This window comes from Mercenaria mercenaria, chromosome 5 (genome assembly GCF_021730395.1).
Source record: "Mercenaria mercenaria strain notata chromosome 5, MADL_Memer_1, whole genome shotgun sequence".
NCBI classification, from domain to species: Eukaryota; Metazoa; Mollusca; class Bivalvia; order Venerida; family Veneridae; genus Mercenaria; species Mercenaria mercenaria.
Window position 1 is genome coordinate 72,725,316 of NC_069365.1, and position 72,089 is coordinate 72,797,404.

The window sequence follows — 72,089 nt, forward strand, 5'->3', positions numbered from 1 at the left end:
AAATCAGGATTTTATATGAACAAGCCGAAATGTTTGCATCTCGGTAAAAGTAAACATAGTTCGGATAAGATAACGAACATGGGGGTGTATAATATGTGATTGGTCTGTCATATTATGTAGATCAACTCATATGTGTACTAGTCTATGTTTCGTTAGTGTCAGCTTGCAAGAAAATGTCACTGAAACAGTTCAAATCACAAGATCAATGACTAAGCTCATAAAACAAGAAAATGGTTAGACCCCATTGTTCGAGGCGTTACAATATCTCTACTATGGTGCGTCTTTATTGAAAATCCTAGGGTCCGTGAAAATGTTAAATTTCATCGAAATACCATTATGCAAAATTATGTATCATTTTTAAGTCCACGTCTAGAAAACATATGTTATTATGGGGTAACCTGTTATCCACAAGTAACTGCCAACTTCTAACTATGAATCAAAGGTTGAGAACGTATGATATGAGAAACAATGATTTTTATCAAATCGTCTCGGAGACAAACCCCTCGACCAAGGATCGAACTCAGTACAGGAGATCTGTGTTTTCACACTTTTTAGTTAAGCGGGTGGGGGAAACGTCTCACCCGTTATCGATATTTGACAAAGGCGTTGCACATTTCCTTATCTCTCATGAACTGTCTCAGTCAAACTGTCTACTATTATATCTGCGTGGTTGCAAAGGACCTTCTTAAAGATTTTATTAACTGCCACAACAGCAGTCTCAGTGCTGTGTGATGGCTGCAAAATGACCTTCATACTTGGGTTCAGTGTTGTTATATTTTCTGGTCCTTCGGGACCATATATTCCATTCAATATATGTATAATAAAATTTTCCTTAGGCCGGTGCTAAAGAGCGTGAAGGGAATAGACTATTCCACGCGTTAATACTACATTTTAACGACTCTGTATTGCTAAGACAGATCAGTGGAACAAACTAGGTAACAGAAAATTTCACTGACTCACACAAACTGAGTCAACTCTGCTATTATTTAACTTGGTTGCATTCTATGCTTCCATAATGTTCTTACAGTTTTTATTAAATTAAGAGGTAACCCCATATACATATGGAGTTCCGCAGTCAGTGTTATTTCATCTTTTAAGAAATTTTAAAAATCTTTATAAAAAAATGCAAGTTGATATTCCTTCAAAATATAACAAAATAATTACAAACCTGTGAACATATCTTGTTCAATAACTGTCTCTTTATTTGTAAGCAGTAATCTTAAACATCTTCCTGTTTGTTCCTTTTATTTCAGAAATCCTGTCTGATAACAGAGAAGGTATGTTAAATTTTGACAAGTTCATATATATCAATATTTGTAATTGAGGTTGTAAATAATTAAATCGTGTCGTATCTTAATGGTAAATGATGGGGTCACTTGATGTACTTTGATTTATTTACTGTATATGACACAATCAAAAGCTGCAGGTGTCCTATTTTGACAAAGCTACCCTGCCTGAATTATAAACATTGATTTTAAGTAAGGTACAGTTTGGAAAGATATACCAAATTACTATCGAATGTAATGTTATGAATTTAAATTCTATTTTTAAATTCTTCCACATAGCGAAAAACGGAAAACATCTGCGATTTACTGCCAAAGGATATAAAACAAGCAGCATGGCTTTATCAAGGTATAGGATTCATCTGTCGGACACTGACAAAGCCAAAATCTGGAATTCAGGTTTTGAGGTATATATTAATCTGATATGTTATTAAATGGTATTAAATTATTTTGTAATGCATATGTCTGCCTACTGTAAGGACGATTGCTACGAAGCTGAAATACTATTATTGAGCTATTTTTTCCTTTACAATTAAACACATTTAAAACACATTTATATAAGTATATAAATTGTAATCATTTCTGTATTTAGATTTCAGCAAACCTGCTTGATGAAATAGAAGAAACTATAAATGGGTCGCTGTTTATGAGATGGCAACATATTTGGAAGCACTCTTATTCGATCATTTCTGCCATATCCCTATGTGTGCTATTGTTCCTCCTGGTTCTATTTCTTTTACTACTTCTGACTACATGCCGAAAGGAGAAAACAAACATTTATCAACCAGCTGGATATGTGCTGATTATTGTTATGCCTGGTTTCCTTTCTGTTGGACTTACATGTCTTCTTCTTAACTGTTTTTGAATACAAATGGAGAGGAATTTTCAAAATATATTCGAAAATATTTATTTCATTCTTGTCTGTTTGGTTTCATTCTTCGTTAAATAAACGAGTTATGTGTTCAGCTCGTATGCGGTCAATAGCTGCGTTAGGTTATAAATTTGTATCTTGTATTATTCTCAGTCTATACTCAGATTTCTCAGTCAAGAATTTAGTCATAAAGTCAGTTGAAATTAACCATATTTCTAAAAATGCAAGTAATTTTCTCTTGCCACCATCGATTTTTATTGCAGACTGCTTCCAGTTCATAGAAAACATATTTTGTTTTGGGGAGGGCTGTCATCTGATGTTGTAAGAACTTGTGGCCCGACCCATTTGCTTATTTGTTTGTGTTTGTAAAAAATGTTGTATATGCTTGTAAATATTGAATGAGCAATAAAATATGTTTAAACTAAAACTAAACATATTTTGTTTGTTCAATGGCTTTAATTGAACATACATGTTGACCTAGAGTACATTTTAATTTTTAAATTGAAATGGCATCAATTCATTATACCTTTAATAGACTTTAGACATCTTGTGTGACGAGATCTGCAGAATAAGTGTTGAAAACCAAGAGCAGACGGGAGCAATATTCTACATTTTAGCATACGGTGCCAACAGTCCTGTATCCTTTTTACTGTACGGTAGAATTAAATCAGTAATGATTTAACATATTTATGTATGCAGTAGACAGATATTGATACTTGATGAAATTCTGTTCACTTCTGTTTGTATCCGTTTTGTCGTTTTCAAAAAGTATGTAAAACAACATTTTTGGAAAATTCTGTTAAATCTCGAAATAAATAGAACACAACTAATAATTGGGCATATGACTACAAAAGAATATGATACTAAATGTTATGAAAAATGTCTTACACATCGTTAGTTATACAACAGCAAGACTTACCAGTACGGATACCCCGCTGAACCCGAAGGAATTACTGCATTTAATATATTTCCTTCGCGAATAACTGTGTCACAGAAGATTGACATCTGTCAAACTCTTCACGCTTAGTTCATACATGTGTATGTCCAGTGAAAGTGATTTATACCATATGTTCTATAACATGAGGTCAGTAAACTGTTTTACTTAACTCGTCTATCCATTCAGGATTATATTTCGCTTAATATCATGCGATACAACTTCAGAACTTGCAAGGTTGGCAAACGTCTTCATCTTGTGCTATAACAGAATGTGATTGCATTTGTATTAAATAAACATAATGAATATCATTATTATTTCCTTGACCTTTCGCGTAACAACGGTTAACATACTATTACTGTTCTCTAGAGCTATCACGTAACACCAGATGCAGAAAACATACATTGTATAAAATATCATTATTGTTGTGTTGAGCTATCGCGTAACACAAGCTGCATAAATTGTATCGTTTTCCTGATCCTTTGCATAACCCTCGCCGTTGTGGGTTCGAAAGTTTGCTTGAGGTGTAGAATCCTTTTTGTGAGGGCTTGCGCAAGGTCGATCTATTGTTTTAGTCAGGTGTCCGGAATAATGCATGAATGGGCACTTAACGTCTTCCTCCTTTAACAAGCTGAAAAGTCACCATATGACCTACCGTTGCGTCGGTGTGACATTAAACTCAACAAGAACAAAGCAATGCAAAACAGATACATTGAAATATTACTATTGTTTTTTATGGTCAGGAGCCACTGCTTACGATGGCAGTGACAAGATGTGTGGAACTTTTTGTTTGACTGCAAAGTTTTACAAACCAGTGACAAACATATATTGTTCTTGCACTTCCAGGCATACTTTGCTACACGGCTAGAGACGAGAGAAACGCTAAAGAGTTTCTATTTGGAACAGGAAACAGCAGAGGTTATTTATAGCAAGCACCCAAAAATTTACTTTTTTGTTTATTTTATACTGATTTTATACCAAAACAGAATTTATGCCCTCGGTCAGAATCAATATACATTAAAATTTAATCCGTGTGTTACATATTCTACCGATGGCTTATAGACAACCCACCAAACGTTTGTTTTATATTTACATCCATTGAAAATAACACAGATTGTATTGTTAAATACAAGAAAATATGTGAATTTCGAAATAAAACTGATAGGAAATGGAACGGATATATCATATAAATATAAGAAATGGTTTTTCTTCTCTCTTTTTTTGTCACGCACGGTTCTTGACCATCGTTTGTTATTCATTTTGCAGGAACTGTGAAAAAATTAATTCATTTCAAAAATAAACGATATTTTGTCAAGTTCCAAACATCTCTATATATCCGTTACGGACCCCTGTGGGATTTGTGTTTTTTTTCCGTGTGCAAATATTTTTCATAGACTAAAAACTGATACGTCATGCTAAAGTCCAGATATTTTCACGTCGTAAATAATTGCTAAAATTGTCTCCCCGTTAGCAAAAGGAAAATGAAATGCATACTTTCAGACAGGGTTACAAAATACAACATTTAATGCGACTTTCATTTTCCGGTTTCGTCTGTGTATTTTCATTTTCTATACTTCCGGGAAAAGCTGTAGGTCATTTGACGTCATTTTCTAAGAAAATGCGTATGTCTTGCCAGATTGTATAGACATGTGCCCCAGGTGTCCTCCTGTCTTAAGCTATATTTGCGACTTTAAAACGCATGTGTTTACGCTAAGGTGTAAAACTTGCAATGTTTTTATTTCTGTTATACCAGATGATATTCCGGACATAATAAAATCTTACCTATACATGTATAAAATTTCAACCTCTCTATGAACTCTGTTGGACTTTTTTGAATTCTTATCTCTTTCATTCTATGATAGTCACCCAGCGAGGGACGTATGTGGAATAATCAACTTTAAAAAATATAACACTCTCGGCGTCCGATATCACCAAAGCAGGCTTGTTTTTTTATAGCTTGCAGTAATTACCAAACAGTCAACATGCGGCCAGATAATATTCAAAACAAATATCAAACCTTGATTGTATTCAAAATGAAGTATTCAAATTTAATCTCTGTTAGTCTATGGAAACTTTACATAAATAGTAATAAATAATATACTAACATTCACATCAGCTTATTGGTTAAAGTTCTAAAAGGCTTTTAATTTTTTGTTAAAAACACATAAAGTAGGTGTCCATTTAGATATTATGCATACTTATATGCTTTGAAAAACATCAAATATTTGGGAAAACAATTATTAAAAATAGGATTTAACAAAAATTAGACATATTTTATTTCAATTCGAAAATATGCAGCAGCCACATTGTAAACAAAGGCATTATGAGCCTTTAAATTAATAACATAATAAAACATAATAATACGTTTATCATTCAATAAACTTCTGTTAAATCACAATTTTAATTTCGACTGAAAAGTTTAAATGTATTTTCTTCTCCGATCAGCTTTTTAAAAACGTTTTTCTTTGCTTAAAATAAAACCTTTTTTTCAATTTCATTATAGGAATGCACAAATAGACTGTTCGACAAGTTTGTAAGAATTCATCCAGAATACATGGAAACAGCAAGTTCAACCCAGCGTCACAAGATGGCGAATGGTGCTAAATGCGCATGTCTGCTTGTTGAAGAATGGCTAGACTCTCAATTGAAATAATTTGCATTAGTGATGGTGCCGTGATTCATTCTCTCTACCAAGTACAAACGATATCAACTAAATGTTATACAGATTGCATGTTTTCATCATATTAAATTTCTATGTCAAAGTCTTTTACAACAATATCAGTTCAAATAATACACAAAACAGAGGGCTAATAAATATAGTAGAAATGTCAAGTTTCCGTTCAGTCATGTAATTATCATAAATGTCATAAGTCTTGGTGTTGAAAATACTGACCAGGGTATTAATGTTCCTTTTTCCCCGTCTGTTTTCCAGCCTACTTCAGGCGACTTGTTATGCGTTTAGCGGGAGATGATCTGGCCGCTTATATTCCGACGTCAATTAAATAACAAATTTGCAATGGTGAAATACTAACTTAGCTCTCTTATTGAAAGGTGCTGTAGAATTAGCCGAGTTTTCCAACAGCAGTGTTCTCAGATAAATAAAGTCAATGATGTCTGAATTAAAGGTCCCGTTAGCCACAGACAAAACCGTAGGCCCGGTTGGGTTTTGGTATTTTTGGGTTTAGAACTGGATTCAAACGAAATGGTGGTTAGAATTCCTATGTCAAAATTGCAAGAAGTTGTCCAAAAAATTCAAGATATACTGTCGAAACCCAAAACAACGTTAAAAGCTATGCAATCCGTTATATACATGATCTCGAAATTTCCTAAATGGGCTAAAAATGCCTTGTTGGCTGGCGTTGTTTTATTAGTCAGAATATAGAAAATCATCAAACTATGACATAGTTTCAGCTATAAAAGTGAATTTGAAAACTTTTACCCTTAATATATTTGTATATAGTCTTATAAAATAAAATATTAAAGAAAACATCCTATGTAAAATCAGATATATGATGGCCGTAAGAAAAATCAAACGCTTTTAAATTCTGTTAGACAGTAAAGTAAAGTCTACAGAGTTTTCTTGCCTGTTTACATGTTAATTTCAAACATGGACATTGTCGTGATGCAGTTTGGTACTATCCAACGATTTCAGAAGACCTGCAATTAAATGTAAATATTATAAAGAGCTTCAGAATATATTACAACTTTCATATAATAAGATCTTTAAGAGATCTTTCCGAAGCATAGATTGCTACCAAACAAAATAATAGCTAAGTAACTTTGAGTCTGATAATGAGAGGTAAAGAAATTAGCAACACCCTCACGCCTTCTGACATTACCTTAAGCAATCTTTTATATGTATAAACATTGATTTGAGTCAATGATTTCAAAGGACTAGAACGTCTAACAACACTGAGTTAATACTGTTCTCGCAAACTTAAAACTATTTCCCGCAGAATTAACCCGCTATACGGTAACTTGGTTTAATTGAATCTGATAATGAGAGGTAAAGAAATTAGCAACATCCTCACGCCTTCTGACATTACCTTAAGCGGACTTTTATATGCATAAACATTGATTTGAGTCAATGATTCCAAAGGACTAGAACGTCTAACAACACTGAGTAAATTATGCTTTCGTAAACTTAAATCGATGCATTTAAGTGTTTCCAGTGAAAAAATATATGGAGTCCTACATACTCATCTGATGTCTCACAAATATAAAAATTCATGTGAGCACATGAGGCATCATTCCACATGCCGTTTTTATTGTAGATAACCACACAGTTCTCTATGTCATGATTGCCGTTTGTAGCCGTTGGTTCCCCTGGTGACCAGTTTGTAACGCTCAGTTTTGTCATGCTTGTCATCCATACCCAGGTCCCCTCTTCGTTCACATCACTCAGTCCGATCCAATACGTCTCTGTAGAAAGAAATATACAATCTGTCCTGGATAAATATCATAGATATTACTAGTCCAACTTATGACGTAATTACCACTTTCATTTCATTTCAGAACGTCAGGGGAGTAACTAGAATCAAAGACTGGGACTAAGATATTACATACTTTTCTTTTACCAAACCAAAAGTATGAAAAAAAAACATTGAATAAAATCTTCTAAATGAAATTACTGAAAACACTTTTTAAACACAGTGATTTGTTTGTTTTGTTACGTTTAAGTAAAACTGAAACAATTTGTTCGTATGGCTACTCTCCAGCTTGACAGATGAGGGTAATCTAAGGTGCCCCTCTGCAACTATTTTAGTGATGAACAGGTACATGTGTTGAACAAAGGCTTTCCACAAACCAGCTGGACAGCAGAACTCTACTTCCCCTAAGTATTTCAAATCTACAGCAGTTCGAATGAAACGACCGTAAATACACGGTCTCAAGCAAACCTTATTCGGCTTACTCAAAAAAATCATGTGTCAGTTAACAATGGTCGTATTAGTCCATCATTTTACTTGACTTATTTCATAAGACACGGTGAAATGAAGAGAATTGGAATAGCCGCAAAACGTACCAAATAATAATTACATGGGTACGACTTAATGATAATTGTACAAAGGTACATAGATAAATCTATAACATAAATACACGTTCCAGTTATTCTTTAAGCTAGCATTAATTGTTCGCATAAGTAAAAGTCTTTATCCATATTTCAAACATATTCTCTATTTCGTGACTGACATGCAGTAATCTACAGCGGTCATTAAAAAGATTTTTTTAAAAAGAACTTACTATTTATCTAATATTATTAATGTATCTTTTAGGAAATGGAATTAAGTCTTGATATATCTACTGTTTCATTAGTAATTAAACTTCAAAAGGTTAATTCCATAGATCCACCGCTGCTTCGTATATCAAAATTTCCTAATCGATACTATGTTTTAAATTGTTAATTTGACATTTCCCCGTCAAATATAATGTGTCATAATCACAAACCACGAGCCGCTGATTTTCGAACATTTGTAATAAAAATGATGTAATCGGACTTTTGTATTACAGTTTATACTGACAATAGTTTCAACTAAGCTGTAAACAAGGGGAAAATAACACACCATTTGACACCTCTCATGACAACATTGAAAAAGTGATAAAAAGGTAGAAAGTTGACGCTGAGGATGTGTCATTCATTTTCTCAAATACCGATAAATGCATGCATTTTTGATCAAATTAATGAAGTAACTTACTTCCTGATATATTAACTTGGCTACTGATAAAGTTGCTCTCTGTTGCATCCTCTAGTTCCAGTAACTGGCCACCGAGAATCTTACACATCGTCTGAAACGAAACTATCAAATTTGACTGAATGATCCACTCGTAATGTAAGAGAAGTAAATTTTCAAATTATCTAAAATATCATTTTTTAGTTTAGAAAAAAGGTAATACGCCGTTTCTTATCGCCTCCCTCCATCTTTAGATTTAATTGTTAGGTACAGATCAGCTCACGCGGAAAACCCATTTTCCGTTTTTCCTCGAAGGAAAAATCTTGCATAGCGAGGAATTCCTCCGAGTACTGCCTAATTCTGACTCGGAGTACCGACTGTTATAGTTTTATTACTTTAGCGGAATTTCATCGAGTCACTCCGAGAAATTACTTGACGGAACTCCGAGTCGAAATTATACAGGTAACACTATAATGATTTCCGGTATTTTATGGCCACTCCGCGCGACTCCGAGTCTGTAATAAACAATAAATCGGTCATTTCGAGTGCCGCGAGATGATTTGACGAAACTTCGAGGCAGTATTTCCTTAGTTGGACGGATTGTTTTTATATAACTAGCTTGTTCTTTTAATTGAATGTATGAAAATTGTGAATTTTGATATTGAAATTATAGTTTCTGACCATGCGAATTAGATTAAGAAGTATATTTATGTATAATAAACTAAATTATTAATCATACGAAATTTAACAAACTTTCAAATCACCGCCGTTAAAGGCAAGTGATTTGTTAAATTTTGATATTTAAATAATTTCTGACTTTACGAATTAAATTTAGGAAAAGTCGTGTAATAATTTAGGCACTAAATTAAGAATAATTTATAAATAGATAAACTTTAAGATAACACCCGCTAAAAGTAAATTGTTTGGTATGATATTGAAAAACATGCGAATTAGATTTAGAAGTAAATTTATGTATAACGGACTAAATTATTAATCATATATAATTAAAGAAATTTCCAAATGAGCCCCGTTAAAGAAAACTGCTTTGTTAAATTTTGATATAGAAATAATTTCTGACTTTACGAATTTAATTTAGAAATAAAGTCATGAAAATGCACTAAATTATGAATAATTTACAACTAGATAAACTTTGAAAATACGCCCGCTAGAAAAGTAAATTGTTAAATATTAAGAATTATATAAAACTAAACACAATTCCAAATAACTGCCGTTAAAAAATAGTGATTTGGTAAATAATATATTGAAATAGTTTCTGACAGTGCAAATTAGATTTAGAAATAAATTGATGTAAAATTGACTAACGTAGAAGCTATATAAGACTAGATAAACGTCAAGATAATGGCCGTGAAAGAAAAGTGACCTTTCTTAATTAATGAAAATTATAGGAGAAATGATTAATTTTCATTATGAAAATGGTCTTTCTTTAATTTATTCATTTGGAAGGAATTATAAATAGGATAAAAAATACTACTACCGTATCCACTCAAAAAGTGACAAAATATCATAAGTAAACAGACAAAAAATGGTTTATTTTAAAGGAAGATAAAAATACTACAGTATTATTTTTATTTACAAATACTGTGTTATTTCGCTTATCACTATGTTAAATATAATCACCCTGCTCCGAGTAATCTGAAATCTGTCCTCGAAGTTACTCGAAGGCCCATTTAAATTTGTATAGGTAATTTATTATTCGTCTCGGAATCACTTGAAGGAATTCCGTCAAGTGACTCGGAAACAAAAGAAACCAATATAGGTGTGTATTCCGTTAATTGGATTTCATCTCGAGTCACTTCGAGGATTTCCTTCGAGTGACTTCGCATAAATCCTCGAAGTCAGATAGCGAAATTCCTTCACGGAAAATGGCAGACTCGAAGAAACTTCGAGTCGGAGCATTGGTACTCGTTTTGGCCATCCTCCGAGGATCGAGTAGAATGGGGTTTCCGCGTGAGCTGATCTGTAATCAATTAACTTCATTTTGATTCGTAATCTAGAATGAACGTATACCGGTATGTCTGGATACCAGAAATGCAGGTTCTATTTTACACAAAGGGTTCTTTTTTCTGAGACAGTATGAGAAACATAAAAAATATATGGATAGTATTTGCAAATTCAAAACAAAAAAAAATAATGCCAAAGAATTTAAAAGACTTTTGCTCTAGTTTACTTCTAGATAAAATGACAAATATAAAATTGCATATTTAAAGAACAAGTACCGATAAGTTCTAATTAATACAGTTATGATTATTCATAAAATAAATACCATAAAATTCCAAGTATACTAAAAGAAACAAAACTAGATACTGACATACGCTCCTGTCCAGTCCTCTACGTCATGGCTGAAGTGGTAGCAGTTCCCATTATGAGTTACCCAGCCATTTGGACATGAAGGTACTGTAAAATACCATTTAGGTTTTATTACATTTATGATATATATTTATATGTATATATGGTAACAGTGCCAGTCAATGTTTACCTTACTTTTACAATATAATGATAATATTGTTTAAAAGTTATTATGTATTTGTACTGACAATAGCAAATTAGTTTCAAGTACATGTCAAAAGTACATCATGCACTCAATTCAGTGTAATTCTTCAAGTATGCGCTAACAGAATCGTAGTTCTATATATAAGACATGAAGTCACTGACCACCTGTGCTGGTGTTTGACTTCTTATGTAAAAAATCACAATGTAACAAATACAATATGTACATAAAATGTGAATAAAAACAGTTACCGGCTAATGGAAAGAAGAAACCACATATCAAAATTATTCTCATGCTTTCCATAGAAAAAAGTCAAAATGTTTATGTTTAATCTAATTATACATAATAAAATCTCATATATATTGAAGTAATTGATAAGAGCAGATGGTAAAACTCACCTAAATATGGAATATGTTGACTGTACATATACTGATATCTCTAAAGTCTGTTAATGTGTCAGAAACACACTTCTATATTTTTGTCATTTTTTTTAGAATTGTAAATAAAGAGTTAAATGAAAGTTATTTACATGGCTCAAGGCAGTCCTAATTTAAAGAATAATGCTATTATCAGTACAGTATAGACGATCTTTTTTCTGTGTTAATCAAACTAGATAAAACGGAAAGTTGTATTTTATCATTATTATATCAAAACAGTCTCAGCATAAGCAGCTTTTATACTTTATGACTTAATAGGCCTATCTATGTACATAAAGATATCTCTATATACATATATAGTCCTATTAAGTCAAATATTTAATCATGTGTCTAGCACCTGTGGTTAATGAATCATTTAAGTGCAATGGGTGCTTACTCACTTTACATTTTGATTGGAGGTATTTCTTTTTTAAATATCCTACGCTGGTTGTCCAACCAAGATACAAGATAGAGTAAATTTAGCTTATCATAAGTATTAATTTGATAAACACAATTTTTGATAGAGAATTATATTAATATAAGCACTGTTATATTATATTTGCTAAGGATTTGCATAAACAATTACATATTTAGCTGAAATTTATTTGAGATACATATTGTAATATCATTATTACTTCCATTTGCCTGTCTTGGATGTGCAACCAGAATAGATTAAATATACATGAATTTGGAAGGTATACACAGTTTTAAACTTGACCTTTGGTAGAGGGTGTTTAAATATTCTACTACATATCAAATGCAATTGCAGAACTAAAAATTATATTGAAATTAAAATAGTTACTCTAACTGGATCTAACCACAGGAGTCGAGTCTGAAATTCTATCAATAAGACTCCAGAAGTCCGTCTTTAAAACTACCAAATATATATACAATTTAGACCATGAACGAAACGTCAGAAACTTAGTCACCTGAAAATACGAACGGAACACAATGGTGATCGCAACCTAGCAAGCGCACAAAAGAAAGAGACTATATATATTATAAGTATCAAAATGCACCTACCACATGCGATGGTCTTAGAATTTGATACACTTTACAAAAGTACACCTGTACTATCGCCGAAACCATTCGCTGACGTAACAACAATAACAAAAATTACAGCGCCGGGATGAATATAAAATACATATTTTATGCTTTAAAATTTGATTATCGAATTCATTAGCGAAATTCTGTAAAATACACCAGCATTTGTCACTATTGCATAAAATAATAGAAAAATCATAAAAAAAAATCTGGGTTCTTTTACAAATTTTTTATTAACAGTATAGCCATGTGGGTAAGGTCATGGACAATAAATCACTTGCCCCTATAATACGTTTGAACTGTCATATCACAGTAGATTGTCCGCCGTGATAATAGACATTGTCGGCCTAAGCTGATGCGGACAATGAACTGTGAATGTGCTGTAAGTCCTGGGGGTCTTCTCAAGACATACTTGTATTTCGGTCACTGTAGCTGACTTTGGTTATGCCAGAACGTCATACAAGTATTATATAAACAGAGAGTTAATCTAATACCATAAATTATGTTTCCAATTTCATTGGATACATCTTGTTTCTGCCTTCGTCATCTGTCCGTCTGTCTGTCCGTCTACGTATAGCTTGATCGAGCTTCTCAGAATCCTCTGCTAGGATTTTAATAGAAATGATATGTATGAAGCCTTGTAGTGAGTATCCTCGGTTTTTTTTTTGTAGAGTAAGGGTCCCTTTAAAGTATTTTTTGAATAAGATTTGTCCGAATTGCTTTATAATTGGTAGGATTTCAATACAATTTCATAGGAATGATCCGCACCAACTCTGTTTTATGTATTATGTAGCATGTATTACGGGGTTCATATTTCAATGATCTTGTACTGATTATAATGGCTCTTTGATTATCATACATAGAGTCTATGAAAAGATTATTTTCTGTAATTCATCTCCAATCCTTCTACCCAGATTTCACTGAAGCTTTACGGGAGTGATCGAAATAATATTTTTCCGGAGTTATGTTCATTATTCCGATGATTTTATTAATATAATTTGTTCGGACTATTTCTCCTAGTATACTATTTGTGTGCTTTTACTGAAACTTCTTAGGAATGATAGTTACAGGCCTAATTATTAATAAATTATGGATTTTACGTTAATTAGGAAAGTTTGCAAATAAACAAAATCTATGTAAGATATGTTTTGTGTGAAATATTAATGGTTGCATTTCAGTAATTGTTCAACAGTATAACTGTTGTTTTAAACAACAATATACATACAAACTTGCAAAACTATTTTAAAACGACAATATTCCTAAAAGGTAATACTCATTTGGGAATTTTAAATTTAGAATTGGGGAAAAACATACTTTTTTGCTTTGGGATTATCTCCTTTTACTGGAGATTTATTGGGGGAAAAGCCCTGTTTTAGAGATTTTTGTCAACGCTTCATTTTAAAATTCTAGTCCATAATTTAACGATAGTAGGAAGTGCTTGGTATAAAGCCTTGTTGAGCATATCATTGGTACGTCCCGCTCGAAATATTGTTCCGGAGTTATTACCTTTAAAATCTTTTTTGAATAAAATGAGTAGCAAACCTAGGTACGGGTCCTGCCGTTAAACAATTTTTCACTGATATATGATCCTTTGATTTTTACACTAAATTTCACATAACACCGTTCATACGTTTAATAGTATTCAGTATATGTTGCTGTAAGTTAACATTAACTTCCCCGATTTATTTCCGAAAAAAAAAAAGAAAAAAAAAAAACTCATCAAGGGAGAAAAATCTTTTTCCTATAACAAATATCAAGTGATGTTTAGGACTTTTTGTTGAAATATCTCTAAAAAATAATTACAGATCCGCCCAGGGGGATGAGTAGCACTCTCATGTATAAGAGATTGTCGAGATAATAATGTAAAAAAGACCATAATTTGTATAGGATTGCGCACTTTAAGCACGTAATTTCAGTCACTGAAAATGAAACCCACGGGTTCTTACAGTTTCATCCATTAGGCGTACAAATAGTGATAGTTTAAAAACACACTAATTTGAAGTGAACATCAGATGATCACCAAACTGTAATTACATGATCTCCGGTCAGTCTAATTTCAGTATGCACAGTTAGTGGGTGTGACTTATCACTGTGTTAAAGCAACTTACAAATTATCTATTCGTTACATTTTAACATTTTCCATGAATAAACAGCAACAGTCATCTAATAATTTTCATAAATGTAACATATGTTCAAAAAGGAAGGAACTACTGACCAATTTCAGTCAGACTTATTTCATCCAAACAGACCATACAACCTGGTTCATGACAATGTTTGCAAAAAGAAATAGATATATAGACAATTGTTTCTTAATCAGTATCGGACTTTCTTTTTAATTTCAAATGTTTAATTTCAAATGTTACAGTATTAGCTATAAGCAATCAATGAAATTAAATGTTTTGAGACACACAATGTTCAGAATTATAGTAGCAGTGACGATTTGATAGGAAGGATTGCGTCTGAAATCATTCGTCCACCACCTCTTACTCATTTGAGGAGTTTGGCAGTTACTTGCTGAGAACAGGTTAACTTGCACCATTACACAATCCAGGAACCCTTTTTAGGCCAACTGTCTGTCGTTACATTACTGAAATACTGTTAAAACGGCGCTTACAATAACAACAACAACAAAAAAAGAATAAATGTGTTTTGAAACGCTCCCTAGACAGCTAGACAGTCCGCATTCGATGTTCACAGTCAGACTTCACATAAACCGACAATGTCTAATAGCCGGTTTCCCTATTTAAAAAATTGTAAGCGACATATTATTATGGCAACTATTTTTGATTGTTAATTTTGAATATTATTTTAATTTTGTGAATACAATGTATTTAAGCAGTTAATACAGCATTTAACAAGTTCTCCTCCTTTGTATGATGTATAATATTTATTCGTATTTTGAGCATATAAAGTACAATCAATTCCATTGTCAATTTCCTTAATTATATCGGCAAATAAATTATTTTTTCCAAAAGAAAATGACAAATAAGTAGCAGATATGTAGGCATTCTGGACTATATGAACAATATGATGCTGTATATACAATTCCACAACTGTTTACTTTAAACGTTTGTTTAATTGTCAATAATTTCAAATTTTTGCCAGTCATCAGTGTCTTTTCAGCTTCTGCATCTTATTGATACAGCACAATACATTATTTTCTGAGATTTAGTGAATCAAGTAAGTTTTCTTCAGCTGCTGCATCGTTGTCATCCACACAACGTTACTGTGCTCTTAACGCAGTCCGAATGAACCTAATAATTTTGTGAACTGCCTCTACGTCGTTTGCCAAGATCGATCCTTTTACAGAAACAGCGCATACCATTTCACATTGATACACATCTTTAAGATACTTCAGGACATTTTTGGGACCAAGATGTTCAGTGCGAAGGCTGCAGACATTAAACGGTTTGGGTGGTTTTGATAGTACGATTATTGCAATAGCTTGTGCAACTGAAATAACCAATATAAGATTATGTTACACATGCATTGGATAAAATGTCATAAGAAACAGTAATGTAAAATGTTGAATATACATTTGAAAATTTTCTAAACAGAGCATTTTGCTGGAACGAATTTCGCAAACATGATTTAATTACAAAGATACCGTACTAATATCTTTCAAACTCTGGTGTTTACAACATAATGTATATCTGCTTCTCTTTTTACGAGGGATTTGAATTTGTTCTTTTCTTGCATGCCGGACAGGACTTTCTCGTGATCTTACCAGTGCTGGAAAAACACAACTTACACCCTAAGATGAATCACATGTGGTAATTTATGAATAAATGCGTAAATTCATATGCTACTATAATGAAATAGTGCTTAAAAGAAAGACATTCGTTTTACTTTATTTCCTCCATTAATTTAAAATACGGCATGCAAGAAAAAGAATCTATCACTAGTTGACGGTGCGGACGGAATTTTTTGGCTCTCGGGTAACTGTTTAGGCGGTAACTAGTGAACGATGATTGTAATATTCTTTAGAAACCGTATTTAAAACCTTATTATGAATACTAATATTATTTATCCTGTCTATATTAACCGCCATCGTATGAATAGGACCAGAACCTGTCGTTTAAACTGACAAGAAAATACATCTGGTTGATCTAGAAATGAAAGAAGACGGCGTTGAACACATATTGTCAACATTTGAAACGAGGTATTTTATCGAAACGTTTAACTTGTTTGAAATTACCTCAAAAAGATAAAGGGACATTAAATACCATGCAGTGAAATGCGAATCAACTATAGACAGGTATTCTTTTATTTTCACATTTCAGAGACCGGTCCGTAAATTAAACACCCTATTTTCGTTTTTCAAGTAAACAACTGCATTGAAAACAAGTAAATGTAAGCTTGCTTGTAAAGTGTTTGGTTTAATGTAAGATACATTCCACGAGTGAAATAGTGTATTATTGGTCCGAGATTTACGAGCAAATGCCTAAAATCTCTTTATTATGGGCTTTTTTTCGACTACACCGCGGAAGCACAGCTTTTACGAAATTACACCTTTACATTATACAATTTGCAAATATCTGATCAAGTTATATAATTTGCAGTTATTCTGCCAGCTCTTGAATAAATTATCATCAGATATATATGTACATGATAATCTTCCAAGTGCAGCTCTAGGGTTTGCTTCATCCCAGCCAATGACCAACAAAGGCACATTGGGGAGGATGCACTGTGGGTCTGTGATTTCTTTTGTTTGCAGAACCATGCCAAAATAGGAGAAATGAGACACTAAAAGGCTCATTGTCATTTGCACCTCATCTTTGATATCGCCGATACCATAGACCTGAACTGAAAGAATAAAGTAAGAATGTACAATTTATTTAAAAATTGAACAAATCATATGGCACATGCAGGGTTGATTTAACCACATATATTTTGCAAGCTACCTCGTCTACTAAGAGCATTCGTTAGATAAGAAAAGTGGGAATAACATTGTCAAGATTTTTAATCAATTATTTAACAGTTATTTTACGAAAATGATTACGGAGATAATTATGTTTTTAAGATTTATTCAGTCAACTACAGGAAAATGGAAAACTTGCTATAAGAAACGGTATATCATATATCGTGCCATCCCAGCCAATTATTTTGGGGGAGAGGGGTAATAGGGGACGGGGTTAGTAGAGGGCATTTTGAATTGCCCTTGTCCATCCGTTTGTCTGTCCATCCGTCCGTTCATCCGTCCGAATTTTGTGTCGTGCATTTCTCAAAAAGTATTTGACCAAGATTAAAGTAGGTTTAATAAAGAACTGTCCTCACTTTGCTTTTTCTTTTTTTCTTTTGTAACGTGAAAAGGTAAAGTTTTTTTTTTCAACAGCATTTCATTTAATTGCAACTTTAGCCAGTGATCACTGGAATCACTGAAATTAGATGCTCCGGAGACTTTATTGGCGAGGAATGCAGAGAATTTGTCTGATCGATCTGTATCGACTTTGAAATACAACAAACATAATGCAGTTTTATAGTATGAGCCGTTTACAGTCATTTCATACCTCAGTACATAGTTTTTCAGGGAAAGAAATATGGATATTTCTATGCATTAATTTGGTCAAACTTCACAGGATTATTATTCAGCATGTGAAGTTATGCACTTGCTGCTTTATTTAGGGTCTCGTACAGTCAAACCAAAGTTATGGCCCTTGACCTATCAAAATAAGCATACAACTGCGTTAAAGTTTGTGCGGCATTATATCTCAAAAAGGTATTTTAGCTTGGATTACGAAATATTACAGGGATATTATCCAACATGTGAAGATTTGCACCTGGGCTTTGTTAAGAAAAATCATTTTGCCAGCCCAGAGTTAGGGGCCTTGGCTTAGTAAATATATGCATATAAAGGGCATACAAGATCGTGTGGCATATTCTTCAGACATTCCTGACCTAGGGTCATGAAACATAATTCGAATGTTATCTAGCATGTGAAGTTCTGCACCTGAGGTTTTTTATGGGATTTCTGCCGGTTAGAAAAGAGTTATCGCCCTTGATTAAGTCAAAAGGGTATGCAAGTTTGTGTCGCATGTTTCTTCACAAGTATTTGATTTAAAGTCACAAAACCTTAGATGATTGTTATATAACATGTGAAGTTGTACACGTGTTGTTCTGTTTGTTTCACTCAGCCAAACCAGAGTTATGGCCCTTCACATTGTGAAAAATATACATAAAGTGAATAATAGTTTGTGCTGCATACATCTTAAAATATTTCACATACAGTCATGAAACTATGTAAGAATATCATTCCGCATGTGAATGTGTGCATCTGTGTTTTTATCTAACTCACAAGTCAAGAGTTATGGCAATTGACCTCAGTAAGTACCTAAAAGATCGTGTCTTATGTTTCTCAAAATGTAGTCATAAAACATCATAGGATTGTTATAATAATGCATGTGAAGTTATGCACCTAAGAAGAGTAAAATATAACTGTGGAATAATAATAATAATAATAATGATAATAATAACAAAAATAATAAATGTATTGTATAATTATAAACTGTTTTATGAACGAAATAGTTCCACATAATTGTAAACGGCCGTAGACTGTATGTTTATTCAGCAGTAAATCGTTTCACAACCGATAATTTGATGCACATGCGCCCTGTCTACTTATCTCGTCTAGCAAAGAAGAAAATGCTTTTTCATTTGTCTCATCATATTTACACATTATTTTACCACTTAAAATTCAATTAATTAAATAGATCTAATAATCATTTGCATATTGGGACGATTATTATAATAAATAAGTCATTCTTAGTATTAACACGTTACGGTTTGATTGTGAACTTTTGCATTATTTTGACAAAAGTGTCGTTTTCATTTTACTTTGATCGTATGGTTTTTGAAGATGGCGGACATTCATTGCTGAAGAAATGTGAGATTTTCAAATGGTTTTTAAAGTCCAGATATTCGGACAGTCCTTTGTGAAACGTTAAAAAAAGTTATAAAAGACTCTCTAGACTAGATTCTTTCGCTTAATATTCCTTGACGCTACATGCTTTTTTTTCTGGGGCGCAAAAGTACAAGATCTCCTGATAAATGTAGATTTCATAGGATCTCGTCATCCTGATCATCGGCACGAATGATCTATTGTACGAATCACTGCATCCAGACCATTGAATTTGCTAAGACTTTACTATTAAATTCGATGAGTAAAACTGGAAGCTGGACAATGTCTTTTTAAATGATATTCAACGGATCGGTATTAATAAAAGATTTTTGTTTAAAAACAACGAAAGAGTTAAAAAGCTTTCGGATTCCATGGAGGCTGTTTTACCTTGCAAATACACTGACAAGCTAAAAACCCAAAGACAGTCTTTCTAAATCAAAGTTGTTTCCATTTTGCTTAACTGATCATTTGTATAACAGTAAATGTACTTTACAGATCTTGGGGTCTCTTGCAGTCTCAGTCATGTTGAATAATATGAAATAAGGCAAAGCCTCAAAGCGAGCTCAAAGAAACCAGGTTTAGCTAAAAATATATTTATCATTTATATGTAACAAAGAAACTATACACTACTCAAAAGAATTTTGCGAGAAGCTATCCACTTGAAAATAAAGAGTTTACTTTGAGTGTCATCATACCTGTAACTGCGAATATCTACGTTGCAAATTGATAGGAGTCGGTGTCCGTCCGTTTACTTTTGCCGCGTTCCCGTGGTTTTTAATTTTAATGCCATGTTTTTTTTTTCCATTTTTGATTATCTTTTATAAAATAAATACTCTTTTTTTCAAACAACTGGAAATCTTTCTTGCATATTTTTGAGTATAATAATGAAGTTTGATCATGCAAGAAATTTTTTTGAGGACTGTTTTCACACCAATATTTGATGCACTGCGCCCTGTCTACTTTCTCGTCTACAAAGAAGAAAATGCTTTTCATTTTCTCATATTTACAATTATTTTCCACTTAAAATTCAATTAATTAAATAGATCTAAATATTTGCATATTGGGACGATTTTATAATAAAAGTCATTCTTAGTATTAAACTTGTTTGATGGAATTTTGCATTATTTTGCAAAAGTCGTTTCATTTTACTTTGATCGTAGTTTTGAAAGGCGGATTCATTTAGAATGTGGATTTTCAAATGGTTTTAAAGTCCAGATATTGGCAGTCCTTTGTGAACGTAAAAAAAGTTATAAAGACTCTCTATGATTCTTTTAAACTTGACTACAGTTTTTTTTCTGGGCGCAAAGTACAGTCTTCTTAAATCTATCATGGCTTTTTCCTGACCAAGACGAAGATCTAATTGAATCACTGCATCCATCATTGCAGATATGATATTGTAAATCTACATATTGAATCGAGCTACATAATTATGAAAGGACGGACAGGTCTTTAATAATTTTGTTATAAAAATATTTTAAAAACTGATTCATGAAGCTTTTTCCTGATTACTGAAAACAGAAAGCTAAAAACCCTTAAAGACAGTTTCTTCAAAATGACATTTTCTAAAGAGTATTTGTATTACAGTTGTTTTCAATTGGTCTTTGAAAATATGCACCTCAGGCTCAGACATTATAAAAATATTCATAAAGTCAAAGAAACATAACTAAAAATTATGAAATATCACTTAAATTTTATTATTAATAGTATATTATCAATGAGTTACGTTATATATTGCCGAGTCCTTTGCGTGCAAGCCTTATTAATGACATGTTTTTTTTTTCCATTTTCTGTCCGATGCTTTATCTTTTAAATGAAAATAATACTTGCTTTTTTTCAAACAACTGGAAATCTTTCTTGCATTATTTTTGAGTGATGTATAATTTTCAGCAATCAAATGAAGTTCTGTATTCACTGCAAAGAGAAATTTTTTCTGTGTGGACCTGTCCACTATGGTGCGCCTTTTAACAACATTCATCGACACTTTTCAAATCCATCACCAAGTGTGAAAGTATACTTGCGTTACCGTAAAGCTCGATTCTCGAGCTCGCTAATATGAAATAAGGCAAAGCCTAAAAGTGAGCTCAAAGAAATCGAATTTATAATTAGCTAAAGATATTATGCATCATTTATTTGTCATAAAGAATCTGCTCACTACTCAAAAGAATTCGCGAGAACCTATTTACTCTTGAAAAAAGTCTAAATTTAGTGTCACCATACCTGTAACAGTGAATATCATACGTTGCAAAATTTATGGGAAGTCGGTGTCACGGTGAAGTCATTACCGCATTCCGGTGGCTTTCTGCTTATTACTAACTTTATTTCCATTTTCTGGCTGATGTTTAATCTTTTCTGCTTATTACTAACTTTATTTCCATTTTCTGGCTGATGTTTAATCTTTTATATAAAAATATTTTCAAACAACTGGAAATGTTTCTTGCATTATTGTTGAGTGATGAATAATTTTCAGCAACTGAATGAAGTTCTGTATTCACTGCGGAAAGAAGTATTTCCTGTGAGCACCTGTCCGCTAGGGTGCGCTTTTTAAGAACTTCCAAAGAAACTTTTCAAATCTGCCACCAAATGTGAAAGTATTAGGCCTAGAAAGTATACTTGCGTTACCGTAAAGCTCGATTCTCGAGCTCGCTATTGGATCTTAATCACGGAAACGGACGAGGAAATGTAAACGTACATGTACTTTGTACTTCAGTCAAATTTGAGGGGTCATCTCAACACTGTAAATTACTTGTTCAAGTTGTTGAACGTGCGTGTATATTAATGATATATTAAGCGCTTTGTGCAAAAAGAAATTACTAGTATTTCATATCTTCATTTTTTTCTCTCTATCAAAATGTGCAGAATAAAGTTAGGAATGCTGCAAATTTCTCTCAATGGACTATGGTTTTCTGTAATTAAATAATAAGATGGATAAATAATGCTGATACATCTGCAAACAAGTATTTTAACGTCATGGTGGAAATAACATTATTAGCATTTCTAATTGTAACGTCATTTATATGTGAAATACTGTATAACGCTAAAAAACGTGTTCTTGCTATATAATAATAATATTAATAATAATGATAAAAAAGAAAACAATTACAAAAAATATCCGCAATGGAAAAACATTCCATTATTTACATGTGCAAGTGGAAGAAAGAGTTATCTCTATCACATAACAAAATTTGTAAAGTTCACCGCTCGCGAATACTGAGTATTTTTCGAAGGTCTGACATCTTGTCAGCATTACTTTTTTTTTTAAAGAAACTAAATATCTTACTAAAATGATTTTCTATATTTATTTAAGGGTGTTTCTTTAACAACAACACTTTGAAGTTTGGATATATGAAATCTTGACAATTTCGAGAGTCTATCCGGTACAACATTTTGAACGTAACTTAGTCATAAATATCATGTGTCGCCTTCAGATTAACATTAATTAGAAAATATATGCGTGGGTCTCCGTAGTTTGATAACTACAGCGATGTGTCATGCATTACCAAATCTTTTGAAACATACACTCTTTAGAAGTTTTATAAACTACACTGCTTAAAATCTCAAACTTTTAAGAATGCATTTATGCAATCAACTTTTCATTCAATTTATCATTGATTTCAATGAAACGGTGGAAATTTCAAATTCTTTACATTCTTTCAGCGTAATACAGATTTACATAATTTTGATAAATATTCATTTGAGTGAATTATTAATCTTAATACTTGAATTTTACAGATGTTGGCGAAATAAATAGATGATCTTACATAAGTGAGTTCTTTCACTGAATTTATTCAACTAGTTAATTAACATATTAAAACGCGAGGCTCGTGACGAGCATTTTATCTTTACATAAATAAGGCAAGTGTTTCTTCATCGTTGTTATAATTAACAAAATATTATTAGAAATCATAACGTTTTAGCAAACTAGTCCAAAGTTTTTATAAATTTCAGCGTGTGTTTGTGGCTCTAATCCGTTTAGTTTAGGAAAACAGTACTATATGTGTTCTACGGACAGTTCACTTTTTATGAAATCTTGTGACGTTATTACTGATAGTCGTAGTTATAAAATGGTACAAAAATCTCTATTTTGATGTAATCCTCTTTCTTGCATTCCAATAAGCCCTTTTTATATAATTACACATTAAAATACACTTACATGAAACTACGTTTATCCAAGTAAAGTTGCATGTCGTACAAGAATTCAGAAAAAGTTCCGAAATAGAATTTGCCTGGATATAACTACATTGGGGTAAGTTAGTTCTGGTCAACAACTTTTCAGACTGGCAAATTTCCAAGATAAATAGTATATAGCAAATGTATTTGGAGACCTAGCTTGGGATAGTGTTTGGGGCGCTAGATTTAATGTCAAGATCAATATTGCTAAAAACATTTTTTTAATATGTCATCTCAATGAATTTATATTAGAGTGAAACCTTGCCTACAGGTAGCTTCAAGAAAAACAAAGACTCGAATTGTGTTAGCAGCCAGAAGGTTCAGTCGAAATGTGCTGTACTTGAAAGACTCCAGTGTGTGCAGCGATCTTAGGCGCTGGTCCAGAGTACATTTCACATTTAGGAATTTTGAAGATTTGTGGCTAAAATCTCGATCGGAACTTTACTTTGTTTTAGCAGTGTTGATGGCATTAGGGTAAATGCTGCCAATGTCAAAATATAATACTAAAAATAGATGAAAAATAATTCAGTAATTAGATCGTCGGGCAAAACAATGGTTGAAGTACGCGAATTGTCGCCAAACTCTGTAGAAAACAAGCTTCTGTAGAAGCTAGTGGGACCGCCTAAGTCAATGTCAAGGTCGCCAATATTTAGAATAGAACAGGACAGAAATTTGTTCAATCAAGAAGGTTATTCAATTAAGTTGACTTAAATACAGTATGATATAATCATGGTGTGATATTAACACTGAAATAGTAATAGGGGATGAAAATCCCCGAGACGGTAACGTCCGTATATAGTTATTCGTCTTTGTTGTCTGCATATACTGAGACAATTTTTTCGATGTTTTCCGGTTCCGGTTTATATACACACCGCAGATTGGTTGTCTGCATGAACATCCGAGCACCCCGAATCAGTCATAGAAACTCGTTAACCGTGCTAACATGATTATTTTACTTCTTTTTCGTAATGAAAACTGTACATGCAACTAAAAAACACTTTTAAAACAGTCAGTAAGTGTAAAGGCCGTCAAGTTTCTGCGTAGAGTGCAAACAAACAAAAAAAATCCTAAAAGCTAGTGCGAGAACGCTGAATGACGTCACCGTCACGGCTTCCGTAAATTTTGCAAAGTATGATATTCGCTGTTAGAGGTATGATGACACTAAATGTAAACTACAGTTTAGAGCAAAGTTTCACTTTCTTGAGCGTTGAATATTTCTTTCTAAGCGGATATAAAAAGATAAATCCCCAATGCTAGGTGGTGCCTTAATTCATATTATTTAAAACAGAAAAAAATATCAGTGCAATAATTCGCTTTAAGACTGAAATATCACCACGAAGCTTAATACTAGGGTAGAAAGGCTTAGCCTGTAGTTGGGGCCGATCGAGGTATTTAATAGAAATAGACGAAAAACAGTATTCGACCAGCAACTTGAGCTTGGAGAGACATAATTATTATCCACCAAACATGGTATATAACATGCTTATATAAAGACCCAATTTGTGACTTTATTTGCGACGCTGTTGTTTATTGAAATTGATTAGTTTCGAATTTTATGTTTTGAGAAATCCCCCGGATTTTTACCAAAATACAGAGTACACTTTTACATTTACATTTACATCTCCGTGTCCGTTGTAAAGGTCTATTAGCATAATAACGAACCGCTGACTTGCTTTCACAAAAAGAGAACTTTGTCAAATTAAGGCAGCTGAGTATAGCTAATTTATTTCATTGAACCCGAGGTTATGGGCTTGTTCCGATTTCCGGGCCTGTTCCTGAGAGAATTTTGTCATTAATTCCAACCACGTTTGAAGATGCTGAAAGGTTTTACCATGTAATATATGCTCCCGGCATGTTAAGATGGACTACATTGTGTATAAAAACTGCACGAAACCAAGGTCTCTCCGTTATAACATTAACTGTTTAATTTTTCCGGGCTTGAACTACAGATTTAGCGGTTTATCAATTTGTAGGTTCTTTATTGTACCCAGATCTATCCGAGCTAGTACCCTAGACTTTTTCAAGACTGGTACCTGGAACCTTTTAGGGCTGTTATCAAACATTTATCCGGGCTGGGTACTCGAGATATTTCTAGGCTAGGCTATCCGTACTCATGCAGAGTTTATGATATTGTCAATAATTCATGACCTATCAGCTATTATTTGTAGATCAAGGCTGTGATTTTGAAAATTAATCTTTTTTATATTGATTGGTTATCAGACCTCCATCTCATACATTTCAGAGGAGGAGGACCAGCACCTCTCGTTGGACAGAGAATTCTCTTGACAGTGCGCCGACAAACCATACAACTTCTTTCACAGGTAACATGGGACAGTCGTTTCCCAAGTTAGGAACTTCAAAAACAAATTTTGAAGCACAAATATGTTGACTTTACTGCCTATCACTTTTACTCATGATCAAGACCTTTCTTTTAAACTGATGCCAGGGGTAATCCAACATGATTTCCGTGAAACTTTATTTCCCAGCCAAAACACAATTTATATGATCTATGTTTTAGCAAGTCCAGCCAATGAACTAAATGTGCTTAGTATTTTGTATTTCATCATACTTTGTTTACTAGCTGAAGTAAAAGTCCTTCTAAAACCTCTATATCTCTTGTTTTAATTTTGTCTTAAAGCTACGCAAACTCCCGAACCTTCCAACAGAACTACTTGATGACAATACTTTTTTATTTGTTATAAAGATCTGGTAGTTAAGACCTTGTTTGACCTAAGTTCTAATAAAATGTATTAGAGGTACGAGTAACAGGAAACGTTTACCTGTCGGGTTCCGTATGGTCAATCGAGCAACATCTTCTTTGATAGAATTGTATAGATCACGTAGTTTACTTCCTTCTAAAACAGATAGCTCTTTACAAAGTGTTGGAAGCGCAACCTCTAAATCTTTTCCGTGAGCTAAGGTTTTACAAGTCTCCTCCGTCTTTAATATGTGTTCTTGTTGTGTCTTAATCTTCGTTTCTAAATCTTGTACTCGTGTTTCAAGGTCATCTCTAGCTTTCTTTAAATCGTCATTTTGTCTGGAAATATCCCTGACTTTGTCTTCCAATGCGCTAATGTTACGATCTTTCTCTTTTATATTATTTTTCATCTCCGCTACATATTTTTCTAGGAGTTTCTTGTTTTCCTCTAGATGACAAATCAGATCTCCCTGTCAACAAAAGATGTATTGTTATTAAATTAAACTTAGAAAAAGATCTAATAGAAAAGAATGCAGCCTCTCCCCGAAACGAAATTCTAAAGCAGTGTATGAGTGGATGTGTATATGATTTGCATTTACACAAAATATTGCATCAAACACTGTATTCCTAATTCTTATTTCTGTAACATTCATATTTTTGTAACATTTCATCTCACGTAAGCATCCCGCTTTAAATTTAAAATATTTCAATTAAAGTGTTTTATTGTTGTTCTGTTTTGATTGGAATTCAATATATTTGTAATTCTAATAAACCGGATACATGTACATAAACAATATGAGTTTTGTGGGGGAAACTATTACATATACCTCTTATTTATCCGAGCCTTTACGCAAGCACTGGCAAAAACTCAATGAGCATGTCCTGGCATGTTCTATTATATTAATATTTTCCTACATTCTTGCAAGTTATAATCACTGACGATTCGATATATTTTACATATTTTATGAACAAATTTAATCCTCTGGAAAAAAATATATCTTTAACAAATCTGTAGTCACATTTTATATTGTCATTTAAATATGTTAAGCAATTGTTTTGACATATATACAACTAACACTGGCAGGCAGACATTTTTTAACTGTTAGAAACAATATATTTCGCCAAACAACTGAAATATATGTATGGCTTCACTAGAAGAGAAACAAGTTGAATATAATATAAAAAAATGAAATACTTTATCCTGTGGGATGACTTGTCGTTTTGCTCCACATTTATCACTTGAACGACTGTGGTCATCTTCAACGTGGCCAGTTTCTTTGCGAGTTTTCACAAAATACTCAATCTTTTCGTCTACAGCAAACATGAAGTTATCTTTTGCGGTTGTAGAATCCATACCACTTATATTCTGCTTGATATTTTTGACAAGCTTATTCCCTTCATTAAGACAAATGTAAACAAGGCAATTTTTGTCTTCACATGCAGAGTTTACTTGCTGATTCAAGAGTTTACTCTTATTACTATAACTGTTTAATTTGTCCAATGATTCATTTATGTAAGCCTTGTTTGAATCAAATTTAGCCTCCATTTGTTTCAGAGCATTTTGGTCAAGAACATCAAAAAGTGCATTGATTTTTTGTCGATTTTGTCTGATACTCTCCATGACTTTGTTTTTTGATTCTAAATTTGCCTTGGATTTCAACTGAAACTTCTTTGTACATTCTGATATTTTGTCTAGAATACCTTTGGTTTCGGCCTGGAGCTGCGCTAGTCCTTGGGCGTTACATATCCCCTCTGCTGCAGTTTGTATATATTCTTTTTGCCTGCATAAACTGCAAAAGAAATTTTATCGATTTTCGAAGAACATAATTTCTAAAATATTTTGCCGCTGATTTGCTTATTCAAATGGAAGTACGAAATAAAGCAGATTTCCAAAATGTTAATAGTCACAAGATCAACTTCCGAAAGTCTTGGAATGTTAAAGAAAACTGTTCCAGAAGTACATTTGTCCACAACTGACATATGCTTTAATTTGATACTCTTTTCTGTATCTAAAATTAGTTCCAAATACTTGGAGAAAAGTCGTCCACCAGCAATGATAGGTGATAAAATCTTTACTGAAAGATTCAAGTAAATGATATGTTCTGTTCTAGTTAAAAAAATTGAACAGACAAAATAAAGACAAATTCTGGATTTCATTTAGTTAATTGAAAATATATTCTTTGCGTCCATAAATTAAAATTTGAACTTGAAATAACAGAAAAACAACTTTGAAACTGGGTTATTGCAACTAGCAATGCAAAATGTTAACTGAAAATGAGTAAATGCTTGATTTAATAGTACCATAAACGTAAATTTATGCTGTTTTTTATCCACCTCAGTACGCGTGAAAGCAAACTAATGTGTCTGAATGAAAATACTATTGAGTCTTATGTAACATGACAAAATCAAGCAAAGTATGATGCTTTTGTAATGCGTTTTGTGCTACTTTCTAAACAGGCGATTGTAAGCACATTTTTGACGGACGAAGATTGATGTTTACAATAAGAACTGAGTTTGCATGTACCTGTGTTTCAACTGAATACACACTGCACAGCACAGAACGTCGTGTCCTTTGCAGAAGAACGTAAACATTTGGTCGTGAGTTTCACATTTGTACTGCAATTGTCCCCAGACATCGATTTCATCATCTTTCAGTATAACATGTTTTGCAAGGGCAGGGATTGCAGCATGGAAATTCTGAGAACAATGCATACACAAAAACGCCCCACACTCTATGCAAAACCGATCAGCCGGTACTCTTTTGTCGTTGCACGGAGTACAAAGCTTATCAATTTTAAGGCAACTTCCTGACGGTTTACTAGGTTCGTCGTTTCTTTTTGCCATTGGAATGCAGTTAAATCTGAAAATGACAGAACGTAAGTGTCGCTCTCACTTTTATAGATGCTTTTTACCTGCCTGAAGAAACCATTTTTTGTTATCGTATTGAATTAAAAAATGTTCCGTCTGAAATGAAAATATATACATAATTTTCTTGTTTTGTATTGTCTCATATTAACCTAAATTTATTTCATTAATGGGTATTTTAGAATACATCTAGAGCCTCTCTAAATAATTGTACGTTCAGTTGCAGTTGTGGTAGTTTGTTTAACCTATTTACTTCAATGTTATAATAGTGTTATCTCAAACATTTGCTATAAACAGGTTATAAACAGGACTAGTGTGTCTTAAGACCAATTCCTCTCCTAGTTTGCCACTATCGCATAAAGGCACACCAGCAAATGTAAACAAAAACTCTTAATATTTCTCAATAACGTGATTCTAATTCCAAAATATATTTTCTCTGGAAAATCAACATTTACTACTAGTCTCCATGGCAACGTCGTGTTAGATCAATCGGCCAAATTTGATCTCTTTTTCCAATTTTGCATTACCTAAAACATTACTTTTAACTTTTTCATTTTCCAAGCTACTTCTTTATAAAACAGGTTATTATTTATGTCCAATATCCAATATTGCCAAGACTTAAAAGTGTCTTATTGTCATTAAAATGTTTGACAGTCATATTGTTTTGGTCACTACCTGAAAATGAGTGTTAAGGTAGAACGCGACACTTTGCGAACTTTCGAGTAGCGTCTTGAAATTTTGCATGTGTAAAGTTGACCATATTTCAGACAAGATGCAGTTTATTTTATACCAATACAGCCAACGAGTTTTTGTACACGAGACGCCAAAGTTGACCACCAAAGCCCGTTTTTGAAACTGACGTTGCCGCGTATCCTTGGCAACTTTTACGGGTACTGCAACGGCACCAGCCAATAAATTTTCTTAAATTATACATTATTCGACGGGAATTAGTATTTCCTTTATGGTGAAAAATCATTGTTTTACACCGACAAATATTTGAAAAATGGAAAGAAAATCGCCGTTTTTGACTAAAAATTGACGTTCAGTTTCGCAGCATTTTTCGGCTTTAAATCAGCATATTACAAAATACCTGAATTAAATTTTTGATTTTTTTCAATAAACGGTGTTAAAAATATATACCAAGTCCAACAGACAAATAAAACTGGGGGATCACCGACTTAGATTTTTCGGTGCATGTGATTTTATTTCCCCCGCCCCCCATGCGTAAATTTTGTACCATAATTCGACGTCTGCAGATACGTTCGAGACATCATAATTTAGTCATTTTGAAAATCGCTTTTAATATATTTTCTATATAATAATGATTTTTTAAAATCTTTTTCTTATTCAAAGTACCAAATTAACAAGTTTTCCGTTGTAATACACTGCTAAAATGAAGAATTCATACATATGCAATTGTGTAGATAGTTCGGAGATTTCACATTTGAAACAAGTTAAAGCATAATTATTGTAAAATATCATAGATCAGTGTTAAACAGCAGTTTCATATAGTTTTAAGTTTGCCCTCCACGAGAGTAAAGTTTTTCTTGATATTATCCGGCTTTTCCTCCATAAGCACACACGCACGCACGCCCGCACATCCCAATGTCATATATGCTGGTCGTAAATGCACTATGTTGGTTTTCCCATGGCACGACTCAATAAGAGGTGTCGCTTTGAATACTATCCTAAAGTTACATTAACGCATAAGCGTAGCTTTATAAAATTCTGATGAGTGAACTGCTAAATTGTTTGAAAATTGTTACATTCTGAATGTTGAAATCTCAGACGCTTATTAAAATAAAAATAAATAAAATATAAAATCTTACACATATACATACACTGGTACAAATCCTATTATCTCGTAAATACGAAACCAAGACCAGCAAGTTTGAGCCGTCGGTCCTATGTACAATGTTACGATTCTTGAGTCGCTTATATAGATTATTACAACATAGAATTATACATGTTTAACCGCTGATGAGTTACAGCGAGTTTCCATCACAACCACTGTTTTCTGTGTTTCTTTCTTTTACCCCATCCGCTTAGCTCAGTTCTATGAATCGCTTTTCCGATCCCTGGGTAGGGCGTGACAATTTGGTAGAAGGTATTTGTCCGAAATCATTCGTCCTCCACCTCCGATTTTATGTGGTGAAGTTGAAAGTTACTTGTTGAGGAACACTGGTTAGGTTAACCGCCTGTCGTAACAGAAAACAGCGCTAAACCTAAACCAAACAGTTTTCTTTCTTTTTTATTTTATGGAATATTTATCATTTTTAGCAGAGTATGAACACGTACTTGTTATGTCTGATAGGTCTCTAATATTAGGAAAAATATTTTATATGGAATATGTTTCTACTATGTGTCTATAAATACAAGGATAACCTTTCTTTAAACACCTCTCTGGAGAGCTAAAACCTCTTTGTAAAGGATGGTGTTTCTATCTAGCGTTGTTAATAAATTAATCTTTTCAGAGCAACAGCCTCCGCACAATGAATATAAATTCTGTTTCCCCGTGGCTGCACTTTATTTGAAATCGGGGTGTCTAACTACTCTCAAAACAATCGAAATATTTTCAAAGCGTAAAATTTATAATATAGTTAAATAAATTTGTGATGTTTATTCCAACGATATTAGGGCTTTTATTTTTTCTTATTATTTTGGTAAATGTTTGCAATGTCGTGTGTGTCAATTATGAATAATCATGAACTTAAGAGGAAATTCAAAAAATCCTTGCAAAGTTGTAAAGGACTCTGTTGACTAAATTCTTCTTAAAATAGGTTAAAAATTGATCACAAGACATACGAGAACCTGTTTAATTACGTATTTCTATCTGGGGTAGGGGTAGAGTAATATAATTCAGCGTAATAATTTCGCCCACGGTAACCGAGTTTTAAAGGCTATTTTGATTTAAAAGTAGAGTTTATCTTAAAATGAAGATTTACAGAAACAAGTACTCATTGCGATTAAATAAAGTTTTCATCATCATATTACTTTTTAGTCAAATTATATTGTTTGGGTTTTACATTAGACAAGATTAAAGTAAATTTTTTATTCAAAACTCAACGTCATGTTTGTCGCTCTGACGTAACTTTAACGTAAATATCGGGTCTAAGGTTAAGTGATCACCACAAATATATACTATTTTAAATGCAGATATTTGTTGACTGAACAGAACGATTTACGAAAACAGTCCGACGAACGAGAAATCACGGTTCATCAAAAATGGACGTCTAAGGTTTGCGGAGAAAAAAGTTACAGAAATATCAAAAATGTAAAATACGCATTATATGAGGAATATGTTGGATTTTAAATTAAACAAAATGTCGGAACGGAACTCAATAACTTCTGAATTTAGACGCATTCCTCCTTACGTATAGCAAATTGTGTCCACTTTACGCATTTAAAGATACCAAACGCTTCGGATTTTTTTTGCACCAGTGGCACGTTATATAATATATTGAAATGTACTAAGATTTCACTTTTTAATACGTTTTCATCATTGTTTATATATAAACGTGTTGCCATGGAACAAAATGTTTGTTTTTGTTTTGTATAAAGTTCTTTAAGAACCAGTAAAACACTAAATGGTGCAGCTGATAAGCGTCAAATCATGATGTCTCAAACGTATCTGCAGAGGTCGAATTATGGTACAAAATTTACGCATGGGGGTGGGGGAAATAAAATCACATGTACCGAAAAAATTAAGTCGGTGACCCCCCAGTTTTATTTCACATTTGGATTCGGTATACATTTTAAACACCGTTTATTGAAAAAATTCAAAAATTTAATTCAGGGATTTTGTAATATGCTGATTTAAAGCCGAAAAATGCTGCGAAACTGAACGTCAATTTTTAGTCAAAAACGGCTATTTTCTTTCCATTTTTCAAACATTTGTCGGTGTAAAACAATGATTTTTACATCACCATAAAGAAAATACTAATTCCCGTCGAATAATGTATAATTTAAGAAAATTTATTGGCTGGTGCCGTTGCAGTACCCGTAACAGTTGCCAAGGATACGCGGCAACGTCAGTTTCAAAAACGGGCTTTGGTGGTCAACTTTGGCGTCTCGTGTACAAAAACTCGTTGGCTGTATTGGTATAAAATAAACTGCATCTTGTCTGAAATATGGTCAACTTTACACATGCAAAATTTCAAGACGCTACTCGAAAGTTCGCAAAGTGTCGCGTTCTACCTTAAATGGAGATCAGCGATAACATTTAGCATTTCTAACCACACTTTTAAGTTATTCATTCTGATAAATATGACCGTATTAGACATTTGCAAATTAAGACGAAGTGGAGTGTGAACACTTAGGACGATCGAATTTTCAAGGAGGGCATCTCAATATGATTTGACTATATTATGTGCGGTAGGAAAACATGCGTATATAATGGTGAAAAGGTCTGGTTTAATATACCACCACCATGAGCTAGGTATATATAGATTTCGCTTTATCTGTTCGTCCTTCTGTCTGTCCGTTAGAGAACATTTTTGTTACGCACAACGCCAACAGAATTAAACGGTCGTTGTTAAATTAAGGAGTGTTATTCAACATAAACCTACCGGCTACTTTGTTTAAACGAGGTCTATAATTAACTTATAGACCGGTTACAAGACCTGTTCTTCTTGTATTGCTAACAATACTACAGAGGCATGAAAAAAATTGTACTTAACCATTGATCAGGTAAATAAGACTATTGGCTGGTTCACAAAAGTCCACAGACACTTGGGGTTGGGACGGACCTCCACACACTCCATTCTCCTACGCCCCTGGTTAAGTTTAGCCAATATATTTTAGCATTTTACCATGTATTGAGCATAGGTGACGATCATAAAACGCATTTTGTAACATTTCAGCGTGTTTTTAAAAAATGCATTTTTCACATCAATTCTCTCAATACTAGAAGATATGCAACTTCTCACGAACACTAGGGAAACAATAGCCAGTTAAACGTTTAAATGAACCCCTACCAATGAATCACTGGTATCAATCGTCAGATCTGTTACCATTCTGTTAAATGACACCGGTCCCGACAACTGTCGTTTGTATTCCGACGAGAAATCAATAAATAATATAAATCAATCTATCTAAATTCTATGGAACACTTCCTTGCGAATAGATCCCTGCTTTGAACTGCGCATCTCATTGCCGGGTACCAAAATCACACCCTGGTACCGGCGCTCCCAAGTACAGATGGCACTCACACATACAGCGCTCGATAAGCGATTTTAGAGGAGCGGTGGTGTAAGTATTTCTTATTGTATCTCCGGTAATTCAAAACTTTTCTTAAAATGAAAGATATCTGCGCCCTGATGAATAATTGGTGACTATGTTCTGTGAGAGTCACAACATTTCATCTTGAAATAAACAAAATACGGCGAGTTAAACGTGAACGTTTGACTCAAAAATGTCAAATGTCAAAACAACACGTAAAATACTCGGTAAATACTTCAAATGTATTCATTTTTGATACAGTATCGTATAGCCATGTCTTCCTACAATAACCAGTTCAAATTCCAAGACTTAATTTGTTATATTTAAAGAAAGACTCGTGTTTAAAGATGGTATGGGGTTTCAAAACGGCACTCACGTCGCACAGGTGTTAATTTTTTTGGCGCTCAACAAGTACAGCTGGAGAAAAGTCTTCAGATGTTGTTTACTCTCAGTGTGGTGCCTGTATGATCATAAATCTTTATATCGTTAAAAAACTGACTGTAGAAGTCGACCTTTCTATGTTAAAACTTACGGCGACAATATTTTAACATTATTTTTTATTAAAAAGCTTCTTGAAAACTGATTAATGCTAAAATTTGATATGTCCTAGGATTTCGTTGAAAAATGAAAAACGTGCTTCAAAACATTCATATGACTCAGTGGGATCAGTGGACGGTAAGGTTTGCAAGAAGATATGTGTGTGCTTGCGTGCGTTTGTGCGTGCGTATGCGTTTGGTTAAACGCCGTTACTAAACAGTATTTCAGGTCAATCTCAACGTTTTTGAATACCAGTATAATGCAGTGAGCATCCGTATGATATATATATAGAGCCAGGTCGATACTTTTTTCGTTGGGGTGTGGAATAAATGTTTAATTATAGTTAATTAGAGTTAGTAAAACTCATTTATAACGGACTGACACGTTTTCTATTCTTTTCTTTAATTTTAACAACTTACCATACGCTTACATTGAATGTATAATAAATGTTGAACGAAAATATTTTACTTGTTTCATTAGATTTAAGATTCAGTAAACACTCATAACAGAAAAATAGAAGGTTTTTACGGTGGATGATTTATACAATTTCATCAATTCGCCACGCGACCCCGTCGAGCGAAAACACGAGAATTAAAAAAAGTTAAACGCGGAGTGGTTAGCGAGCAAAAATTAGATAACATGTGGCGACGCAGAGCGAAAACACGATTATGGGGGGGTGGGGGAAGGGGGTGCTGGCGTTGAGTGAGATTCAAGATGTAAAGCGGCTGGGTGCCCGGGTGCCCACCAATGTTATGCCTTTCAAACCTCAACTTCTTGCTCGGAGTCCGCTGATCAGCCAGTTTTCGCTCGACTCCCCCCCGACGATTTACATATTAAATCTTAATTTTTTGTCTGCAATTCTCCATACAGAAAATACTAGGAATAAGAAAGGGCGAGAGCGTGGATTGAAAACATGATAATTAGTGGGGCGCTGAGCGAAAAGTCGATATTTACGTTATAAATCGGCGCCTAAAATTAGCGGAAAGACGGAATGGCATATATCAGCAACCAAAGAATTTTATTAAAATGTCTGTTCGGTACAAAAGACGCTCATATTTTAATATCTTATTAATTCAAGGAATTTATCAATTAATGAGTTCTTGTTTGGCTCTCTCAGGAATAGATGTGAGTCATTCCGATTTAATAGCAGACATGAGACGTAATGACTAGTTCCATTAACTACTGTTTAATCCAACATCAAACTGTTCTTGGTGGTGTAATCTCTACCACACATAACTAACCAGTCCGATTCATCTCTTTTCCGTTGTAGTTGCCTTAGAGCTGACGATTTCTCCACATTTCTGAAGACCTTTCTCTAGCTGTCAAAAAAATGCACACCTGTGCGATGTGAGTGCCGTTTTGAAACCACTTACCTTCTTTAAACACGAGTCATTCTTTAAATATAACAAATTAAGTCTTGGAATTTGAACTGGTTATTGTAGGAAGATATGACTATACGAAGCTGTATCAAAAATGAATACATCTGGAATATTTACTGAGTATTTTACGTGATTTTTTTTACATTTGACATTTTTGAGTCAAACGTTCACGTTTAACTCGCCGTATTTTGTTTATTTCAAGATGAAATGTTGTGACACTCACGGAACATAGTCATCAATTAAGCACCAGGGCTCAGATATCTTTCATTTTACAAAAAGTTTTGAATTACCGGAGATACAATAAGAAATACTTACACCACCGCTCCTCCAAAATTGCTTATCGAGCGCTGTATGTGTGAGTGCCACCTGTACTTGGGAGCGCCGGTACCAGGGGGTGAAAATTGATACCGCTTCGACTGCATTATAACCGGATTATCGCTTCAACACGTGTTACACGAGGTTTGTTTACATAAAGAAGTGATGATCTGGTTTAACATAGCCGTAAGAGTAACAATTTTGGTTCCCGGTTTATGACATGCACTACACAAAGCAAGGGTCCAGCGCAAGCAAGTGTTCCCATTGTTCGTGAGAAGTTGCATGTCTTCTAGTATTGAGAGCATTGATGGTAAAAATGCATTTTTTAAAAACACGCTGAAATGTTACAAAATGCGTTTTATGATCGTCATCTATGCTCAATACATGGTAAAATGCTAAAATATATTGGCTAAACTTAACCAGGGGCGTAAGAGAATGGGGTGTGTGGAGGTCCGAACCCCAAGTGTCTGTGATTTATCTCAACGATTTAAAACTAAGTATAACTAAAATCTTGATTTGGTAATCTTTAAAAATGTTATCTAAGGTCTTCTGAAAGATGATACATGTAATTTAGTTACCTAATATGCCATTGAAAAAAATGCAATCACAAGTAATATACAAGTTATAAAGAAAGAACATAATTATCTCAATGTAAATTGGTTTTCAACAGGTGTCACACTTGTGCATTACTCTATGGATTTAATTTGGTGTGGGGCCTCCGTGGCCGAGTGCTTAAGGTCGCTGACTTCAAATCACTTGCCCATCATCAATGTGGGTTCGAGCCTCATTCGGGGCGTTGAATTCTTTATGTGAGGAAGCCATCCAGCTTGCTTACGGAAGGTCGGTGATTCTACCCAGGTGCCCGCTCGTGATGAACTAATACACGGAGAGGCACCTGGGGTCTTTCTCCACCATCAAAGCTGGAAAGTCGCCATAAGACCTAAAAGTGTGTCGGTGCGACGTTAAACCCAACAAAATAAAATAAATAAATAATTTGGTGTATTTATTTGATATTGATATTGTATCCTTTTTCTAGAACCTTGGCAACTGTACGAGAATAATATCTCTATGAAAATTGAAAATAACGTAATATTCATTATGCGAAAACTAAGTCGATTTTCTCAACCAACCTTTCATCAATGTTTGACATTGTATTATAATTGCATTATAGAAATTTGTCTTTTTAAACCATCAGAAGGCACAAGACCGCAGTTACAAGACCACAGTTATTGGCAATACGTAAGTGATTACGCGGAAAATAGTTCCTCTGTTTGATGGTGAATATTGGTGAATTTTTGAGTGAAAGACCTGCAATAAATGGCATAATTTAATAGAGGAGATATGAAATAGTAGGTGCATGTTCAATCTGACAGAATGAGAATGTCAGAATATGCATAACATGACATTTTGAAAGGGCCTGTTTTGCCTGTTTGCGGTCATCTAGAGGGTATTCTTCATACGCATGTGATTTGGTTCAAAATGGTGGAAAAAGAGCCGGTCCACCCCATGTTTACATAGGCTGGAATGTTTTCTCTTGAATAGTTCTGTTGAGTTCAGGTATTTTTATGGAGGGTGGGGGTTGGAATGCATGCAAAATTGCAATAGTGTCCAGTGCCTATATAGAACATATAGTAAAAATAACTGTGGTCTTAGGCCAGAATAGACGGCGTATGATTTTAATGTTTACATGTTCAGGATTATAACAAAATAAGCAACTAAATAGTGGGATAATGAAATAAGCTGCAAAATGCATATTTTATAAAATTAAAAAGAAAACTGGTGACCTTACTTCAATGCTTGTTAAATCAACTAATTACATTTGTATATAAATCAGTTAGCTGTCCGTAATACGGTCAATGCCCGACTATTCGAATTCTTGAAAAAGCAGGAATATTATCCTAAATGTTAAAATAGTTTTAGAGTTTTAATTCAGTATCTGCAGAAGTTTTGGAGATAATACAGTGCATGCAAACCCTTAACCAGAAATTTTAAGTTCAAAATGGGGCAACAGTTTACAAAATACATGTCAGAGTTATGTGACTTGATGTTATGACCTGGTTTTGTATTGCCGAGGAAAAGTGTAAAGTTTAAATACAATATTTGCATTAGTTTTTTGAGATAGTTACTTGCATGCAAACTTTAACCAGGATATCCAAAGGGGGCATAATTTGCCCAAAATACATGTCAGAGTTATAGGACGTGATCTTGTGTGGTTGGTTATTGACGTAGAAAAAGAAGGTAGTAAGTTTTCAAAGCTATATTCGTTTAAATAAAAGGTATATGTACTTATACGCAAAACTTTAACTAGGATTAGGGGGTATAATTTGGCCAAAATGCATGTCAGAGATATGGGACTTGGTGCTATCACCTAGTTTTATAACCCCGAAGACACATGTGAAGTTTCAATTCACTATCTGCATTAGTTTTGGAGATAGTAACTTGCATGCAAAACTTTAACCAAAATACATATCAGAGTTATGGGACTTGACCCAGTGAGGTTGGTAATTGACATAGAAAAAGGAAAAGCTATATGCATTTAAATGATAGCTATACGTACTTGCATGCAAAACTTTAAGGTGTGACACAGATGCCAGGGTGAGTAAAATAGCTCGGACTAATTGAAATTATCAAGCTAAAATGTTTATAGGGACTTCACAACATAATAGCCCGGCATTGTAAATCCTAAAATATGGCCGAACCTTGCAAACTTTAGTAGAGACTTAAGATAATACATTTCTTAAAGAACAATACCAGATGATAATTTCTGGATATGGAACACTCGAATCAGTCAACCATGAAAGCATGGGCAGCTGTTTTATGACGTCATCATTAGGACATTTGAATTCGTAAAAATAATTTGATCATGTTCAGCAACGTATAAAACTTTATTGCCCTTTTCTAAATTTCTAATAATCTGGTGACAAAACAATTGGGCTATGTAGAGCTTCTCAAAGTTACATTATTTTAAAAAATGTTAAAGAAAGGTTACTTTGTGAATAATTTGTATGATAAGGGATAAATTATATAAAACGACGTATCACAAATCGTAAACTTCACATTCTGTTTTCAAACAAAGACAAAATTTCAATAAAATAGTGTCATAAAAAAGAGGAAGCATGTGTTTATAATTAGATTATATCGATTTAGAATTCTTCCGACTATAAATGCCTTTTCGGGTCATTTCAAACTTGTCCAATCATACGGGAGAAATGCCTAATTTTTTCCACATTCTAAATGTTGTATATTTCTTTCTTTTGGATACGAACCAAAGCTCGTATTTACGTAATAATCAATACATAGTTACATACGTAGATCTTAATTCGAATAAAATACTACCTATACTTTTGCAGCGCTATGTTAGTTGATATAACATAATGAAGAACAATGTAGAGTGGTTAATTCCACGACTATTTCGCAGATAAAATATTAAGAAAAGCAGACCCATTCTAATTGTTAAAAAAATCAAGAAAAGGAAGATAAAACTGTAAAGAAAAATATTCCCTTAAAGAATACTTGTAGGGATATTTCAGAAATATTTTATTTGAATCGCGATGTCACATACAGCTGTAAACTGTATGACAACATGCACTTACCAAATCTTCTAGCGTAATACTTAGACTTTTTCAATTATCTTTCGAATTACTACAGTTTTTACTCATATAGAAAAAGTATATTGTTAATAAAATGTCAAAATTACAGCTAATTGAAATATTCAATCTTATACACTTTTATTCACATCAATGCCTCAATCCATTTAGAAGCGGCCACAACATAACGAATCAATAAAAAAACTTACATTTATTTAAATATCTAACTCGCCTTTTATTGTACATGTATTTAGAACTGCATTTTAAAAAGTGGCATGGGAGATAATGTGTTGACATGAACTAATGCAAGTTGACCCCGATAAGGTAAATATTCAGAAAGGTGTGGGGAGGATAACTCATCCAAATATACTTTTTGACTTATAAATAAATCTAAACCTTTGCGTATATTTGAAACGATATCCTTACTGAATTTCAGTTTTTGGGGTGTTTTTACCTGCTAGAGATACATTATTTTATTATGTAAATTCGAGTTGTAGATACTTACTTTTCTCAAAGCTATGCTCTTAACATTGCACTTCTTTTTAGATTGTCAAAACAATGGTGTTATTGCACGTTTTATGATTTGTTTTTGTATTAAAATTCTAAAATGTATTACTGTTGTATATTTTGTGACTTTAAAAACTTACGGGTTAGGTCGTATAATAAAAAAAAAATATATGTTTGCTTAAATTTGTTTTATGGCATATTGTTTAGAAGTCTGCCAACATTAGGTAACGTTTAAGCAAAATATAATTGTTGTGTAAAAGGCTTTGTTAGATGTATTAGTATCTCGATGCCATAGAACATACCCTCATAATCGCAGAACATTGCGGTATTACCAAAACATCTTGTTCCTAAATTAAATTGTTCAATTACAGCTCTAAATTGAAGATGTAATGTTGTATTTGATAGCAGAAATAATTGAAATGTTCAATGTTTTGGCGTTTGGTATGGCGACTTTTATCTAACCTATTTATACCAAACTGTATTTCCACAGTTAGATGATATACTATGCTAGTCTGTCGTACGACTGTGGACAAAATATGTATAAATGTACAATTTACATAGATTTCAAAGTCAGCAAAGTGCATTGATATTTGGAGAGGCTACCACATTAGTATATGTTAAAATTGCTTCTGCATTGTAAAAATCTGCCATCAACATATTTACATAAATAAATGGTTTTTGTGAAAGTTTTCTTGTTAATTGTCCAGTTAATATTCGTACCCAAATTGGAGAATAAAGGTTAGACTTTTCGTCCTCTATACGGAATGAATGAGTGTAAATCATAACTGACTAACTGACAAAAATCAAGATACCTAGTTAACGTAAGTAAATATGTGGATTGCAGTAGTGGGCTATGGTGGCATATTTCTGCCAACCACATATCCACTAATTTATCTCGATTTTGTTTTCGTAAAAATTGTCACTTATTCAGTTATTATCTGACAAGTGGCAAAACAACGTGTTATCCACATAGGTATCTTAACAGGAAAAAGCTGCCTGTTGGTGCCCATTACTGCCATCCACATATTCACTTACGTTAACTACAAATGTACAGTAAACCTCACTTATAAGGAACAGCTTGGGACCTCTAAAAATGTTCCTTATAACCGAGGTTCCTTATATCCGTATAGCGAACTAGTTCCTTGTAACCAAGGTTTGTATAACGAACACAATTTGTATAGCGAACACTATTTGACTGACGTTTGAAAAGGGCTATGTGTTCACACTCTGGGCCGAACATAAATCTTTATGTGAGAAAAATGCGAGTCTAGTACCGGTCCTTTTCTGGAGAGATGGGAAGGTAAACTGCCTGCATGTATGTGACTGAAATAGTGTCGAAACACGGCATTAAACCTAAACTAAGCCAAATGTACGTCGGTAAGAATGACCGTAATTTGTGTTGTTGTTTTTTTTGGTTATTTCCATCTTCCTTTTAGAGACTAAAAGATATGTTGCAGTTACGCCCATTACCTTGCTCGATTGCATGTTATGTGAATAGGCATCAATACTAATATAAAATAAATGTTCAACAACGGCGCCATACATACAGATTAAAGTGTAAATTATACCTATAGTTTTGCTATTGTCTACTTTAGCACCTGCTATAATTTTTCAATCGGAAATATGGTAAACTGGACTGCTTGCCATTGTAAATCACGCGTAATTAGCATATTTATTTAGGATATTTCCATGGACGATCGTGACGACATTAGACTAACAATGACCAATATTATAATCCCAAGTCTACTATCGTGTAGTATTTGGTAAATGTTAATGTTGATATTATATATTTTATTTTTATGGTATCCTTGAATCATAGAATGAAATCATTTGTGTTTTTTCAAGTGCATGAAAGCGCGTGAAAGTGCCGACATTATTCTGACGTCATCAGCGATTCTCCTGTTTATTTCCGATTTTCAATAATTTTTATTCTTTATGTCTGTTCGCTATAACCGAGGGGTTTTCCATTGATTTTCGTACTTTGGGACTGGAAAAAGTGTTCCTTATAACCGAGTGTTCCTTATAACCGAGTTCCCTATAACCGAGGATTTTCACATTGAATAAAGAAGGAATTAGATCGGGGAATTGAAAACTGTTCATTATAACCAAGTGTTCCTTATATCCTTATATCCGAGTTCCTTATAAGTGAGGTTTACTGTAGTTATCTTGATTTTTTGTCACTTAGTCAGTTATGATTGGCAATATCCCGTAATGTACGGAATGAACAAAAACAATAAAGGGGGGTAAAAATACGTTGAATTAGAAACCTTTCTGAATGTCATAATTCAATATCTATGAGTTTAAAACACTCTTAGGGGTGGTGGTCACGGATCGAGGTGGATATAACATATTCATTCCGTAGAGGGGACTATTCCCGGGTAATGTAAATCGTTCCCTATCATTACGGAATGAATGAAATTACATACACTCATTCATTCCGTATACCGTTAATCGCAATTTAGGTACGAATATTAACTGGATATCAAGAAAACCTTCACAATAACCACTTATTTATGTGAATATGTGGATGGCAGAAGTGGGCACTTACAGGCAGTTTTGTCCTGTTAACATAATTATCTGGATAACACGAATTTTGCCACTTGCCAGATAATAACTGGATATGTGACTTTTTAGAGAAAACTGTCTACATAAATAAGTGTATATGTGGTTGGCAGAAAATATGCCACCATAGTGGGCACTAACAGGCAGTTTTGTCCTGTTAAGATACTTAAGTGGCTTACAAGCAGTTTTGTCACTTGCCAGATAATAACTGAATGAGTGACATTTTTACGAAAAATTTCGAGATAAATAAGTGGATATGTGGTTCTCAGAAATATGCCAACATAGCATTTGTAACTTTTGTCTAGATCATCTTGAAGAACAACTTTTTACACACATATTTAACATATACGGACATGATTTAAGGTATGAGATCCGTAATAGAGTATCTCTTTTTTGAAGAGTATTCAATTCCTACAATAAACTTACTTTGACTGACATTTTTCAGGGGGCATAGGTTCAAGCCCCACTGGGACCAATTTATTTTCCTTATTTTCCTTTTCTCCTAGTAAGTTTTTAATTTCAAGGTAGGTTTTACTTCTGCCCCAAGATCCAAATTTAAAACAGTTCCTCAGGATTCGAAGGCTTAATTTTTCAATGTTGGAGTTAGAATTCTGTCTCATTAAATCCGTTTACTTGACGCACTCTAGAAAAATAATGATATTAACAGTTTTATTTTGTGTTTTATTATTGTTTACCAATTCTTTAGTGTTTCTTTTGTTAAAATTAATGGAATAATGAATTCTTTGCAAACGTTTTGGACAGTGGTCATCACTTTGCAATTTGTCTCTACTTCAGCTTGAGGAAATACCATAAATCATACAAAATTTATATAAAAAAAAAAAAACAAGAAAAAAACGGCGAGGTAACAGTTGTTTAAAATTTGCAACACAATGCAAAACACAGTCAGCTTTAAGAATATACCTAACAAATATTTTTTAAACATTACTATTAGTGGTCCAATACCTTAACAAACTACGTATGATTATTCACTTTTGGAAATGGAATCTGAATGACTGTTTTATTATATGGTCACATATTTTTGAAATGTCATTCGTTGTAAAATAGCTTAAACCAAGATATTTGATTCACAATGTAATACAGCAGCACATGATTACCGCTTTTAGATGTTTTAGTTATGAAAGGTCACACTCATGTCAAAACTGATATTTTCACATACTAACAGATTTTAAGCAATATCAGTTTCCTCTCATGTCATCCTAAACACATGAAAACTAATATAAGATACCGTATGACAAAAAATGTTTTTACAATACACCAGATGAACAAAGGAGACAATCACATATGAAAAAGGTTACCCAAAATTTTATTTTATGTTTTCCTGTGAATTATAGAGTTTTCTCAGTGTAATAAAAGTGATAATCCACAGTTTTGAAACAGTAGATTATCATTTTTATTTTCACTGTTTTTGCCCTTGTTCCGGTCCTCCGTCGCAACTAAAGGCAAATTGTATATCGGGCGTTATGAATACCGGGGACCATAATGACGATGACGTCGTTAAAATGACGTCATTTGTGTTATGCTTTCTGTTGATCTTTCCCGCGATTTTCGACATTTTTATAAATAACGCAACAAAAATAAAGTTTTACACATGAAATAAAAGGAAAAGTTGTTTGTTTCAGTGAAATATCAATTTTATTTCACTCGTGAGCACCAAAAAAATGTCATTTTCACTCGTGGCTACGCCACTCGTGAAAATATCAGTTTTTGATGCTCACTTGTGAAATAAAATTGAAATTTCACTGAAACAAACAAATATCCTCTATATATTTTATATTTTGACAAATATTTGATGTCTTTTGAACATAACATATTCGGAACGTTAGTGTTCAAGATTTCACTTCAACAGCTAAAAACATTAAAATGTAAATACAATATCCAGGTCTAAATTACTAAGGACACTTCCAAATCAATTAGAAAAAATCATACCTTGCATTTCCACATTAAATCCTCAAAATTCAGAAATTTTCATTTATATAAAGGGTAAATTACAAATAATAGAAAGTAACCCTGAATGTCTACACTGAAAAATAACAAAATCACTAAATGTAAAAGATAAGCACCGAATTGGGAGAAAGAACTATAAACAATGCATTGTCTTGTTTCTCATCATAATGCGATTGTCATAATGCAACAATGTGTAATTGTAAAGCTATTAATGCAACAATGTGTAATTGTAAAATTATTGAGAATGCAATAACTGGTTGACTGGCAATCGTTAAAAACGAACTTGATATTTATAAGAAGTCTATGATTACCTTTGTAAATTGACAATCCACCACACTTAATGTTCAAGTAAAGTACTTTGATACCTCCTCCCAATGATTTCTTTATTTTTTGGATTTATGGTTTAACGCCTTATTAACCAATTGTTTACACTAAGTAGGCGGCTTTCAAGAGAAGTTATCTGGAACAACAAATTCTGTTTTATATCACACCTAATTTTACTATCCATGTTCAGTTTTGTAGAAAATATCAAACTTCTATCAAGTTTATTTTCACTAACTTTGTGTTAGTCGTGTGGCTATCATACCTAAATAGGCAGATCAAGCGACGAACATCGTTTTGGAACATGTATTTTGTAATTTTGACAGTTCAAACTCATTTTGCATTTTGTTAAATGTACATGTCATGTAAAAATTTCAACACCCAGACTATAAGTAGAAATATATGTAAGACACACAATTCAAGCCTGGATCTTGGGCAGAAAACGGGGGAGGTGGGGCGTGCCCCTCCCCCTCCCACTCCAGTCTGTTGAAAAGTGACCTATACTTATCAAAGTTGCACACAACTATTTTGGCAAAGGAATAATATTTTCATTTCTAACTAAAGAAAACGCAAATTCTATACGGTATATGCCCATAGTACGGTACAGAATGTGAGTGTGTATACCAACTGTAGGCCACCAAACCATACGTTTTAAAAGTTTTACGTCAATGACCTCGATTTCATGCTAACTTTTTGCGCAATATGAATTTCCGGGAGACATTTTTTTAAAATTGTAAACAAAGAATAAAAAGCTGATTTCTGACCAAGGTACGCCAAATATATAGGTTGAAGTTAACCTGGTTTTGGCATACAGACACTAAATAGAAAAATGGCGCGAAAAAAAATGGTAGTCGCATAATGGCGGATACAAATAGTCCTCTGTTTTTTTGCTCTGTAGAGCTATTTTCCTTATTTTCTTTGCAATTTTTTTGCTAAAATCACATGACAGATCTATGCTTGACACGTAGGTAGCATTTTCATAATGAAATAACAACATTACAAAATTTTTCATGGAAACGTAGATCATACACCACCAGTATAACTCGGGGTCTCATTTTTTAGCTGATTTTGCAGTTTGTGTGTTTGACTGAAATTAATTTTCTTGCATCAAACATGACCCAGACTTTTCTTTTAATTTTTAGTTAGTACTGACAATATTCTTTAAGAAAATGTAGGTTACAGAAATTTAAAATGGGTCCTGATGTGTGCTGCGGTCATTGGAATTAGGTCAATTTTATATAGAATAAAGAACAACAACTATTTAGTGTGTTATAACCTTTTAACAATATTCATGGAAGGTAACATGTCCCGCGGAATAAATTTGACGTGTTTGGACGTCCAGCGAGTTATTCTTCGCGCGTAATAATTGAATTAAGTGTAACGCTGTTCTGTTATCATTTCTATTCTGACACGTCTTTTATATAAAAGAGGATAAAACGTTGTAGCACCCTTACTCGACGCCTGTATTGCGCAAGATGATATGTCGACGTGATGTCAGTATTGCCGTGTTTGAATGAAAAATGTGTTGTTTTTTTTTCATAGTAGAATATTGATTAAACTTGAACAAGTAAAGATTTTTAAAATACTCAAAATTTAGACCCCAAAATGCTCCAGAAGCCACCATTTCATACCTATATTTCAAAAATTTCCCGGACCCCCGTTAACAGGAAACGGGGTACCCCTCCCGTACCTACCTCCCATCCGGTGCTATGCGCCGAGCCGATGACGCATTCGCTCTTAGCTGGTTCAACCCTAGTCAAATATTTCTGGAGCCTGGCCTGCAATAATCATAAGCAAAAATATTCAATTTGATATCCTCTACATAATAGACCTTGGACAGTAGAAATAGTTATGAAGGGCAAATATTTTCCAGAAAATTTTAGCTATTTCTTCAAAACAATTCAGTATATGGTAAGAGACCATCAATTGTTTTCCCATTGACTTCCATTATAACATTTTGGCGTGTATGGCCTTCATGAATCGAAACATGTACATGTACATGTATAATCTAATCACATTTTGTTCAGGAACTATCTTAGTTCCACCTAAATAACGGACGAAAATTATATGAATAGTGAAACTTTATTTTAATATTTTTGCGTGAATGTTATGACCCTCTGTTTAAATCGTTGGCATGGCGGGAGAAAACCATTTCATGAAACGTATTTCAATATACATCAGATGTTAAAATGTATAATGGAATACTCTAAACACACTTAAAAGATTCATTTTCGAAAAACAAATCACTTCTTGAGTTTATTTACATTACTGACAAATCAGAACGGATTTAACATTACCTTATTTCCATTTCAAATTGCAAGGATGATATAATTCATTTCGAAAATATGAGAATGTAGTGCCATGTAAGAACATTTTCACCACAAGTTGACTGGAACTGTGTTGATGTAAATTGTGCTGTTAAGAGCTTTTCTCCTGATTAGGACGTTTACGTATTTTGATATATGTGTGTATTCCAACTACATTTCGATGCATAGACACTTTATATGAATATTGTCGTACATGCAAATGGTCTAAATATGCATGATGCTTACACAGGCAAACATTTGAGTAAATAATAAAAAAAAACTCCCTTTAAAGGATAATGCCTGTATTTCTTAAAAGTGGTTGAACTATCACATTAGTGATGGCGCTATACAGCAGTGGTGGCGCTGTGGCGTATGGTTTGCCCTCAACTGTTTAAATGCGGCTACAAATTAACACCACCATATTGCTTTAGATCTGAACCAAAGGAACATATTTTCTTTCCCATATAACCCATTGCCTATCAAAGAAAGTAAAACAAAAACGATTAAACAGTACATAGCATTTGTTCCTTCAAGAAATGTGTCTAACCTGCCGATCGTCATCTGCACTGAATCATTTTATTGCATTCACAAACGGCATACATGCAGCTTTATCAAAGGTAATTTTCCAGTCTGCGACTTAACTCAGAAGTGACAGAAAGTCTTTTTTCCGCATTTTTCTCTGTGTGTGTGTATGTGTGTGTGTGTGTGTGTGTGTGTGTGTGTGCGTGCGTGCGTGCGTATGTAGCTGTGTGTGTGTGGTGCACGCGTCTGCGTGCTGGGGGTTTCGTTTTGAGGAGGCTACGTTTTTGGGGCGTGGCATTCCCTGTTTGATATTTTTCTTTGTTTTTTTTTTTGGTACTTTTGGAAATAAACTCTGGAATGAGTTGTCTCTCGAAATAAGGAACTCAGACACAATAGATGTTTTAAAAAAGAAGTTGAAAACTCTTTATTTTGGAAATTACTTTACACTCTTTTAGAGACTGTGACTGTGATTTTCAAAATAATGAAGTAACATGAATTGGATGATGTAAATACATTCGAATATGAACAATTTTATCACAAATACAAAAATACAGTTGTTTATTATAACTTATGGACATGTCACAATAACTCACTTCTACTTACTTAATAACAAAACAGCTATCTTACTGTATCTTAATATTCTAATATTTTATTAATCTTATCTGATGCCTGAATTTTTGTTTAATGCTTTCTAAATAGTTTATTCACAATGATATTTATGCTCATTTATTTCATATGTCAATTTAAATGTCTTAGTGTTTAGACGTATGTATTTGTAAAACGCCATTGAATATGTTATACGTAAAAATAGGCGTTTAAGCAAATAAAACAGTTTCAGTTTCAGTTTGTGAATGGAGACTTAACCAAATTCAACTCAGGAGTGTTGTCTTCATGTCGAGTCAAAGACAAGTATGTGATTGAAAATGCATGGTCTTTTGAAGGAAAGATATATGTTATATATACTGGTGAGAAAAATCTAAAAAGCTCGAGTATAGCAATATCACACCTGGTAACGCAAACCTTGGCCAAAGGAGAAGAAAAGACCTGCATCAGCATCCGGTGATAAAAATCCAAATAAGAATCTAAACAAGTAGTTCTATAACTATATGAAACTTATCTAGACTATGTGCATTTCTAAAAGTAGCATTAACAAATGGAGTTGTCCTTCTTTGACCATGAGATAACGTTAAATTTTGTGAACAATATCCTTTTATGTACTCATTTTTTCGGCGAACGCCGTCTAAATTCGTTTTTGTTACCTATGCCACGTGACTTCAGTTTGCAAATCAAACTACTTGATAACGCATTATAGATAATTTATCAAAATGGAAGATTTATGCAACACTCTGCCTGATTGGACGAGAGTGTCAATTTCTTCCACTCTGTTGATTGTGCTACGCTGAGTGAAATGTAGACAAAGCGTTTATCCTAAACGACGCTGTTCACAGTTTTAAAGCTAACTTTGGCTCAGTATATTTAGCAAGAATATTGATATATCTCAAAATGATAAGTAAGTTTAATAAATATGATAAAAACCTGTTCAAATACCAACATATATCAAATTAAAGAAAGAACTGAATACGGTCTGCGTATCACATGAATAAGGGTGTGATAAGAGTCTTTTATGTAGAGAAGTGCTTTTTAAAAGATTTTCCTTGTTACAATTGTTGTCTATATATGAAAAGGTTTCTTGCTTTTGTGACTTATTCAGATTGCATATTAAAATGAGTACTTGTTTGCTTTGATATATTTGTTATAAATTATTTAACTGATTTATTATATATGAATATTTTTCTTTAGTATGGTATCAAATATTGAACTCAGTTGAAATCTATTTTATTATATATATGCTATATAATGACTGAATCTTATTACACTGAAATGAAGGTACGCTGCATACAGTTTATCTATGTGATATGACTACGGTCAAACTTTGCTTATGAAACAGAAATATTGAAATAATTACAATTGTATGTTTTGGTTGACCTTCACTTTTTTATAGGTGTGACGTCATTGTCCAAAGATTCATAAATAGCGAATATGCTATTTGTTAAAGCGGGATCAGTTGGCCTATTTTATAAATAAATAAAAATAATAAATAAAAAAGATCCTTTAATTGATTTTTTCTCATTTATTCTAATCAAACTTGATTTGTAGCATCTTTCTTAGGCCCGCAGCCAACTTTGTTCAGCTGGGACATTTGACCCCTTTTAGGGGCTGCTAGAGCTAAAACTAGAAATGCCTTTATACAGCGTCTCATGAACAGCTTGGTGGATCTTTTTCATACTTGGTCTGGAGCATCATTATAAGGTCCTCTTCCAAATTTATTTATATAGGAACTTGGGCCCTATTAGGGACCACTATAGCTAAAAGTAGATATGCCTTTCTTCGCATTAACCACTATAATGTAATGGATTTTTATCAAACTCGATGTGTAACAATATCGTACGGTCTCCTGCTATTTTGTTACAAATGGGGATAGGGACCAATTTAGCTAAAAATATAAACACGTTTAATGACCTCTTCTCATGAACCGCTTCATGAATCTTCATCAAACTACTGCTGTAATTATTCGTCTAAGGATAAACGAAGCAAAATTGCAATCCTACGAAACCTTTGCGAAAAATTAAAAGAGAACCATTTAAATTGTTAAAGTGCGGTGTTTAGTTTTGCAATTTGAAAAATGTTAGATGAAAGATGAATGTTAGATGAAAAATTCATAAACCTCTTTCCTTATTACAATTCGCCGACCATCATTTTTAAAGATATTTCTTGTTTATTAAATGGTGTAGCTACTGTACTATCTTTCGGTATACTTTATGTACAATGCTGTGTAAACGCTATTACCCAAGACGGTAGATCTATTTTGTTTAACTGCTTTTTGGTAGATTTGCACCGAAAACTTAAACTGTATTAAACTATTTCCTTTCGTTTTATAAAAAGATGCTCGAAAAGTTAACGGCGTCTCTCGCTTTAAAAATCACTTGGATAAGACGTATATTAAAGCATAATGGAAAATGGTTAAATATCATAAACAAATATTTCAACACAAAAAAAAATTGCTGAATTGTGGTATTCATTATGCTCAAAATATTGTAAACACTATTTTCAATATATTTTGAAGAGACACTGTGAACGTACATGTATATAGAAAACTTTGCAATTGCCGAGATTTTGACAGTAGAAACTCATTAAATTATCCTCTGTTTTATAATGCAGATATTTTCATTGGTGGTAAGTGTTTGTTTGTTTGGGTTTCTTTTTTGTTATTGTTTTTCTTTGTTTTTTTTTTGTTTTTTTGTTTTGTTTTTTAATCATGGATCGATTCTGGGGCCCACTGTACAGGAGACTTATTAAATCCGGATGGACTTTTTTAACTTTGAGGAGTTTAAGCAGAAATATAATTTAAACGAAAAAGTTCTGCACTTTAAAGGAATTACACTTGCTGTATTAAAGATAAGAAATTGGCAGTCATAACTGCTAAGGAATTAATTAACTATCAGATTAGCTTTTACAGAAAAACAGCCTTGACCTTTGATAATAGTTACAATTTCGAAAAGAATTGGGGAAAAAATGAAAAATATATTGAAAAAGTAATATGAATAATTTGTATTATAGTGAATGTGGTAGGAGAACATAGAATCACACTAGAGGTAAATTGTAAATGCATATATATGTTTTTGTAAAACCTTTTATTCAGGTATCGAAAAAGTAAATGAAAGGGGTAACCATTTTGGGCTTCAAAAAAGAATGAAATCAGCTCTATTCACTTGGCAAAGTTCTGAGGTAGTCTAAGTACTGTAATTATGAAAACATCTCCGCAAAATATTTTAATTATACTGATTTCTGTCTCACAACTCTAACAAGAACGTAGACATGTTTAAAGTATTTGAAAGCCTATGATTAAATGCAAACAAAAAATAGATAAAAGGTAACATGATTTCAAAAACGTTTAAAAAGTTTTATATTAAGGAAAAATTATGTTTGATTTATTTATATCCTAGCAATTATGAAAAACAAACACAAAAAAATTTCTTTTGGTCTTTTGAATACTTGTCATCTTTCAAAATATTAATATCTTTATTCCTAAAGAAGAGCATTTTTTTGCCGTTTCTTTTATTAAAAAAGAATAGCGAAGATCGATAAATTAATTAATGAAAAGTATAATACTCAAAAAGTTTTCTGAATATTAAGTTCCTAAAGACAATCTGCACATCTGTGTAAAAAAATGAACAACAAAAAAACACACAAAAAAACATAAACACAAATGAAGTCGCCGGAGAGCTGTCGGCATATTTTGAACATTTGATTGGGCAAAGTGCTGATAAGGCTATAACTGATATTGCGGTGCATTGCATGCCGTTGAAAGGTAGAAATACGTCGCATCTTTGATGAAAGTTACTCTTAAACCGTTACCCTCTTACCATCTTAAAGTTTTTTCTTTGTTTACAAAACCCAAGCTAAGCCTCGTTCTGAAACCCACACCCCAGCATCCACAAGAATAAGAATGGAAATCTTCGACGGCAAATATTTTTCACATTTTCAGACAATGAATGCAAAATATTTCTTGTAACAGTAACATTTCAACAAATTACATCATATATCTTCTAATGAGAGGCCCATAGTCTGTCAAAAAAAAGTTACAACAAGAATCACGAAATTTATAGACTGTTCTTACAGGTTAAACGTCAGTAATTTTGTCCCATATAAAAATGACAATTTCTGCGTCGTCTTGCGTATCTTCATTGCACATCACTTTTTCCTACACCTATTTTTCATGAAAGAACTATCAAGAATTAACGACAAAATGAAAAGAAAAAAGGGGTTTGAATAGTTCCTAGAGAAATGCCAGTTAGTTGTGGTCTGCTACCCTAAAAATGGCACATATTTGCTCTTGTCCGCACAATAAACCCCTACTTTCGGTTTCGATCTGCAAAACGTGCCATGTGGGATGTATAAACATGAAAACCGTCTCATTTCATGCAGAATGTATTCTAGCAGTGAAAAAGTGCAAATAAAGAACTTGTTCTACAGGAATTTGCGCTAGGAAAAGGGAAAATTGGAATCTATTTACTGTGGAATTCTTTCGACTACACCACGGACGCTCATTTTCTGCCGAATTACTGATCTTATTCCTACAGACAAGAGAGAGTCACAAATTATGCCCTTAGACTGTGTTACTTCCCTTGTCTTACATGCGTTCATGTAGATTTGTTTTCCGTCCTTTTTGTTTTGTTTTTTTTGTTTTTTGTTTTATTAGCTTTTATTTTGATTACGCTGCGCTGCTTAGTTTTGGCCATTTCCAGCCAAACTAATCAATCGTAGGCCCAGCGAAACTGAATTAAGACACCTGATCTCAAATACAGGTTTATGTCTGGATATGTTCCAAATTATGATAGCTACTGGCACGCGAGTAGTCCCCGGACAGCGGTAGTCCCCGGACACGCTCCCGCAACGCTCTATTTTCGCGGATCAATATTGTATTAACGTCACATACGTTGACCTTGAAGAATCAACGTTAGATTAATTAACGGAGAAAACAATGGCGCATGCCTGGTAGGTTACTTTCGTAAATTATGTACCGCTCCCGGTGAATTATTTTCGATTTCTTCTCAATCGCCCCCCAGCCGCCATCCATATATAGAACTGGCCTGAAATTGTAAACATGTATACAACCCACTGAAAATTATTGGATTTTTTTTAGTTTTCCCAAAATGAAAGAGGTTTTTTTGTTTCTTTTTTGGAACCCTGGAGGGAAAATTGTTTTTCCCCCACTTCCCACCCCTGTTTCTAATTTTTGCACTTCTAAACTTCCAACTTTTGACTTCCTATTTCTAATTTCCCACACTTTGATTCTAATTTCCACTTTTTCCGACTTCCAACTTCCTGACTTTCGACTTTGTTTTCCAATTACACACTTTTCTTTCCGACTTCTTGTTTCCCCCTTCTTCTAACTTTAATTTTTGCTTCAACCCCACTTTGACTTCCAATTTTTCCCATTTCTTACTCCCCTTTTAAAAGAGGGAAAGTTGGAAGTCAAATTGGGGAATTTGGGAAGCGGAAGATAGAAGTCAGAAGTGTGGGAATTTAGAATCAAAAGGGGGAAAGTTAAAGTAAAAATAAAAAGTCAAGAATCGGAAGTAAAAAGGTGGAAGTAGGAAATCAGAAGTCGAAAGTCGGAAGTTAAAGTCAAAGTGCAGAAGTTAGAAGTCAAAAGTGTGGAAGTTAAAGGGGGAAGTAAGAAGTGTGGAAGTTGGGGAAATAGAAGTCAAAAGTAAAAAGTAAAGAAATTGGAATTAGGAGTGGGGAAAGTTAAAGTCAGAAGTGCAAAGTTGAAGAAGGAAGTAAATGAAAGAATCAAATAAAAAGTGGGGAATTGGGAAAATCAAAAGTCGAAAGTCAGAATGGGAAAGTCAAAGTGGGGAAAAAAAAAATTTAATTAGAATCAGAAGTGGGGAAGTTAGAATAGGAAGTCAAGAATTGGAAGTGAGAATTTCAAAATTAAAAGTCAAAATGGGGAAGTCGGAAATCAATCGCCCTCGGGGTTTCCATAGTTTCATATTTTCCCCGAGCGAACACCAGTTTTTTTCACTGTGTGGTCCGTGTCATTGAACATATATTGTTATGTATCAGTATATTTCACTCATCATTCATCGTTGTTACATAAATGCGCATATTCAAAGTTATTTAGCTAACTCTGTGGTAACGCTTCCCTCAGAAGTACAAATCACTAATTTGTTTTCTGATATCAATGGGAGTATATTTCTATATGCAGTCCTTTTCACAGGTCTATAATCATTTCAAAAATTGAATACATAATTCATTAGATGACCTGCACTTGAATGAGATCTTTGTCTTATGATTTACAATTGTGTACCTTGCACAAACACAGAGAAATAGACTGCGCCAATGAGCAATAATTCGACAGAGGAAATCGCCAAAACGAGACCTTGTCTTGTCTCCCTTGTTTGTCTACTCTTTGCATGTCTTACAACTTATCGTGTGGAGGTATATACAATAACATACTTATATTCCAAAACCAGGAAATAAACTACAATTTCACGTGACATGCGGTCTTCTTAAGACTTAAGAATTGTATATTCGTGCAATTCATAATCAATCTTCATTATTTGTCATTTTTAAATATATAAAAACAATCATAAGTGTAACTATTTGAGATACTTACAAATGTTTCCTTCCAGTTTTGCTTGTCATGAGTGAAGAAATAGCTGTTGTGCTCGTGTTTCACCCAACCAGGGTGTAACAATGTAACAACACAAAAAAACAAGTAGGGTTAAATTTAAAATGCTGTTGTGATGTTGATTAAATCGTAAGAAGATTCTTGTGGAAACTAGAATCACCCAAGTAAGGTAGTAGCAAACGGTTTTGATTGGTTTTTCATGCAGGTAATGAAATATGCAACAACCTGCCGCCCCACCCCCCCCCCACCCCAGCACCGGCTTAAGGGGAATTTTTTCAGCAAAATTTCAGTGTATGGGACCATATCAAAAGGCCCGGGAAATAGAACATCACTAAAAAAACCAAAGAAGTTATGAGAGTGGAAGTGGACCCCCTTTTTCCATCCATGTATCAGTCAGGGGGTTGCCTTGTATCACCCTCATGATTTTTTTTTTTTTTATTTACAATTTTTTTATCCCGTTATTTTTGTTTGGGTTCGTTTATGCTCCAACGATCTTTTTAAGTCTTTTTTGACCCATCGTAAAAAAATTGTGTTATTGAGTTCTTTTGTTGCCTTTGTTTAAAATACCGTCTGGTTTCTTGATATAACAGTCTAATATGATCTTTATACTACGTTTCTGTGTGCTAACTAAAGGAAATGCGTTACTATTTGATTTCAGAAAAATACCTAAAGGCAAAATAAGGACAGATCAAAATGAGATCGAAACATGCGGTTGTGGTACGTTCCAATGCTAATTATGAAATGCAAGTCTGGGACTAAAAACGCAGGCCGTAGAATTGAAATAAATTCAACAAAAATCTAAATAAATTTCTGAAAAAAGCAAAATGAAATGCCTGAATTATTTGATTTACTTTTTTTTGGGATGAATTTGTTTTTCCCCCCATTTTTTGCGCAACGACATCAACCCAATACAAAATCAAAAATTCACATTTTATTTGTTGGGTTGCCCTCTATGATTCCAATGAAATGTTATTTTTTTTTTATTTATTTTTTATCTATTATCTATAAATCATTTAATTTCCTTTTATTTAATTCCATTATTAATTGTTCGTGCACATTTTTCCCAATATTATATAAACCCTTTTATCACATTTTTTGACGCGGGGGATGTAAAAAAGCCTTTAATAGTCTGCCATAATCCAAAAAAGGGGCCAAAAATTCCCTTTGATGGCATTTTTTTTTAAATGCCCGACACCCATTTTTCATTGTAACTTAAAAAAAATTGGAAACTTTTCGGGGGGGCTGTCCCTTCTAAGGGTCATAGTAAGTCCAGCACAAGTAAAAGGGTCAATAAGTGCATTTTTGTTAAAACTTTCAGTTTTTCGCCCATTTTGCGCTTCTAATACAAACTTGTAATTTTTTGGTGATGTTTATAAAATCTGAAAGTAAAATAAATTACTTAAAAAATTTTTATTGCTTTTAGACTGAAAAATTCAAAACGACTAGGGTTATTTCTATAAAATTAAGCTTAACTTTCGTACGTTCTGTTTTTGTTCATTTAGGGAATTTTGTCTTTCTCGTGTTTCAAAAACTTCCGTTTTCAGGCTACAATTTCCAAAAAGGGCGGGTTGGTTACCGTATGTTTGTCTTTGTAAGCATACAGGTAGAAATATTTGATAAAGACTAGTACAGTCACATTTCGTTTGCTCGTTCGTTTTACCCAATTACTATTTTTGGGCTAAAAATCAGCGTCAGATCTAATAATGTAAAATTTCAGTTTGCTTGTACTACTGATATCTCGAACACATTTTGCTTGTCCCCGATCTCTAGCAAACTTTTTTTGACTGACTAATCTTGACAGATCTAAAGTTCCTTCGGAAGCATAGAACCAAGGACGTAAAAATAGCAAACTCTTTTTGATAATCTTTGGGATGTGAAAATTCCGCAAGCTTTATCAGAATGACCTGCGTCGTCAAAACTCTTTTCCATGGGGTACGCTTGTGCTGAAGCACTTCGAATGTGTGGGCGTTTAGAAATATACCTATGTAAAATGAAAAATATAAATATTAAAAAACCGCAAATGTTAGGGTTTTTTTGGTTTTTAAATTCAAAGTTTTTTTTCATTCCATTACGTGAAAGGGATTTTTTATATTTTTGAATCAGGTAAAAAATATTTCTTTGCACTTAACATTAGCTTTATAAGAAGGAACCACTTTCATGTTTCCGATATCTACAATTTTGAAAACTATTTTTTATTTTGGGTTCTACAAGTCATAACTTAAAAAAGGGGCTTGATAATTGCATGAATTTTGAATTTAAATAAATTTTTTTATTAGTATTGCTTTATGACTTGAATATAGGAGCAAAAACCTTTGTTTCCCGATGTTTGGGTTGGGTGAAGAACCGATAGAAAAAGGGTTCACAAAGGAATTTCTGAGTTATAAAATAAAAAAAAGTGAGCTTACGCATTGTACCTTAAACTTTTAAAAAATAAAATTTTGAAATTAGTTCAGTGCGGAATGCAGAATGAACCCCCTTATATAGAAAAAACTTCTTACCCTTATAAAAAAAAACCCGAATAGCCCCCCTAACATTCATATCTATACGTCTTCCCCCGACATATTCAATGGGCATTATTTGTTTATTATAAAACCCATCTTTTTTGAATTAAAATATCTTCTTATCCCTTTTCCATCCTGCGGGAATTTATTTTTACGCACTGAATATCTCTTGGTAATATCGAACCACCATATTTCATCTTTTTGTTTATTAACCATATCGTCAGAAATCATGAAAATATCGGGGGGTATAACTTCGATATTCACGAATGGCCCAATGTTACAAATTAAAAGATTTTAATCAACCTTCTGATGTTTTTATACCTTTATTTTTACAATTGTATTTGTAAAAACTGAATGCAAATGATTCATTCAAAACAAGCTTTGTTTTCAAAATGTTATCATTGACATCCTGTCAAAAAACCAAAGTGTCGATCTGTAAATTTTTACGATCTGATTCGTTTTCAACTTTTTTTTTGAACAAAAGTAAGAGTGTAGCCCAAAAGCCAACGATAAAAAAACAAAATAAAATACCCTGTAATTTTCAGAATTAAATGATGCAAATATCCATTAAGAGTTTGGGTGAGAGAAAACCCATTTCTTAAAAAGTGCTACTTTATTGCAAATCATAAAATGTAACGAAAAATGCCTGACCGATGAAAAAAAAAATTATAATTTCGCAAATAAGGAAAATGTATTATCCTTTTGAAAAACCTACAATCTGTTCCCTTTAGTTTAATACGGTACATATATATTGTGACCAGTATTTCAGTTTTTCTTCAAAATGGTCATATTTAACTATCACCGCGTGGACAAATTTAACAAAAATAATTTTTCAGTAATATCATCACCAAATTTGAAATCATTTCTTTAGGGGCTGGGAAAGGGTTCCCTATAATTTTTTATAGTTTTCCTTTTTAACAGTATTTCAGTCATTTTTCGGCGACAATTTCCTAATCGTGTTTGGAGTCGCTAAAGTATAAATAACCTTTTCCCCGCAAATTCTGCCAACTCACGATCCCCCGATCCTTAGATGCGCCCTACTGATTGAGCTAAAAAACTTGTTTGAATACATGACAGTAAAGTGATTTTAAAATACTTCATGAAATTTTTTTAATTTAAGTAATTCATTTTTCCCCTGTCATAAGTCTTCTTCCTCAAAACCTATCAAATTTTTTCTTTCGCACCCGTTTCTCAAAAGGTTAAAAAATGAAATATTATTTTTATAGTCAGTTCAAAGCTTAAAATTAAATTTTTTTTGTTGCCTGAAATCAAGAAAAGCATTTGCAGTGTCATTTTGTAATCATTTTTCTCAACAATTTTTTTAACTAAAACCTGGGTTTTTTTTTTATCTTGCCAAAAATTTTACAGACTTTGAATGGAAATTGGACACATTATTTAAAGACCCGTTCAATCAAAAGGCGTATCAATAGCGTCACTCGTTCAAATAAGGACCCCCCCCTCTTCCCAATAAAGTCCAGAATGAAAGCAAATTGGTGCTGGGCGTATGCGGTAGACTACCATTGGGGATTAACAATTTTGTCATTTTAAAGGGGTCATTAAAGACGTCTAAACCTGATAAAAAAAAACATTTCTATTGAAAATTAGACGGGGGTTCCCTTTTCAAATAAACAGAGTTGAACAATCAAATATATAATTTGAATTTCATTGATTTTTGGATCAAAATATACTACGTGATTTGGAAATTTTCAATTATGTGACTTTTTAATTTTAAGGGTTACCTTTTTGTTTCCCTTACATTAAAGAATTTACATCAGGTATGACGTTTTTATATTATTTAAAAAATAAAATAACCTTTTTAAATTGTGTAAAAAATTCATTCAAAGCTGTCAAAATTTGGCATGAAAGAATAAAACAAGTGTGGAGTTAGAAAAAAATTTTTAAAATAAATTATTAAAAACGCACTTTTTGTACCTTTTAAATAGAGTCATTTTTTTAAAAGTTCAGTTTTGACCTGACATGTCTGTGACCTTGAAATTACATTTAAATAACCCTTGGATACGACAGTTCCAAAAACATTTTTCCCGGTTCCCACATATAATGATTAAAAACATGTCAAGTAAAACCCACTGCCATCATGCCACTTTTCCCCAAAATTTAAAATTTTTCTATATAAATTATTTAAATATTTTATAAAATTTTTAAAATTTTCATCATTTTATTGACAAAAAACTAAGGGCGTTGAACACAAAATTAAAACCAATTTAGATGGATAGAAAAAAAAAGCTACGGGATATTTTTTTTTGTAAAAGACTATTTGACCTTTGACCCCCTTGTACTGTAATTATGCCCCCAGAAAGGGGACAGCCCCTTTTAAATTTCATGTTCGATCCCAGGGAAAACTTTTATACTAATTCCCAGCTTAACAAAAATGCATCGAATACATTTTTCTAAAATATTGGCGACTTAAAAAAAATGAATTTCACTAGTATAATAAGGCTTTGAATCGACGGGGTTTTTTTATAGGGCGTTGGTCAAATTGAATTTTTTATATAGTTTTAAAAAAAGTAGAATTTTTGATGTTTCGATAGGAAAAAAGCCAACATGATAAAAAGAATATTTAAATTTTTGGGTTCACTTTTCACTTTTTTAAACAGTTGAATTAAAAATTTATAAAAGCTGGGAGAGCCTCGCATTTTATTATTTTATTCAACTCGTTTAAATGAATTTCCCTATAAAAGACACCATGTAAATCCTTTATATAAAGTCAAAATGCCACTACCGAAATTGTTGGATGTCACAGCAAAGGTTTTTTTGAGTAATATCCTGCAGAGTACTAGGAGGGGCAATCGGCGCAATCGAATAATCGTCGCCCTTGCATTAGAGCGCGATCGCCACTTCACTTTCCCCGACCGATTAATTACTTGGGATCCTAAACGGGTGATTTGTTGTTTTGACCCTTTTCTTTTGGATTTCGTTCTTTGGGGCAATTACCCAAAGAACTACCTATGGGGCATTGGTACAAAACCCCGGGAACTCTGACTAACCCCACGAGTTTTCCTGAGTACACGATAATAAAAAGTAGTCCGAACCTTTACGGAACTTAAAAGAGGGGAAAAGTTACCCATATCAGTAATGCAACAGTTCAAAGGGTTCTGAGCTGTACAATAATAAAAAAATGTTTTTTCCTTTTTTACACATAAAGACTTCATTTTTTAAAATAACAGTGACAACGAGCTGAAAACCCCCGTATCAGAAAATTTTGTTGACTTTTTGGACTATAGTTTTTGAGCGATATAGTGTGTTAGTTTTGTGATCTTTCATTTTGCATTTTTTGACAAGAAATAAATGATTTTTTTGAAAACCGAACCTAACCAAAAAAAAGATATTTGATACAAATGAGGAAGAAGCTGGGGATCGTTTTTAGAGATGAACTGGTACGACTTCTGTCGAGTGAAAAAAAAAGCCCGGTTATTTTCAATCGATTTTTGATTCTGGGATCAAATAACATTTGGAAAAAAGTTCAGCCATAACGTTTAATAATAAAATTTCTATTTTTATTAATTTTTTATTTTAAATTATTTCTGAACAAGAGTACAACTTTATTAGTCCTCTATATCACAATGACCTACTAACCCCGGTCATTTTAAATAAAGGGGGTTTGGTATAATCATTTCTTTTTTTTTTTGTTGGACTGAAATTCATTAAGGAAAAAATGGGGACCTATGGGATGTCAAACTTGTAAAATTTTATATGTATTTATTATTATTGTATGTTTTTTATTTTTATTCAATGTCTGTCATTCAATTCTAAATCATTATTGTTATTTTTATATTTCGTTATCTTATTGTTTTTGATATGTTATTCAATTTTTGTTCATTATATTCTAATCTTACCATTTTTTTGGGATATTTCGTTATTCTTATTTATGTTCAATATTTTTATAATAAAATCATTTTGTTTTCTATATTTTGTTATTCTTATTGTACTTTGATATTTTTATTCAATGTCGTGTCAAATATTCTAAGTAAAAACCCTTTTTTATGTTATGTCGTTATTTTTAAAGTATGTTCGATATTTTTTTGGGAAAAGTCATCATTGTTGTTCAATATCGACATTTTATTAACAAAACGTGTCATTCTTATTCTATGTTTTGATTGTATTTTTAAGCGTCGCTGTCTATTTATAACGCGTGTCATTAATCGCGGGAAAATGCCAAATACAATAAGAATATCAAGCTTTCAAAAACAATAAGAATTACAACAACAAAAACCCTTTTTCAATAGAAATATGAACAAAAATAAGAATAAAAACATATAGATAACAACGGTCACTTAAATATGAAAGAAACACATTGAATAAAAAAAACAACATACAATAATAATAACAACATATTAAATTACAACATTTGACATGCCAAGAGACCCGCTCCAAGATCGTTTTTCGGGGTTAAACTGCACGTTTGCAAAAAACCCATTTTTAGGAAAAATATTTACGAAAATGAATAAGCTCAACTCGTACTGTTTCTATTTCCCCCTGTTAATGAATTTCTTTTTTTAAAAATGTCTTGTTTTAAAAAGACAAACGAATTCACATGCCACAAATAGCAAAAACAAACATATGATTTTTTTTCAAAATTTTTTACGTAGTACAGCCTAAAAGTGCAAATCTAGTTTTACTTTTAAAAGACCAAATACCTTTTTGATGTGGTCAATTGGTTCAACACCATTTCCAACAATCTTATTTCCAATATACGCCATCACAAAAGGTAACAAATATTTACTCTCCCTGGGAACTTAGCAACCTAATGGTTACCATCCCCCTTTTATAAGCAGGACAACTCTACATTCTAGGATGAGGTAGGTTTTAAATGGCCATAGAGAATTTTTATCCTAAACCGGGTCCAACCCGGACCTTTGGCCGACAGACAGTACATCAATTACTGAGCTAACTAAACAACTAAACAAAATTATGTGCTGGGAAAAATGTTTGTCGGCAAATAGGGATTTAAATTTTTAACTTTTAACTTCAACACAATGTTTTGGGTTCTGTTGGGATTATTTGTCCTTATACTATTATATTTCTTTAAACCTAATGTTTTCTTAAAATTTTCCCTTGTGAGCCTAGAAAGAAAAATTTAAAACTTTAAGAAACGACCCAGAACCCGGAAATATGCTTTCATGGATGCGCTGTAAAAAAGTGATTCTCAACATATTCCTATTATTTGTATTTACAGATGGGGCATGAATGCCCAAAAAAGCATTTTTAAAGTTACTCTGTATTTTTAAAAAAATAAAAATTTTTAAAAGAAAAATAAGCACGCTCCCCTATTTGAAGGGAATTGCCAAAATGAATGATTTTTGGGTTTTAGAACTGAAATAAAAATTCAAGGATTATTTGACTTGATCCTATGATCTAAATTTAAAAAAACCCTGAATAATATAAAAATTTTCAACCCCAACCGCCCTTTGTTTTTAAAATTAAATTAAAATTTTTAACCCTCATTTTCTTACTAAAAAAGGGGCAAACTTTGCCAAAATTTAATAAATTGATAACCTGCTTTTCAAGCCCCAACACATGCGAGAAATGTTAAACCCCAAAGCCCCATTAGTTTTGGGGAAAAGTAATTTGCTGCAAACACAAATTTATCACAGGAAAGGGCTAACTTGTCCAAAGTTAAAATTTAAAGGGGAAATTTATTCTTTTACTTCCTTTTAAACATGGGGCATGTATGGGAAGTTTCAATCCAATATCTGCATTGTTTTTGAGTAGTAAACTTGCATGCAAAACTTTAACCACTTTTTTTTAATTTTACAGTGGGGGTAACTTTAAAAAAACCAATATCACGGTTTGATTGGGGAAATTAAGAGAGTACCTATTTTAAGTTTACTATCTTTTACAAAAATTTTACTTTTAAGCTGTTTTAAATTACTTGTGTTTATGAAGGGATACAATAGAAATTGGATATTTGATTCTGTAAGTTCATTTTTTAAGTAATGACATAAAACATACAGTGAGTGAACTTATAGATATGCAACTAGAGAACCGATTCCGATTATATCCCCTTAATCGATCGGTTGGCTTTCCATTATCCGTTTTTCGGTTGGCAAATCTAACCCCATTTTCCCAACTAAGATGTACTACAATATACAAAGTACGTTCAAAAACGCTGCAGTCGAACATTGTGACCACCTTTGGGTCAATAGATTTTCGGTAGATTGTATGAAAACACAATTAGACTACTGATTTTATTGATTTATTCCGTCGTTCGTACTTACAGTGAATGCAACTTTTGTAAATACTGAATACGCCCCCTAGCTTTCTTTTTTTATTTGACAATAGCCTGTTTTTAAGTTCATTTTGTTAGTTTTTTTCACACTAAATAATAAGGTATTTGCATTTGTTTTTCATAGCAAAAGGGCAACAAAAATGTTTTTTGGAATGAAATAGGGTTGACTTTGATTTAAAGGGGAATCGGCGGGATTTATACTGTGTGTACTGCAACCGAGCGGTTAGTCTTGTATAGTAACCTGAACAAGTCTAAAATATACATCTAAAACAGATTTATCTGCGATGTCTATCAACAGCACATATGCAAGAAAAAAAACATATTTAGGTGAAATAGTGTATGCATTTCGAATGAATGAATTACTTTTACAGAGCAGAACGTCTTGATAAATATTTGTTTGACACAGAAAATCCTCCGTTTTAGATAATTTTTTTGTTTTTCTCATCATTTTAAAAAGGGCCTTTTCTTGTGCAACTAAAAAACCCGAAAACACTCTTTTAAAAAGAACATACAAAAAAATAGAAAAAAAAAAAGAAATTGTAAAATTTTTTCCCAAAAAGTGGAATTTTATATTAGATAATTATAAAAAGCAAAACAGTAAATATAAAAAAAATGCTGTTACCGCAACACCATCATCTCCAAATAAAGCTTATCTCTAACAAATTTCATTTAGGGCAATGATTGTGTCCTTTTAAATTATATGTCGAATGAATAATACTTAAATCAATATTCAAGAATAAACTTGTCTTTGATCTTAACGTTGTTGTGTTCAAAAATTAAATGTACCTGTAAAACAAAACAAAAAAGCCTTCTAATTCCTTTGACATATGTTTACTGCTTTGATGGTGGAAAAAAAGCTACAGCAGTATAACAGTCAAACACTATTCTTTTGTTTTTTTTTACTTTATATTTTGGGAGAAGGTTTTAAAGTATAGTATCCATTGTAATTTGTTTAGGCTAGTTTTATTTTTAAAGTATCGTTGAGGGAGGATTTAAAACAAAAACATTTTTTAAACACAGTAGGGACTGGATTGTATTGTCTGACACATCCCCTTTTCTTTCGTATGAATACAACGAATGCAACAACTTTTTTGGGGTTTTTTTAAATTTTGAAATTTTAAATCGTTACATGCCCTTTGAGGGCAATAAATTAAAATTTAAAAAAAAATATATTCTTTATATTGGTTAAAGTAGATTGGGAACAATTGTTTGAGAATATTTTATTCTTTGTTGCTAAGTTTTTTATAGTTAAGAAAATCCATAAAAAACTTTTATGCCCCCTTTTTCAACTTCAATTCTAGTAGACGATTTTGCCAAACAAACGCCACCTGCTTGGGTTTATGTTTTATCTTTTTAAATTTCCATTCAAAAGATTAACTTAAGGTTGCTACAAAATGGGGGAATCTGCACTAAAATTTATTAAATTTTTTAAAAGAGTATATTTCCTTTTAAAAATCAGACAGGCGTAATAATTCTTTATATTATTTTTTTATATTAGATAGGCGTATATTAACTCTCTTTTATTACTTTTCCAGTTTTGGTAGGCGAAAATCAGTTTCAATAATGTCTTACTTGTTTTAGATTAAAAGGTTATTTAAAAGATAAGGGTTTTATATATGAGCCGCGCCATGAGAAAACCAACATAGTGGCTTTGCGAACAGCATGGATCCAGACCAGCCTGCGCATCCGCAGTCTGGTCAGGATCCATGCTGTTCGCTTTCAAAGCCTATTGTAATTAAAGAAACCGTTAGCGAACAGCATGGATCCTGACCAGACTGCGCGGATGCGCAGGCTGGTCTGGATCCATGCTGGTCGCAAAGCCACTATGTTGGTTTTCACATGGCACGGCTCATATTGTCTTTAATTGCTTAGGTCTTCCTTGTGATTAATCTTACGTTTTTTTGTAATGTGTTTGGTTGTCACCCCTTATTTTTCTTCCTTTTTTTTTTGGAATAGTATACTTAGAGACCATTGCTATTCAAAACAACACTAAAAACAAAAATTAATGTGGTCGGGTAATGTAACATGCACGTTAAACGTGGTACATGTAAAACTCACCGGTATGACTTAAATTCCTAGATATTGGTTTGTAAAAGGATATCCTTAAACAAACACTTACGGCATGACTTAATCTTGTATTTATGCAGAAATATTTGAATGACCGTGAAACACAATTTCGACTCACTGTTACTATATTTCATTGAAAAGAGAACATTTTCAGTACCACAAGACAAGAGCTTTGTGTAAACTCATATTCATACTGTTGATTATTATTGTCACCAAACACCATGATTTATCTTGACACTTTTAGTTTATTTTTAAACAACCTATGCAATGTTTTTCAGTGGTGATTTTTCAGAATAAATCATCGATATTTTATTCTTCATGTGTGTATATGGCCATCATTTTTAGCTCATCTGATTTTTTGAAAAAAATGATGAGTTATTGTCATCACTTGAGCGGTTGTCGGCGTCAAGTTTTATGTTTAGGTCAGCTTTTCTCCTAAACTATCAAAGCTATTGCTTTGAAACTTGGAATACTTGTTCACCATCATAAGTTGACCCTGTATAGCAAGAAACATAACTCCATCTTGCTTTTTGCAAGATTTATGGCCCCTTTTGTACTTAGAAAATATCAGATTTCTTGGTTAAGTTTTATGTTTAGGTCAACTTTTCTCCCAATCTATCAAAGCTATTGCTTTGAAACTTGGAATACTTGTTCACCATCATAAGCAGACCCTGTACATCAAGAAACATAACTCCATCTTGCTTTTTGCAAGATTTATTGCCCCTTTTGGACTTAGAAAATCAGTTTTCTTGGTTAAGTTCTATGTTTAGGTCAGTTTTTATCCTAAACTATCAAAGCTATTGCTTTAAAACTTGCAACACTTGTTCACCATCATAAGTTGACCCTGTACAGCAAGAAACATAACTCTGTCCTGCTTTTTGCAAGATTTATGGCCCCTTTTGGACTTAGAAAATATCAGATTTCTTGGTTAAGTTTTATGTTTAGGTCAACTTTTTCTCTTAAACTATCAAAGCTATTGCTTTGAAACATGCAACACTTGTTCACCATCATAAGCTGACCCTGTACAGCAAGCAGAGTAACTCCATCCTGCTTTTTGCAATAATTATTGCACCTTTTGGACTTAGAAAATCAATTTCTTGGTTGAGTATTATGTTTAAGTCAACTTTTCTCATAAACTATCAAAGCTATTGCTTTAAAACTTGCAACAGTTTTTCACCATCATAAGTGGACACTGTACATCAAGAAACATAACTCTATCCTGCTTTTTGCAAGAATGATGGCCCTTTTTAGACTTAGAAAATCATGGGTAGGACAATATTTCTATTACACAAAAAAAATCAGATGAGCGTCAGCACCCGCAAGGCGGTGCTCTTGTTACATTTTCTCATCTGTCAGCCATAAATTAAAATCAATTGACTTTATTTCTATTGGATTTCCTCAGTTGTCAACGGGTCTATAGCTGGGTGGTTGATATGGCTGACTTCGAATCCCCGTGGCTTTAATTACATGTTCCGTTTGTATATCTTCTTCTTAGTGGTTGTTTTCAGTTGTATATTTATGTCTGCTTCCTCGTTGGAAAGACAAGACGGTTGATTCATTGTTTCATATATACATTAATTTCAAGTATACCACTTGATTTCTTTGTTTTATAGCTATCAGAGATAAAGAAAATTGTTCAATCAGATACGGTTTTTGTCTAGAATGGTATTTAATTTGATATCAGTCAAGAAATATAGATAAATGGATGTTTATATAAAATAAAAATAGCATTTATTGGATAAAAATTATCTAAGTTGATCACTCGTTATCTTCTAAAATTTGCTGTTTAAGGACTAAATGATCTCCTATGTTTTTTTATTTGATGTATATTTGTATGATGATATCAGGTATCATGCAGCCTTGATTTACGTTTTAGTTGATATTTCAATATTAGAAGTTTTTACTCCAAGACAATTTACATATTATTTAAATGGATTTAAAGTTCCTTTCCCACTAAGAAAGCATATAGACTGTACTAGTAACTCCTTATGTTTTTGTATGGTGATTTAAGTTAAATTATCCATAACTAAATACCTCATGTAGAATAGTCGCAAAAGCTTAAAATGATAAAAATCCAGATACTTTTTATTAAAATATGAACAAATCAATATCATATTAGCATACTTAAATGTATTGTGATCTAGTATTGCTCAATTTAATACGAGTTTTTCTTGTTTAATACTGTTAAATATTCTTGATGCCTATTTTTAATCAATTTTTACAATCATGTTTCTTGTTTACATTCTTATTTGGGTTTTTTCTTGCTGACGTCACCATATTACATACAGTTTTAATTTAACAATATGAAAATGTAAATCTTGTATAAAGGCGGTGCCCCTATTTTCAACTTGTTTCTGTCTGTAGTTGCGTAACAAAAATTATAATGTATATGGTTTTCGAAGCCCTGGCGTATTTTTACCCTTATTTTAACAAATTGCTATTATTACTTTCACAAAACTTCAATAATCACAATAAAATTTTTAAAAATCTGAATTTCATAAGTAAGCTTCATATGCCATGATACAGTTTTCCTTCAATCGCGCCCTTGTTATGTTTATTTTTAAAAATATACTCGTGAAATATAGATAAGTTAAATATCTCTTCCTATATTTACAACCAATTCCAGGATTTAATTTTTTTTCCAGTTTTTTTTTTTTTTTGTAACTTTCTGTTTATCATGCTGACGTTAAATGTCTAGACAAGAGATTTCTGTAACTTAATTATAGTTCTCTCTTTTTTGCATTGAAAGAATACACGAAAATTGCCTTTCAGTTTTTGTTTTTTTTTTCGTGAGTTATGGGCAATATTTCCTTTCATTACGTCAAAAATACCAAAAGGAATGTCATAATCAATTAAGGGGGATCAGTTGTAGAGGATATAACGGATTTATTACGTGTGGTGTGAGGTTAGAGATTAAGCTTAATACAAGTATCTCAAACACGGAGATAGTATCATCCCATTCATAGTTTTGTCAAATGGGGTTTCTTTTACTATATCTAAATACGGATAACAATTACATACGTAATAAACTTGTTAAAAAAATTCAAAGTTTATCATATTGAAAGATTAAAATTGTTCTTCTTCGTCATGATATTTGATTGACTCAGTTTGCTATATTTTAGTTCTAGGGGATTGTGGTGGCTGTGATGAATTGTGCACATTTCATTATCTATCATGAACACAGTAGACCATATGTGACGTCAAGGCGTCTTTATAGTTCAAAGTATCTGCGTATGGAATCCATTCACAACCCTGCGAGCTGCAAAATACTAAATAATTAAGACTGTTTTGCAGAGATGGTAAATGGTTTGCAAATTCCGTGCAATGTAGGTTTTTCCAACCCAGATAGCGAGGGGTGTGGCTTGTAAAATATGCTATTGTTATATATGATAAATGAAAAATACTAAGTATTTTTTATATTTATCGTTTTATCGTGGAGGTTTCATTGCATATATACAAACATTTGTTCTGTTTGTTTTATGCTTCCAACTATGCGCCCAACCATTATGGTTAACACTTTAGACATTAACATAATTTTAGGTTACGAAAAACTTAAATTTTGACCGACCACAAAAGCAAATTTACGCTTAAGATTTTTCATAAGAATATGTTTATCAGAAGTACATTTGTATTGTTGTATCTTTGTACAATTAATCCATTTTTAATATTATTTCTCGGCATCGAGAACTTTAATTTCAGAAATGACCAAAAACCAAAGGCGAGGGTCCAGTAGGAATCGCCACGTTCAGGTCACTGAATGTAGTCTTCCCAGACAAAATCACACAAATAATCGTGGACAAAGTAAAACAAACGGACAAACAGTACAAAGCAAAACCATCTTGGAATACCATGGGTCACTGCCTTGGAATGGTCAGTGGCAAAATCACCGCTGGCGAACTTCAACAGACAAACTGCGCACAAAGCCTTAATCACAGCAATGTGTCAATAAGTTCAATAAGTTATCACTGAAAACTTATTAGTATATATAAAAGCAAAAAATGCTCGTGTTTTTCTTTGCAGAAAACAATACCTTTAAGGCATGAAATTACACTGGGTATTATAATGCGTTGACACATCTATGCATAAGAATTGATGACTATCTTTTTATGATTATTTCTGCTAAGTTTGCTATTTTCTATATATTACCAAAATGAGCTTTTGTTTCAAGTTTTGACTTATTTGCTATCGTGAAAATATCTTTAAATCGACCTTTTTTTTACTTTAAAAGTCTCCCGGTACTTGGATTCTTGGATTCAGTGTTGTTATATTTTCTGGTTCTTAGTGGTCATGCAGAGCATGTACCTATTTAATGGAATTTCAGTTAAGGTATCCGTTCCGCAAATAAGCAATTTCTATAATATATAGTGTTATTCAAATAATCAAATACTCATGCCTGGTAAACTCTAGTCTGGCTACCGACTAGTACTCTTTTTCCTTTTATTTAGAAAAAAAAATCTGTTATATATTCTGACTTCATCAGTCTTGGCTCTGATTATCTATTATGTATGTTTTGAGAAGAGAAGGGACATAATTATACAAAATTTGAATAGCCTCAGGAGTTATCTCCTATGTTTGTTTGTTTGTTTGTTTGTTTGTTTTTGGGTTTAACGCCGCTTTTCAACAGTATTTCAGTCACGTAACGGCGGGCAGTTAACCTAACCAGTTTTCCTGGATTCTGTACCAGTACAAACCTGTTCTCCGCAAGTAACTGCCAACTTCCCCACGTGAATCAGAGGTGGAGGACTATCGATTTCAGACACAATGTCGTTTATCAAATAGTCACGGAGAACATACGCCCCGCCCGAGGATCGACTTCACGTCCCGCGATCCGTAGACAAACGCTCTACCTACTGAGCTAAGCGGGCAGGCTCCTATGAATAAAAACATACGGTCTGAACACAGACTAGGTAAACTTCTATTATTTTGTTATCATTTTAATATATATTGTCAACTGAAAAATAAAATACAAATGTATAATTTACATTACAAAAATATGTTACAATTCTTTTATTTTTCTACTTTATAGTCTGATATTACTTTGTTTGGTTGAATTCTATGCTTCCAAAGGACCTTTGTTAGATTTTATTAATGAGGTGAAATACAATCGATCGAGAAATTCAGCTGGAAAAAAAATAATTCTTATAGTCATAATGCCATATTTTTGGGTATACGTGTTTGCTTCAACAGCAGTTTTTCTGCAGTTAACACTTTTATAACTGAATGTATTCTATACTTAATGCATGTTTCATAAAATGTCAATAGCTATTGTTTTATAAATCCCGAGTCAGTTTTGCCGTGCTTCAATTTCGTCTTCTTACGGCCCTTTTAACTTAAGGTATGTGTTTACGTGCATGTTTCTTTTCTTTTTTTTTAATTCTTTTATCATCTAAGTCTCCGTAAACATCTAATTTGTAATCATAATTATCAGAAATTTATAAAATTCTTGTATTGTGTCAAAGGTTAAAAAAAAATATGTGTCACACTCTTATTAAATACTA

The 72,089-nt window shown here is 32.9% G+C and overlaps 2 protein-coding genes across 3 annotated transcripts; both read right to left on the minus strand.

Moving 5' to 3' along the window:
* Nucleotides 1–5,981: 5,981 nt before the first annotated feature.
* LOC123559130 (CD209 antigen-like) lies at nt 5,982–11,660 on the minus strand. The gene is made up of 5 exons (XM_045350946.2): nt 11,518–11,660; nt 11,087–11,172; nt 8,782–8,872; nt 7,288–7,510; nt 5,982–6,745 (listed from the first exon to the last, which is right to left on the minus strand). The coding sequence occupies exons 1-5, from the start codon at nt 11,567–11,569 to the stop codon at nt 6,724–6,726; spliced, it is 474 nt and encodes a 157-aa protein (XP_045206881.2). The 5' UTR covers nt 11,570–11,660; the 3' UTR covers nt 5,982–6,723.
* A 3,772-nt stretch (nt 11,661–15,432) lies between these two features.
* On the minus strand, nt 15,433–45,563 carry LOC123559132 (uncharacterized). Of its 2 annotated transcripts, XM_053543931.1 has the most exons (7): nt 45,409–45,563; nt 29,014–29,349; nt 28,191–28,279; nt 27,685–27,884; nt 26,572–26,959; nt 17,335–17,532; nt 15,433–16,179 (listed from the first exon to the last, which is right to left on the minus strand). In XM_053543931.1, the coding sequence occupies exons 2-7, from the start codon at nt 29,331–29,333 to the stop codon at nt 15,950–15,952; spliced, it is 1,425 nt and encodes a 474-aa protein (XP_053399906.1). In that variant the 5' UTR covers nt 29,334–29,349; nt 45,409–45,563; the 3' UTR covers nt 15,433–15,949. The 2 variants fall into 2 exon arrangements, with proteins under 2 accessions (XP_053399906.1, XP_053399905.1); XM_053543930.1 differs by having other exon boundaries at nt 27,685–28,279; nt 45,409–45,562.
* Nucleotides 45,564–72,089: the final 26,526 nt, after the last annotated feature.

What these genes read in the sequence shown, in the direction of transcription:
- LOC123559130 (XM_045350946.2), bottom strand. Translation starts at nt 11,569, where the DNA reads ATGGAAAGCATGAGAATAATTTTGATATGTGGTTTCTTCTTTCCATTA. An exon ending in TTTCTTCTTTCCATTAGCCG is followed by an intron (nt 11,173 to 11,517) that starts GTAACTGTTTTT and finishes GGTATTTTACAG; the next exon opens with TACCTTCATGTCCAAATGGC. An exon ending in AGGACTGGACAGGAGCGTAT is followed by an intron (nt 8,873 to 11,086) that starts GTCAGTATCTAG and finishes GTTTCGTTTCAG; the next exon opens with ACGATGTGTAAGATTCTCGG.
- LOC123559132 (XM_053543930.1), bottom strand. Translation starts at nt 29,333, where the DNA reads ATGGCAAAAAGAAACGACGAACCTAGTAAACCGTCAGGAAGTTGCCTT. An exon ending in TGTATTCAGTTGAAACACAG is followed by an intron (nt 28,280 to 29,013) that starts GTACATGCAAAC and finishes TTTCTTTTGCAG; the next exon opens with TTTATGCAGGCAAAAAGAAT. An exon ending in GACCATACGGAACCCGACAG is followed by an intron (nt 17,533 to 26,571) that starts GTAAACGTTTCC and finishes TTATTCTTTCAG; the next exon opens with TTCAGGTCTATGGTATCGGC.